Source organism: Polypterus senegalus, chromosome 10, assembly GCF_016835505.1.
Source record: "Polypterus senegalus isolate Bchr_013 chromosome 10, ASM1683550v1, whole genome shotgun sequence".
NCBI lineage: Eukaryota > Metazoa > Chordata > Cladistia > Polypteriformes > Polypteridae > Polypterus > Polypterus senegalus.
Genome location: NC_053163.1, coordinates 122,091,638 through 122,159,457, shown reverse-complemented (window position 1 = coordinate 122,159,457; position 67,820 = coordinate 122,091,638). Strand labels below are relative to the sequence as shown.

The 67,820-nt window shown below is 40.0% G+C and overlaps 2 protein-coding genes across 2 annotated transcripts; one reads left to right on the top strand and one right to left on the bottom strand.

Moving 5' to 3' along the window:
• The first annotated feature begins 25,765 nt into the window (after positions 1-25,765).
• Positions 25,766-65,254, top strand: LOC120538226 (sodium- and chloride-dependent neutral and basic amino acid transporter B(0+)-like). The gene is made up of 12 exons (XM_039767681.1): positions 25,766-25,871; positions 31,586-31,747; positions 39,693-39,828; positions 46,224-46,356; positions 47,141-47,281; positions 48,077-48,305; positions 51,567-51,692; positions 53,025-53,143; positions 55,439-55,538; positions 57,054-57,163; positions 64,267-64,434; positions 64,868-65,254. Exons 1-12 carry the CDS (start codon positions 25,766-25,768, stop codon positions 65,060-65,062), a joined length of 1,725 nt encoding a protein of 574 aa, XP_039623615.1. The 3' UTR covers positions 65,063-65,254.
• LOC120537509 lies at positions 60,361-62,409 on the bottom strand. The gene is made up of 2 exons (XM_039766501.1): positions 61,542-62,409; positions 60,361-60,965 (listed from the first exon to the last, which is right to left on the bottom strand). The coding sequence occupies exons 1-2, from the start codon at positions 61,887-61,889 to the stop codon at positions 60,609-60,611; spliced, it is 705 nt and encodes a 234-aa protein (XP_039622435.1). The 5' UTR covers positions 61,890-62,409; the 3' UTR covers positions 60,361-60,608.
• Positions 65,255-67,820: the final 2,566 nt, after the last annotated feature.

Below are 67,820 nucleotides of genomic sequence, written 5' to 3'. Positions count from 1 at the left end.
AATTTCCACACACTTTGGAACCAACCTCTGGGATTAATTTTTCAGCCTCGTGTTTCTGCGTTCTTGCTGTCCTTCCAGAAGGTTTATTATTTGACACCAAATTAGCTTTGTTTGTGGGAGATGGCTTTAGATCCCATCCAAAGTTGATTCCTGCCTTCCTCGTTTACATACAACAGATTTAGGCAAATCATTTAAATGCAATTATTTATATCCATTTATACACTAATAATGTCAATTATCAAATATTAATAATTATTATTAAATAATTCCTCCCATATAAGTAACATTTTTTGGATTGCCTTCTTCAGTCTCCGAAACATCAGCATAAAATGATGGTTGTCAATTTCAAACTGTGTTTCCTCAATGTGCTCTTTGAGAAAAAACAGATCATCTGAACCAATCTCAGCCTGAACAAACTGATTGATCAAAGATACACTGACAGCTTGCCCTAATGTCGACTGTCGGATAGCACGCTCAGCTACTTTGACCACCTTGACTGTAGCCTCAGAAGGAATCATCAAACCTCCATTGTTTTTTAATGTGAGCAAGTGGTAGCTTTGATCATGTGATGCCAGAACAGCATCTGTTACCAAACTAGCACGGCACACATCACAGGGCATCTTTCTCAAAATTCTGTCTAAGTGCTACCTCCCACTGCTTCCTGAGGTGGATTTCTTGGGGAAACCTTCAAAGTTTGAGAAATGTTAACAGCTAACAACAATCTACATAGTTAGTGACTAAATACGTTTAGCCAAAACGTTGTTTGGAGGCTCACTTGAGCACATAAATGCATAGCTTTGCTATCTTAGCCTGGCGTAGCTAAAGTTAAGATTATAAAACGGGATTTTCTAATGGCCATATATAACCAAAACAATTGTTCAGCCTTACCTATGAAATGTAATCCCCCAGGATCTGGTTCGGAGTGTACAGCGGTTTGTACAATCCCAAGCAGCACACGCATGAGGCATCTTTATCCATTACTTCACTCCACAGCCGTGCCACTTGCAATATGGCAGCGACGTTGACGTACGATGCTGCTACTCATGTGACGTCTAGTAATTCTATGTTTAGGTCGCATAGTCCCTTATATAGTCCTTGACTCGGAAGTGCTCCTGTCCTTCTGTTCATGTGATTTAATAGCACTTCCGGGTCAGATGAAGACTTATATTTTTTCTTCAGCCCGGATGTACTTCTTTTCTTCTGTCTTCGTGACTTGGGAGTACTTCTGGGCTATAGGGCAAATAAAAATCCCAGCGTCTCCCTGCAGCGTCACATGGCAGCACCCACGGCACCCAGCAGGGCTGTGAAGCCGAACTCCATCTCCCATGATGCCCTGCAGGAATCCAGAGCACCTCTAGGCTGCAGGGAAGTCACCATCTAGCGTCTTGGATGTGTCAGCTGGGATGAGCTGCAGGCCGTCCATCACAACATGCATCCATTTTCTGAGTAATTGTAGAATTATTTGCTGTTCTGAAAAAGAGAAAATAAAACATCTGCTGCTGTAGAGGTAGTGTGTGTGGTTAAAATGAGACGTTTGAATAAGACCTGAAGGAACCTGTGATAATAAGAGCAATGACAAATGAGCGTCAAGGCTGCAGAAACAATTTGGGATGCAATGAAGGCTAATGTATTTTACTGCTGGACCTCTACATCACTTTAGTATAATGTTCTCTTCTGTTTGAGTGAGATATCAGCTGGAAATAGAGCTATTGATAGTACATGAAAAAGGCCTTTGGGGAAAAATCAATTTTTAAAACAGTAGTTATCAGGTTTCTTTGAATACAAAGCTAGTTTACAAGAATGAAGGACTAACTGAGCAGGTACTTAGTGCCTGGAGTCCCTCAGTTTGCAAAGGTGTCTAAAAAGCTCAGATATATCTTCCTGTGGTCTAATTTTCCACTTTGAGAACAATACCAAATGCTATTATTCCTGGACAATTGTTACTTTGCTAAACATACCATGACACAATGGAGTAAATTTGTAACATATTCTCTGAATGAATGATAGCAGAATGACTTTTTGCATTGGCCCTTCTATCCATCTTTCTGACAGCTTCCCTCACTGATAATCTAAACATTATGTCTTTGAACTGTGTTATTGCTCAAAGGAATCCATTTTATAACATCATGTGCAGGTTTGTGGAGTACAGTGTTCAATACCTCCGCGATGGCCGGTAGAATCAGTTTCTCCCCTATGGTGTGCGGCTCACCAGACTTCGCGATGAGTAGGGATATGTTGTACGATGCCCTTAATCCATCATCCTTTTGCATCGATGATGAAACAATCAAATTATCTATCGTAGTTCTCTTCAGAATTTTATCTTTAAGTGATTGAAAGTATGACAAATCTTGTTCTTTTTTGTCAGGGTGAATTCTGTTCAAGTAATCTTCTAGTTTTGATGGTTTCATAGCGTCATTGCTTAGACGCACATTGGTAAATGTTTGTTTGATAATGACGGGACAAATCCTAGCTTCACATAGTCCAAGCTGTACTGTCTGCATTTCTTTTTTGTTTCAGTCATATTATTATCTGAAGAAATAAAAACTTTTATTAACAAACAATTTCGACAGCCCCTGTGATAAAAAAAACAATAAAGTATGTACTTACTTGAAACAGAAGATTTTTGTTCAAACTCGAATAAATAAACTGTGTCCTCTGATTTTCTTTTTCGTAGTACTGCTCCTCAATAAATAATTATTGTAACAATCTGGGAAAGAAATTGCCACTAGGCAGTGTGTTCTAAATAGTTAAAAGAAAAAAAGAGGGACGGGCAGAGACACAACTGCCACTCTTAATAAAACAGCCTCTGGGGTGCTGGGGAGGAGGGATTTTTTTGAAAATAAAAAGGGAAGAGTGTGTTTTAACTTGTGTGTGGGGTTGGGTTTTAGAGTGGAGTGTTTGTTGTTTGTCCGGATTACATTGTTTTCGGCTTGTTGAAGTCAGAAGAAAAGTGAATAAAAACCATTGATTAGTTTTTTTTTGATAATTACCACCACTTGCCTGCCAGATTCATTTGCCCATCTGGGAAGGGATATTACATTATATTCAAAGTTCAAATCACAAATAAGTACATGTCACATCAAACAAACCAATTTATAGTGTTTGATGAAAGCATGACTGTACAAGACTGATAGATTCTGCTAATATCGAATATCCGTCGTCTCGTCCCACCACGAGCACGTGCGGACAGGCAACGGTTTTTCATGTCCGCTCTTGCTTTGATACGTTCAATAAGACAATGCACAGACATGTTTGTGCTACATGTATTTTCATGCATTCTTATGTGTGACTCTTTTAAGGACACATTTTACCTTTTCGTTCGCAAGTTTAGTATATAATGTGTTTTTATCAAAAAAGTGTTTTTTTAAATTATTTTACTTCTTAATTAGGTACCTATTGGAATCATAGATATTTTGAAGTAACAAACAAATAGCAGTAGTAAGGGGGTCTATTTTTGCTGTCGTTGACCCCCAAATATTTTTATTGAAAGTATCGACCCCTAGAAAGTTCAAATCAATCCCAGGGGATTAATATGGACCACTTTGAGAACTCTTGGTCTAGCAGATCACAGTTTGTGAGTTTCAAGGACTGTGATATGTAGCAAAACAAGAATCAGTCTTCTCTCCTTTTCTTGTCACCTTGTACACCTTGGACTATAAATAAAACACCAGTCCATGTCAATTACAAAAATTCTCCAATAACTTTACACTAATGGGTTGTATTGAGAAGGAGGATGAGACAGAGTATAGGAGGCAAGTGGAGAACTTTGTTTCTTTATGCAAGGAGAACTGTCTGCATCTTAACATCAGCAAAACCAAGCAACTAGTTATTGAATTTCACCACACCAAAGGGTCTCTATTTTCGGTCACTTAAATAGACAGTGGATGTGGAGGTAGTCCACTACTACAAGTTCTTGGGGGTTCAGATCAATGACAGGTTGGACTGGTCTCGGAACACAGAGGAGCTCTATAAGAAAGGGCAGAGCAGACTCTTTTTTTGTTAGGAGACTGCATTCCTTTAATGTGGGTAGTGTCCACCTTTACTTGTTCTACAACTCTGTGATGGGCAATGTGATTTTCTAAGCTGTTGTGTACTGGGCTGGTAATATCACTTAGAAGGGGCCCACCAAACTAACACACAGATTAAAAGGACAGAATCAGTTATGTGATACACTTTCGACCCACTGGAAATAGCAGAGGAGGAGAGAATGATGACAGAGTTGATGGCCATTATGAACAATGCTGCACATCCCCTCTCTGACACACTAACACGGAGGACTTTTAGCTAACAAATTAGTCAGCAGAACTGTGTCAGGAAACGCTACTGGGGCTCCTTCATAACTGTGACAATATGCTTTTATAAGGCCTCACTGTGACTGCTCTTTGATCTTTAGGTAAGTCAGAGGTTTCCTTCTTTGTAACATTTGTATGTATTTAAGTGTGGATTTGTGTGTATTGCTTCTTGTTTATATTTCTTAAGCCTCTGTACAAAATATTTTTTATGGTAAAAAAATAAAGTACTAACTAACTAACTAACTAACTAACTAACTAACCATCCTTCCGACCTCTGCCTTTGTTGATTTATGTCTAGGTAGTCTTGCTCTTCCCACAATTCAGAGATATCTGCTTTAGCTTAACTCTGAATTGGCACTTTGTTAACCCATCCAGGGCTGCTACCTGCCTCAAATCTTGGGCTGCCAGGATAGGTTATGGCCCCACTAACACCAGAGTGGGATTAATAGGGTTTGTGAATGGTATGTTCTTTGTGGATGAAGTATATCTCACAGAGGGCTGGCAGGCAGAAAGCCTAAGATATTGAACCTATCATCAAATTAATTTCTGGTTCATTCATCCTTTAGGGTTAATCGCTAGCTAATCTCTTTCTAAGGACAGGCTGTTGCCTTCTGTGACATTGAAGTAAGAATGGAGGTCTGTATTTTATTTTTTGTTCTTTATTTCGCCTTATACAATTTCTTGTATTAGGAATTTGTTAGTTTTCACATACCTTTGGGGTCAGAGCACAGGGTCAGCTATTGTACAGTGCCACTGGAGCAATTGAAGATTAAGGGCCTTGCTCAAGGGCCCAGCAGAGCAGGACTTAAACCTCTAATTCCATTAATTAATAGCTAGGATATTGACACCCTGAATCGAGATGTAAATGTCTTATTGATACAGATGATGAAGTACAATTCTAGAGCCAAATATGTTCCTGAAAAGCTCCTTGTCATAGCTGAAAAAACTCATGGTATCCCTTACCCACTCTCTAAACAGAGACAGCTGAGCTCTCGGACGACATTGAACCCCAAGAAGAAGTAACACAGATAGCATGGCCCATCTCTCATTCACATCTTGACAAAGTTAGAGAACAAACAAAAGAAGATCCTGTATTGCAGTTGCACAAATAGTTTGCAAATATTGGCCAAAATACATTTCCAAAGTTCCTGACACTAATAAGGCTTACTTTGCAGCCAAAGGTGTACTCACCACATCCAATGGATTACTACTACATGTTCTACATGCTGAAATCATTGAAGGAATTCATGATGGTCACCAGGGAAATGGCAAGTGCCGTGAATATGCCAAACAGAGCGTCTGGTGGCCTGCCATAAGCAAAGATATTAAGATATTTATTGAAACCTGCAGAAACGGATCAGTGAGACCATCACAAAGAGAGAAACATGCATCACAGCACCCCTTCCAAGCTGACTTTGAGCAAGAATTGCTGCTGATATCCATGGAGATAATGGACTATTTCTCCAGATTTGTAGAGTTGGCATTCTTTCCAAACATGTCAGGCAAGACTGTGCAGTCCCATCTGAGTAATATGTTTGCAAGATGGGATGTCCCTCCAACTTAGTGAAAGATAACAACCCTCAATTTTCTGGCAAAGATTTCCAAGAATTTTCAAGAATCTGTGATTTCCAGCCTATTACTGTAAGCCCTCACCTACACTGTAAGAAATATCTGTAAATGTAACGGTAAAAATATGGTGAATAGTGAAAGTAAATACCATTTCTGAAAAAAAGGAAAGTTACCCTATGTATGTTTGACTGAAAATTACCTCTATATCATAAAAAAAAATTATTTAATCATTTTTTAAAGGTAAATTCTGTAAAATTTATATTTTTCAGGTCTGATCAGGTCAGATTGGAGAGCATGCACTGGTGCAGCGCATTGCCGCACCCACCACATGATGAAACAGCTTGAGATCCTGGTTGGCAACCCCCCAGGCAGACACCTCCGGAAATGATTCTCAATCTGCTAAAGCCAGTTGTTATATGGGCGTCCCCTTGCAAGCCGGATCAGCCTTGGAAAATAGCGTCACATGACTGTAGTGCCATAACTGACGCTCCCTCACAATGCAGATAATGTACCTCATTTGGGACTTATTGAGCAACCGCTAATTCAAAACAAAGTCAAACCAGCGGTACCCAAGGATTCTCCAAAGAGACACAGTACCAAAGGAGTCCAGTCTTCATCTCAGGTCACTGGATAGCACCCATGTCTTGCAACCATATAGCAAGACAGGAAGGACCAGGACTAAAGACTTGGACCTTCGTCCTTTGGCATAGATATCAGAAGTGCCACACACCACTCTCCAGTGACCTCATGCCTTGGGTATGATGTTAAACGTCATCCGGCCCTGTAAGTGCTCCTCCATCTTGCAGGGAAATAATGGGGGTTGATGACAGGATTGGCCCTCCGGCCACCTTAAAAAAAAACTACACGCAGTTCTGAGACAACAGACAGTTTTCCTTTCTTAATAAAGGAATCAAAGGATAAATAATAAATTTAATTAATGTGAACATTGAGATTGTTTTTCAGCACATATGAGATTGATGCGAGGATCAATTTTCGAAAGACAGACGCACATTTCCTTCTTGATCATTTGAAGTCTCTCGCGTTTCTTAGACTTCATTTCCGCAAGTGTTCCGTTATCTGTTTTTCCAACATAATTTTTTTTTTAAAACATTATCTTTTTAATCAACCACAAGTTCAAAAACACTAGCAATTTTAAATATTTTACAAAAGTTTTCGCGGTGCCCCTAAAAAATTCCACGGCGTTGCCGACAGTGTATTAGAGTGTCAGCTCACCTGCAGGCACTGGCATATAATGTTTTAGAGCGTCATTTTTCCTGTAAAATTGATTTTTTTGGGGGGTTTTGGGCGTGCTTTTGTCAGTCTGTTAAAGTGGAGTACAACTTGGACAAACTGGTTCCCAGCAGCGACTTGGGAGTCCAAGATGCATCCCGACATTGTCCCCATGCTGTTCCCAGTCCATTTGGGTGGTGTTTCTATCACTTTCTGACCTTTTCCAGTGGATCAGGCACCCTCCCCTCTTCAGAGCAGGGGGTGCCTGGTTGTCTCCCATTGACTTACATTATACTCGGGTGCTCGGTACAGCACACGAACATCACAATGTGTTCGGACCGAACACCCGAACACTTTGGTGCACGCTCATCACTAATATCTGCTCAAGCAGACCCAAAAGTAAAATATTGTATTCAAAGAGCTTTTACTTCCAATGAACTGAACCTGGCTGAGCAATCTTGCCCCATTTAAATATTGAAAAGAAAGTATAAACACTTAAGAGACATACGAATCCACGGATTCAGCAGAATTAAACCCCTGCTTCTCATGGGGTCAGATTACCTTCAGCTGATTACTTGTACTGCTCTAGTTAGGATGGGACCTCCTGGGGGCCCTGTAGCAGTACAGACACTATTAGGCTGGACAGTCCAAGGGCCCACAACCTTTTTGCAATGCCCTTCAAATGAAAGTTCTTGTCTCCACACCACATTACTCTCTGTCAATCAAGAACTGCATCATCATGTGGAGAGGCTTTGGTAGCTTGATATACTGCCACATAGGAATGAAAGGGAGATCATTCGCTCAAAGCAGGGCAAAGCTGCACTGGCCACTCTGGAGAAAAAAACAACTCTTATCATAGTCAATGATGTGAGTCGCTATGCAACACCACTCCTGTGGAAGAAAGATGCTACCCTTCTTCATGCACCACCTTCTTCAGTTATGGCTCTTGTAAGAGCCACAGAGCGCCGCCTATTCAATACTCCAGAACTGGTGGCTGTGCATAACAAAGAAATACACCAGCTTATAGTGGAATGTCATGTGGTGACGATACCAAGGGAAGAAGCTGAGAGATCTCATCAATCATGGTATGTTCCACACCATATTGTACAGCACAATGGCAAGGCCAGGGTTGTGTTTAAGTGCTTTTACAGCTACCAGCAAATTATTGTAAATGATAACATTTTGCCTGGACCAACATTAGGTCCATCACTACTTGGAGTACTGCTCATGTTCTGAGAGCACAACATTGCCATAAGTGGAGATATATGGGTGATGTTTCACCAGGTCCGGTTACTTCCAGAAGATCAACCCCTCCTACGTTTTCTTTGGCGGAACCTAGAAAGAGCACATCCCAGACATCTATGAATGGTGAGTGTTATCCTTTGGAACTACCTATAGTCCATGTTGTGCTACATATGTCCTTCAGAGACACATAAAAGACAACTTAGTTGGCAGTGAGAACATGGTTGAGTCAATACTGCATGCCTTCTATGTTGATAATTGCTTACAATCTTTACAGACACAACAACAGGCCCTAAACCGTATTAACACATTGGGATCCTTACTGGAAAAAGGAGGTTTTAAAATAAGACAGGGGGCCAGCAATGTCCCTGAGGTTGTAGCACACCTACCCACTGAGGCCAGATCAGAAGGTAGTGAACTATGGCTTACCACAAACAAAGCTGACCCCCAAGAATCCACACCGGGACTTATATGGCACTGCCCCTCTGTCACTTTGAGATACAAATACTGCCCTATTGCTATCACGGAACCTACAATGAGAAATATGTATCGGATACTGGCAACTCAATATGACCCACTGGGGTATATAATTCCTTTCACTACCAGAACCAAAAGCCTGGTGCAGATGTTGTGGAGGAAGGTTGTAGACTGGGATGACCCTATACCAGAAGACCTCCTACAAGACTGGTAACCATTCCCTGCTGTTACATTCCTGCATGTGACCGGTCCTCTTCTGCAATCAACTACATATATTTTGTGATGCTGCTGAAAGGGCATATAGTTCTGTGGCTTATCTTTAGACAGAAGAGAGCAACCAGAGTCACGTGGCATTTGTCATAGCAAGATCCAAAGTGGCATCTAAAAAGCAATTATCTATGCTTAGTGCATATGAGCTTAGTGCAGCACTGTCTGGAGCTCAGTTGGCAAGGATGCTGAATCAGGAACTCACATTGACAATCACTTGGACAACCATGTGGTCAGATTCAACCACAGTGCTGCACTGGATCAGGTCTGAATCATGCCAGTATATAGTGTTTGTGATGACAAGAGTTGCTGAGATACAGGATTTGGTTGGATCTGAGAACTGGAGTTATGTTGATTCAGACAGTAATCCTGCTGATGACATTACCCGTGGCAAGACCCTGTTGAGTTTATCTCAGCCTAGCAGATGGAATCATGGTCCAGCATTTCTACATCAGTCTCCAGCTCATTGTCCTGTTTGCCCCATCATGAAGATAGAGGAATCAGAGGAGCTCCGTAAGTCTGCATTTTGTGGTAATGTATCAGTTAGCAATGATTCCAAGTGTGACTGGAGTAACTACAAAATATGGGATGATCTCATTATGGCCACACATTGAGCCCTACATGGGGCGGCTGCTTCACCCATGTCTGCAGAAGCATGCATAGAAACAGAGGTTGCTGTCTTCCAGAGATCACAGTGTGAGTGCTTCCCTGAAGAAATCAGTGTTCTGCCGGCTAACAAACCTGTGTCTTCTAACAGCCGTTTAATATCACTTGCTCCATCACTAGATACTTCCTTGTATATACTCAGAGTGGGAGGCAGACTCTGTAAGGCTACTGCACTACCTTAAGACACAATTCATCCTATAGTGCTAGCCCCAGACCACCAAATAACAATGTTAATAATTCAAGATTATGACAATCGTCTTTTACACGCTGGTCCCGAAAGAGTATTTGCCGAATTAAGAAGAACCTACTGGATACTCGGAGGTCGTCAGGCTGTAAAGAAACACCAGAGAAGTTGTGTGAAGTGTAGGAAGTGGCGCAGTAAACCAGTTGTATCAAAAATGGCTGATCTCCCCTCAGCTCGACTACGAATTCATCATCCGCCATTCTGGTCAACAGGAATTGACTGTTTTGGCCCTTATACAATCCGTATTGGCAGAAGACATGAGAAAAGGTGGGGTATAACATTCAAATGCCTTACTACATGGTGTGTGCATCTGGACCTGCTGTGCAGCATGGATTCAAATTCATTTTTACTTGCAGTCAGATGCTTTGTGGTAAGAAGAGCGAAACCTTATGAATTCCTATGTGACCAGGGCACCAATTTCAGAGGGGGTGATCGGGAACTCCAGGAGGTCTTTGCTGCATTGGAACCAGATCTGAAAGCCTGACTAGCTAACCAAAAAATTAATTTCATGTTTAATCCACCTCATGCTCCACATTTCGATGGAGTGTGGGAGAGGGAAATTAAATCTGTCAAGTCTTGCTTACAAGTCATTTTGAAGGACCAAGTTGTATCAGTGGAAGTTCTGATGACTGTACTGATTGAGGTTGAAGGTATTCTCAACTCTAAGCCGCTAGGGTATGTGTCATCGGACATAGCAGACCCAGACCCTATCACAACTAACTTATTGTTGATGGGGCGGAGGAATGCATCTCTTCCTCAAGCTGTGTATGGACTTAGTCAAATTCTGGGACGCCGACATTATAGACAGAGCCAGGTCATTGCTGATCATTTTTGGAGACAGTTCGTTCAATCTTATTCGCCAAATCTTCAGCTCCAACAGAAGTGGCAAAATTCTAATCTGGGTCTTAAGGTTGGACAGGTAGTTCTAATAATGGATCGGCAGCTACCTAGGGCTCAGTGGCCCATTGGACCAGTTATGAAAGTCTTACCAAGTGAGGATAGAAGGATAAAAGCTGCAGAAGTGGACATTAAAGGGAATAAATACATCCGTCCAGTGGCCAAACTAATTGAACCCCCGGAAATGCCTTAGGATCAGAACATAATTATTTGAAAATTCAGCAGGGACCTTTGTGGATTACAAATTTACAGTGTAAATATGTGGGGCGGCTGTACAAAACACCCTGCTTTATGCTGAACCTAGGCAAGACACGCATCACAAGAGTATTGCGCATGCACAGCGTTTTGTTCCTGAATTGTAACATTCTCACAGTCTTTATCTGCTTGTTTACGTTTTCTAAGTTATAATTTGCTGTTACCTTTTGTAACTGTTTGTTGTACGTTACTGATAAAGTAAGGCATTTCTTTTTTGCAGCGTTCACTGTAACTTAATATCTTAGTTAAAGTTGCAATTTATGTTGACGGTCAGTGCAAGTATACAAAAGCGCTATTATGGCTATGCTTGCTGTTTGCGAATGAACATATTATTAAGTCTGTGCACTGTTGACCTTTGGGGAGAGATGCGCTGTATTATTCTTCGCTCCACGACGTTAAAATGCGTTGATTCTTGCAGTATTAAATGTAAAGGGTTTTTTTGGTAAACGAATAGCGTCTTAGGCGTTACGCTGTACCTTTTATTCTGGTTAATAGTGCCACCTACTGGTTTGATTAAACAGTACGTAAAGTTGAGTGACGTTTAACATTGCTCAAATACTATGTAACTTTGACATTAAATTAGTTATGTGTATATATGTATTTCATTTGTATTTGTGCACTTATTGTATTCCTTTATTTTTGTTTAGATACCACACATACAAATTTAAGTATACAAATCCATTACCGTTTTTCTCAAATGCTAAAACACAAAAGTCAATTCTCTAAACCAAATGACCAGTTGTCTAAACACATTTACTAAATCTAGCCATCATTTTCCAATATCATAAACACATTTCACATGAAGATACAATTCACAAAACACAATCCTCTGTTCTCATAAATCTGAACACATTTTTCCTTGCTAAAACACAAGTTGCAAAAGAACTCTGCTCATATTCTCAAATGAAAGCTCATGTGATGCAAAATGCTTGCCACAGTCAACAATATTTGAACACAATGAACACACCTGGCGTCATTCATTACACACAACGACTCAAAATTGAAGACACTTGTTGCTAATGCTGTGACCACATGTATAAAAGCAAGTTCAGAGTGCACAGTTTGCTGAAGATTCCAAACAAACACAATGGATGAAGGCAGAGTCAGGGGAACAGGAATTCGAGTCAGAGGAGGGAGAAGAGCTGGCAACGGAAGAAGAGGAGCAGGCCAACGAGGAAGAGGAGTTCAAATCAGAGGAGGAAGAGGAGCAGGCCAACGAGGAAGAGGAGCAGGCCAACGAGGAAGAGGAGTTCAAATCAGAGGAGGAAGAGGAGCAGGCCAATGAGGAAGAGGAGGAGGCCAACAAGGGAGAGGAGAAGGTCCAGGAGGAGAGAGCAAGACAACCTCGCACCATCATTACGGACAAGATGCGAGCAACAGTCATTGACCATGTCATTGTCCATGGCATGACAATGGCTGAAGCAGGACTAAGAGTCCGTCCAAACCTGAGTAGGTTCACCGTGGCCACCATTATCAGGGCATTCAGACAACACAACAGGTATTGTACTCTATTGCTTTCTTTGTCACAATACAGTTTTACAAGCCTGTGAAAGTAGTCTATTGGTTTCAAATCAGTTGTTATTGTAAAACATGTCAATTGACAACACATGTTTCTTTCTTTAGAGTTGAAAGAATGCCACATAGAGATGGGAGGGTTGCCATATTTACAGCGGCACAAGAAACCCTCATTGTGGATATGGTTCGTGAGAACAACCTCATCAGACTCCGGGAGATCAGAGACAAAGTCATTGCCGATAATGTCAACTTTGAGAGCATTGATGATGTCAGCTTGGCCACAATAGACCGAGTTCTCCGGCGCCAAAAGATGCAGATGAAACAGGTCTATAGGGTTCCCTTTGAGCACAACTCTGCGCAACAAAAAGACCTACGTCACGAGTGTACAAGTAAGTGTACATCCATGTTCACAGTACAGTTAGTGGACATACTGTGTTGCTCAGTGGCCTACATTACTTCTGGACAATACTGTGCTACCTGATTGACTGTTGTTCTGAACACCTGTGCACTTTCACATTTTCACAGAGGATATTACAGTTGGACGTGATGGCCAGACCACATGAGTACCTCTTCCTGGATGAGGCTGGCTTCAACCTGCAGAAATGAAGGCAAAGAGGCCGTAACAGCATTGGCCAAAGAGCCATCACTGAGGTTCCTGGCCAATAGGGGGGTAATATTACTCTTTGTGCGGCCATGGGTTTGGAGGGGCTTGTCCACTGGCATGCTGTCCTTGGGTCTTAGAACACCCAACGTCGCCTCACCTTCCTAGAGGAGCTAAAAGACATCCTCCTGGACCACCAACAACACCATCCTGGGCCCGCACATCACATTTATGTGATCATTTGGGACAATGTCCGCTTCCACAGAACAAACCAAATTAGAGAGTGGTTCACTACCAACAGTAACCACTTTTTAAACGTCTGTCTGCCACCCTACTCCCCTTTCCTGAACCCTATAGAGGAGTTCTTCTCATCGTGGAGATGGAAGGATTATGACAGACAACCATACACTAGAGAGAACCTCCTAAGGGCAATGGAGCTGGCCTGTGTTGACATCCCAGGGGAGGCCTTCCAAGGATGGATTCACCATTCCAGGGCGTTTTTCCCGCGGTGCCTGGCAAGAGACAATATAGCATGCGATGTGGATGAGGTGATATGGCCCGATGCAGCTCAGCGCCATGATGCCACACAGTGATTGTGGTGTGAATAAAGCAAATAAAAAACCTTCACACCCTGATCATGTTTTCAAGAGTACTGTTGTGTGCAATAGATTCTGTTTTTGCATTGAGTTGTGTTACAGTAATGTACATGCAGAATTTTCTATAGATTTATACTCTTCATATGAAACTCACAGATCTAAATGCCTAATCCTCTTCAGAGATCTAAGAAGATCCGTTACTGTAAAGTTTCTAAAAATATGCATTAGCAGTTATGAAACAAAGAACCTTCTCACAAATTGAGCATTTTGTTTTCAATTGTTTTGCTGTAGTGTGTAATGATGTGTATAGTGTTTACATTTTTGAAAGCTTCGAGCTGCTCTTTTGGTGTGAAAGTTTGAGTTTTGAAGTGAGAAGGTGGGGTTGTGTTTATGTAGCTTTAGAAAGGGGTGTTGTGTTTAGACATTGGGGAACATGGAGGAAACGTTTGTGAAATGTGTTTTAGTATTTGAGAAAAACTGTAAAGTACTTGAAGCAAGCTGGAAAAGGGTGTTATCTACTCTCTGGTGTAGCTGTGGTTCTTTCTAACCGAAAAATTAGGCCAGCAAGTGTACAATCAGTACAGTAACGTACCACTGTCCCTCAAACTTTGGCGAGGCAGAATGCAGTTTAAGGCAAAGAAAAACAATCAAGGATCGATGGCGATGCGCCTAGGAGTGAGAAACTGAGCTCGATTCCCGCTCCATTCCCTGTCTGTGTGAACTTAATATTTTGTGTTGTCCAGCTTCCATACACAGTACAAATAAGTATAATCATGTGTGATAAATGAATGTTGGTGCACGCTTGAGCGTTCCCTGCAGTGCTTTACAGTCCCGTCCCAGGTTGAAAATACGAGTAATGCGTTTTCTTTATGTAGAGCTTTTCCCATTCTCAAAGCGCGTCACAGAAATTGGGTTGATTCCTGTTTTGGAGCCGAGTGCTGCGCCTGTTGGTAACCCGTGACCCAGTAACTGAAAAACAGAGATCGTGGGGGTACATGAATGGATGAAAAAACTTTGATATTGTTGAAAATCACGCATGTTGGTGTTTGTAATATAATATAATAATATAATATTTTACTTATATTTGCTTTGTAGACCCTTTTATCCAAAGCGACTTACAAAAGGAGGTCAGCATAATCGGGTAATGTAATTAACGTTCATATTTTATGACTTTGTAAGTGAAATCACTGTATAAAATAAAGACTAATCGCGTGAACAAAGTGTAATACTATTGTACATTACGAGATGTTTAATGAGAGTTGATCGCGTCGAGTTTTTAAAGACCAATTAGAGACTCTCAAAAAATAACACAATGGTCTTCTCTCATCCTCAATCCCGCTCGAACCAATTCGGATTAGCTGGGTGTAGCACGGAATGAAATACTGTACAGTAAAGCCCCAGCGAGGGTACAAGTAGTGAGGCCCACTCACACAAACGCCGTCAAGGAGTCAATTGGGAATTGTTGATAAACGTACCTGAACGTTTTTGAAGGTGAGGAAGGAAAGGTGGTGTGCTTACTTGAAATCCCTACAAACATGAGATTTACAACACCCAGACTGTCTGGTCTCCCCAGTCGCTGGATCCATGGAGTGGCAAAGCTATTTAACGACCAACCCGTTAGTATTTCCAAACTGTTACACATTTTATAAGTTAGAAGACTTGTTTTTATTCATCGTTATTAATAAAACTTGGATGCAGAATAGAGAATGGCACTACTTCTGCAAGCCCTTGTTATTACGTTTATATCCCACCTTAGTGGTTTGTGTGGGTTTTTCTTTGTGCACCGTCGACTGATCGGTGAGTCTAAAGTGAGTAAGTGAGTAAGGCCGGACGAAGACCGCCACGGTAATGCAACGAACAGAGCTCCCTAATGGAGAGTTGATCAGTTTTACCATTTGTTTCAACGCACTGACTCGTGGTCTTTTCATGCAGCGCGATTCTTCCCAGGCTTGACTTCGGTTTGCGGAGGCTCGATCGTTTCATAGAGTAGAAGTAGGGATGTTGAACTGTCGATCGTTTCAACGAGCCGGGGTGCAAGATGGAAAGGTCCATTGATGTCAAGTGCACCCTGTGCATGCACCCAGAATACTCTGATGGCAGAGCCGCCTCTGCGTGTGAGCGCGTGGGCCCCACGATCTGCCGGCCAGCAGGAGTGACTGCGGCTTTTAGAAAGGTGGGTTCTGTCCCATCCAGTGCTGGTTCTTGCGTGTAGTGCAGAGCGGCTCAATCGTATTCATGAAACGATCTAATCAGACTGATGGCATAAAAACTGAACATTAGTTCTGATTGATGGTTTCGATAGCTTTCGGTAAGCAACATCTAAAAAGTAATGTATTTGATGTGAATGAAATTAATGTTTATATGAAAGGTGATTAATCCTTTATGTGTTTTAGTGTGAGACTGCCTAAACCAAATTTGCATGGCAATGACGGACGCAGCTAATTTAAAGTAAAGCCTATCATTGAGACTTTTTGTAGTCCCTGAATGATGGCTTGTGTTATTAACAGCTTATCATTTTGGGTTTCTGTGTGTCTGACACAACATACATGAAAAAAGAGAGAAAGAAAAACAACCCCCCGAAAAACCCACTTCTTAGGTAATTCTGCTTATCTTTCTTTCAAGTACGACCAGTATACCAGAAAGTGCTGTGAGAAGAGGCGGGGAGGTGGGGGGTATTGGGGGCGCCAGAGGGGTTGGGTCCGTTATAAAGCAGGTAGCTGAGACCTGTAGAGCTCAGGTGATGAAGGTGCCGCGGAGCTCTGCTGGGCAGAAGAAACGCCACGAGTAAGAATGGTCAAAAACTTGGTGTCTAGAATGGAACTTCACTTTTCAAACCGTGCTGTAACGAGAAAAGAGAATGTAAGTGATATTTTCTTCTTCTTGTTCCTTGTACCAGAAAAAAACAAAGGGAATGTGCTTATTGCTTTAAAAGCAAAATAAAGAAATAAGCAACAGTATGCACAAGTCTGGGGCTGAATTTAAACGCAAATGCAATCATTTTGACAGATAGTTTTAAGTTAATCAAACAGTTTAAAATTGTTAATTTCTACCCCTACTGTGGGATGACAGCATTAGAAACCTAGAAAAAAGTTAGAGGAAGAAAGGATACTCCCAGAAGTTTTTCTTTACAAATGAGCAGACACTGGTTCAAAGGTTTAGTTCTACTGACAACCTTATGGGCTGCTCATACACTTTAATTGCTGTATATCTCTGGTGTATTTCATTATTTACTTTACACAGCAATATTGTGTGTAATACCTACTTAATGTGACAGTCGTTCGCTGTTTCTGCATCCGATTTCTCCCAGTTAAGCCATTTTTTGTTCCCACAAAGGATGACTGCTGATACCAAGTTAGACCCTTGTGAGTGTTAGTGGGTCCTGTGATGGTCCTGTCCAAGGCTGTTTTCCTGCCTTGCACCCAGTGTTGCTGGGATAGGCCTCAGTCACCTGTGGGTATAAAAAGGCTGTGCTTTTAGAGCTTTGGTAGATTAAGTGAGTCTTTCAAAATTACAAGCTAAGTCAGATTTGTACTTTGCAGTTCAGTGACACTGCAGCTAAATCACTCTGTCTGCCCTATTGTGCTGTCAACATGTCACAAAAATTTGCCTTTTTAAATATCTGAGTCTGATGAAAGTTACTAAAGTAAACATTTAGCGTTGCAACTTTTTATTTACTTTGTTTCTTCTATATGAGTATGATTTGAACATATTGCCAAAACATCCACATGTCAACTCTTCATTTTATATAATTTTCTCTATGGTCAGTTGATTATTTTATATCATTTTCTCTATAGTCAGTTGAATGAAGCAAAGTATTGAGAAAATAAAGTCAGTAAAGGCTGGGAAAGTGGCCTTTGAGGTCCTTGCGGCAGTAGAAAGGTCACTAAGTTTAGAGTGTGATGGGTAGAAGATTAGTGGAGTGAAATTATAATGGTCTCAGGGTCACACAGATTTGATATGTTTTACGTCTCCAAGGGAACTGCAAAAATGGCTTTACTTTGTGATTTTTGTAGCAGGCAACAGGATATCACTCGACACAGACTGATGTGTCTTACTTTTTATGTTGTTGATCCCCAAATTCATTTCTGGGTACTCAATGAGATGCAAGTGCTTGTTATTTTTATATATAAAGTAAAGTGTGGCACAACTGGAGCTTGACAGCACTATATATTTATACAAATCATTATTCCTTTATGAGTAGACAATGGAAGAAGTGCTGTATATACTGAGATGCATATGGTGAACATTATTATATTTTTTCATCCTTATTTTATTGTTATGGTTACTCTGGATAGTCATAAATCATCTGTCTATAAATTTTGTGTTTATATTATAAATCTAAAGGTCTGTCAATATGCTATACACAAATAAAATAACCAATCTTTATTTTATGTTGTGTGTTTTAAGTGAAGTGTGCAAAGCGGTTTGTATTACAAGTTAAAGGAAATCAAGTAATACTTTATAAAATGTGTAAAGTTTGAGTAAATATGACAGATATATGTCTGCATAAATACAGAATTAACAGCAGATTGAGATTTATGTAGATTAGCAGAGTTGCCACAAAGTTCCAGCTCAGTTCTCATCCTAGTTCCTGACTGTGTGAAGTTTGCATGTTCCTGCCAAGTAAGCAACAGGTTTCTGAGGGCATTTTGGGTCCTCCCACATCAGGACATAAAGTGAATATTTACTGGCAGTTCTAACTGATTTGAACGAGATTGGCTGTATGTGTCTGACTGGTTCTTGTGGTGGAGACATATTGAGTGGTGGCCTGTCTTGTGCCCGGTGCTCTCCAGAAATCCTGTGCTTCCCCAATTCCTATAAATTGATAAAGTGAGATCAGATGATAGACTGGTGTACATCGGGACTTGCAGAGGTGTTGTTTCTGATAATTTTATTTTTCAAATGTAAGTGTCAGGGAGGTACAATATTCCAGAGGTGAATCACTTTTAATGCTTTTTGTGTTATTCCCAACATTGTTTAGTAGTTAAGGGCATTGGACTTTACACCACACAATGCTTGTTCAGTCACCATCACTATCTGTGTGACCATAAAAGCACATCACTCAAAATTCTGTAAATAATATACGTATTTAAAAATTATATTATGTGTTGGTAATTGCAAACCCCCATGGGATTGTGTCCAGTATAGAAAAATAATATATAAAAGAAATGGTATTGAGCACTTAGTCATTTAATATAGCCTAATGATGTCCCAACATTTTCAATCCCTGTAAGTGTCCTGAAAAAAATAAATTGTCCAACATTTCATATTTATTATGAAAACTGAATAGCTAGTCTGTAAAAAGGAAGGCCTAAGAGAAGGTTTATGGAAGTGGTGAGAGGGGGCATGCAGGTGATGGGTATGACAGAGCAAAATGTAGAAGACAGGAAGATATGGAAACAGATTATCCGTTGTGGCGACCCCTAATGGGAGCAGCCAAAAGAAGAAGAAGAAGAAGAAGAAGAAGATTGGGCCCATAGTGATCTTTGTTTAGAAAGGATACCAAATACCTCTGGGTTATATGGTATGTTGAATGAGCACAGACTGAATGCTTAAATAGTTATAGTCTATAATTTAAATCTATTGTTCTCAGTCAATAACAGCAACCAATGGCCAAAAACTAAAAAAAGGGAAGGAATTTTCATAGTTTGTAATGAAGATCAGGTGCACACAGTCTGCTCTGGGATTCAAAAGCTTTTAATCTATACTGGATGACAAATACTTAAAAACAAAATGCATGAATTAAAAGTTTCTACACAGTAAAAGGAAACAAATACTTGTATTTAATTATGTGGTTCAAAAGCCATTAGTCAACAAGTATGAAATTTTATTGGTCTAATATGGGACAAAAAGCTTCAATTCTATAATAGAACCCAAATTCTTTTAGTCTTATTTCAAAAACATGAAGCACACTATTCTAATCTGGAACTGAGAAGCTTGAAATCTTGGAATTAAGCACCATTTGTCCAATAATTAGTAATTTCTAACCTGCATTAGTCCTTAGTAGGATTGTGGGGGGTGCTGGAGCCTTTCCTAGCTGGCATGGGGCATAGGTAGGAACAAACCCTGGACTGGGCTCCAATCCATTACAGGGCAAACACACACACCCCATACTCACACTACAGCCAATTTAGGGATAACCAGGATAGCCAGTTCAGTTAACCTGCATGTCTTTGGACTGTGAGAGGAAACCAAGTCAGACACAGGGAGAGCATGCAAAGTTCATGGTGGGAGAAGCAGGACACAAAGCCTCATCTCCTTTCTGTTCGGCAGCAGCACTACCTCTGTACCACCATGTCACTCCCATTTGTCCAATATATGGATTAATAGCTTCTAGTCTGTAATGGAAACAAAATACTTGCATTCTAGTAGTGAGAGGGGCATTAAATGCCTGTAGTTTAATATGTAAATCAGTGGCTTCTGTTCTATAATAGGAACTCTAAATGTCTCTAATTTAGGAACTTTAATAGCCTCAAATTTACTTTGGATACTTTAATCTACAGTGAGCACCTAACTTATTACAAATACTGGATCACAACAAACAGTAAGTTACATACAGCCTGACACCATGTTCTAAATGTCTAAATAATAATTTTTCAAATAATATTTAAAACAAATCAACCTTTGAAATTAGTGGGCAGCAGCCTAACCCTCCATGACAAAGCTAAGTCTTACCTGTGAGCCTCCAGTTCTATGTTTTTTTTTTTTTCCTCCCATCACTACATTCAACTGGCAGCTTTACTCTGCATGAATTGTCTTCCCAAAACCATCACAAAATGATCTAATGACCAAAAGAAATGTGTGACACTATAACCGCAGCCACTACCTCATTAGTTATCTTTTCCTTAATTATACCGTAAATGCAAAGCTTGTGCTCTTTAAGGGATTAAGGGCTATGACTTCTTTCAAGGCATCTTATTACTGACAACCACTTTGTATGAGAGGCAAAAATCTAACATTACATTTGCTGTAAGAATTTCCTCCATGTGCCTTCCAAAGTAGCAAAAAGTGCAATTCATTTAGCAAGGTGTGTAAATTTGAAAAATGCAATCTTTTTAAACACCAATTTGATAGCTCAGTGGCATATCATGTAATGGAAAAGCAGGGATTCCTTCACCTGGGCCATTGACTTAGATGTGCATATTGATAAGCTGAAAAACATGTGAATCTGTTTAGGTCTTTTAAAATGTAGACATTCTGAATTCTTAGTCAAATATGGTAATGGTAATTAACACTTAATTTCATCTGCCTCTGAGTACAGTAATATTTCCATCCATCCATCCATTATCCAACCCGCTATATCCTAACTACAGGGTTACGGGGGTCTGCTGGAGCCAATCCCAACACAGGGCGCAAAGCAGGAAACAAACTCTTGGCAGGGCGCCAGCCCACCACAGTACAGTAATATTAGCTCTAAATAATTTGTTTTAAAATATAAATAATTTAATCAAATCTGATTAAAAAAATGGCACCAACAGTAGGGACACCAATACTTTTGGGTTTCCTAGAGTAGCTGTTTGCATGGAAGGTTACTTTAAAAGCACTCCATCTTGAATCTGAGAGGAAGGAGAAACGTGAAGTAAAGAGGAGAGGCTCAAAATTTCAGGAAGGCCCTGACTGTAATATTTCTTGTCATTGTCATTTGTGGGAATTATCTTTCTCTCTTTAGTTTATATCATGAAGAGGCTTGAGCTTGTAAGAACCAAAGGCTGCTCTTTTGGAAAGTGTTGATCTCCATTTTTTGTTATTTAATGTTGTGGACTTACAATTCCCCGGTGGTTTTCTTATATAACAGTACAGTACTGTCTTTTTATGTATTTTTAACCAGACTGTGTTATAGTGTATATTGTGAAGACAAAACTTTCTCTGCCTTTTCTTTATATGCAAAAATTCTTTATCATAATTTTTATTGAACATTTTTTGTTTAATGTACTGGCCACTCCCAGTGCTCAATTTTATCGTGACATTTACTTTTTAAATTGCAGTGAACTTATGATAATAACAAAGTACAATGTTAAGCATTTTTAGACACCAGCTACATTTTGTAGCAGAGCTTTGGAATTTGGAATTGGCTTTGGAATAACTAAAAGGTTCCAAGCAGTCACAAAACTTGCATTGTTTCTTGGTGAGTTACTTCTCAACTAATGATAACAAGCCAAAACACCTAAGTAAAGGAATATTATTTTAAAACATTACTATAACAATGTGTAAGTACTGCATTGCTGACATACAAATAAGCAAAAGTTGGCTCATGAGAAACTGTTTGTGAATGAATCTATTAAATATGTTTAAACCTTTGTTTGGAAAACTACTTGAGACAGATGGTTTTGAACTAATATGGAATTATATTGGAATGGATAAAAACAAAAACATACAGTCTTTACGCTATTGTCTTGGAGACTAATACAAGAATCAACATAATATGACAACACATGTTCTGTTCAAATATAACATCTGAATAATTATCTTTTAAGGAATCATAATTGCTTGGGGGAAACAATGATGTAGTGTTTAGCCACAGATGCCTTAAAACGTGATGTCTGCCATTTCAAATTCAGCCCCCAGTCATGCGATCTGTGGACTGGAGTTTGTGAGTTTTTTTCTGCGTTCTTCAGTTTTTCTAACATATTACAAAGATATGTGTGTTAGATTAAATGGAAACTTAAAATTGGCTAGTATGGGAGAGTATTGTAAAATATATGCGTGAATGTATAAGTGTACTCTGAAATAACATACCATCCAGTCAAAGGCTGGTTCTTGACTGCTGGCAAAAATACTGTATGAGATGTCATGTTTCAGTTCAATAGAGCATGTAGTGAGGTAAGGTGTTTGCAGGAGATGTGTGACCAAAAAAAGAGAGGTGAGTGCAGAGTAAAATCCCTAAGAAATGTTTCCAGCACCGTGCTGAACCATTGCCTTGAAGAATTCAAGCTGTTAGAACATTAGAACAATCTAGACAACAACAGGCCATTCAGCTGAACAAAGCTCTTACATGTCCTATCATTTTAATTCTTCTAAAAAAAACATCAAGTCGAGTTTTGAAACTCCCTAAAATCTTACTGTCTACCACCCTATATGGTAGCTTATTCCAAGTATCTATGGTTCTCTGTGTAAAGAAATACTTTCTAATGTTTGTGCAAAATTTACCCTGAACAGGCTTCCAACTGTGTCCCCTTGTTCTTGATGAACTTATTTTTAAATAACAGTCTCAATCCACTGGAATAATTCCCTTCATAATATTAAACACTTCATTCATGTCACCTCTTAATCTTTTTTTGCTTAAACTGAAAAGGCTGCGCTTTTTTAATCTTTTTTCATAATTCATCCCCTTTAGCCCTGGAATCAGCCTAGTCACTCTTCTCTGGACCTTTTCTAGCACTGCTCTGTCCTTTTTATAGCCTGGAGACCAAAACTGCACCCAGTACTCCAGATGAGGCCTCACCAGTGCATTATAAATCTTGAGCAGAACCTCCTTAGACTTGGACTCCACACATTGTTCTATATAACCTGACATTCTGTTTGCCTTCTTTAATGGCTTCTGAACACTGTTGGTATGTCGATAGCTTAGAGTCCACTATGACTCCTAAATCCTTCTCATAAGGTGTATTCTCAGATTTTCAGACCTCACATTGTGTATTCAAACCTAACATTTTTACTTCTTATGTGTAAAACTTTACATTTATCAACATTAAATTTCATCTGCAGTTTATTTAGCCAAGTCTTACAGTCATACTATAGCTCTTGTTGTTTCATTCTGTCTTTATTGATCATAATTGTGCTAAAATGTAAGAGTTTTTTTTTCTTAAGGACAAGACTGATGTTCAGAACAGTCATGTTGGAACGACTGACGAAAACCTGGATCGAGGAAACTGGTCAAGTAAAACTGATTACTTGCTTTCGTTGATTGGCGGATGCAGTGGGGCTAGGAAATGTTTGGCGGTTCCCCTACCTTGCCTACAAGAACGGAGGAGGTAATGACATTGTTAAATTTAATTGCTTACATATTTAACATTTGAACATCATTGAAATACATAAGCAGAAATGTCATTAAAGTAATTTCAACAATATTTTACAAAATAAGCATTTGACCATACATTGTTTGGGTCATGCAGGCATTTAATATGCTGGTAGAGGTCTGAAAGCTACCCTGCTGAACTTAAGAGGTGGCTTATAATCATTTAATATGTGAAGAACAATATCCAAAAAACATAATACTGGATATGTTACAAAACTATGTGTGTAGTAGAAATCTTCAGGACCACATCTGTTAGAAAAATGACTGACCCCTACCTTTTTTGGAACAGCTTAACTATTAACTAATCAAATGGGCTTCACGGACTGAATGGTCTCTTCTCATTTGTTAAATTTCTTATGTTTGCTTCGATGTGCATAGTGGAGCTCATCAGTTGTGTGCTAAAGTATAATAATTGCATAATGCCAATAAATGTCCAGGAAGTAGTTGCATTAATAAGTAATCAGTGGAGTCCTGCACACATAAGAAACTAAACAATATTTGCAAATATTTTACATTGAATTTGCATTATTGTAACAATGTATGGGCAGCTGGTAGTCTTGATGCCTAATAGCCTGGGCTCACGTTTTCACTGGTAGTTGGGGTGCCAATAATACGCTTGTTCTCTCCATGGCCAAGTTCCCCATGCTTACTCTGGTTTCTCTTACAGTTCAAAGACATGTAGGAAAGATGCACTTGAAACTGTGATTTGCTCATGTGTGTGAAGATATGCATTTCTAAAAATCAATGATAAAAGCTTACGTTTTGGCCTTGGTCACCATGATGAGTATTTATTTCCCTAGTGTGAATTTATTTTACCTTCTTGGTGACTATGTTGTTATATTTGTTTCCATAGAAAGTGAATCTGTTTCATCAGTGCTGTTATGCATTAATAATGGATTCTGGGGTTGAATGAATCATAGAATTGCTAGTTGATTATGAATATGTTCATTACACATCTAGCTCTCTTCAGTGATAACAGTGCAGTTTTATAATTGTAATTAACTATTTACTTAATCTAGCCACAAGGGCAGCAAACCAGCCCAACTTGGTGCCAGTCCCAAGAGGGTTAGTGTCAGGAAGGTCCTCTGGCTGTAAAATGTAACCAAAACTTTAATGGTTGATTTTCAGAAAATAATAGAGTGTACCCCACAGGTGACACACACTTGTGTATTTTTGTAATTACTTCTGTAGTGTGTCCTTTGCCTATCTTCATGTGCCTTCACAACATTGGCACTGATACCGCTTGTCTTATTATTAGGGGTCCTATTCTCTGGTGATCTCATATTCCCTGGTGGCATGTTAGTAGTCTGTTTTGACTTTGATGTTCTGTTGTCCATATCACATATATCATATGAAATTTTTACATTTATGTATCACATTTACCAAGAAAAAAATTGTCATGTGCAAAGCACTGCATAATTATACATGCTTAACATCCATTATGTGAACTTAGTTCATTCATTGCTGAGCTGTGAAGAACCAGAGCATATTCCAGTGTATCCTGCAGTATAGGATACCAGGCAGGAGCAAATGCTGAAGAGAACTCCAGTCCATCCACTCAAGAGAACATAAAGACATAGTATAGACAGTGGTAGACCAAGACTATCACCAGCACAATCTAAATTAAAAAGCTTAACACATTACTGTTTAGTTTTTTTACCATAATTAATATATTTATGCTTTCTAAAATTTTGCAAAAGAGAGAAAAACAAAAAACATGGCACTTAAAAACCCATCATTGAATTACAGTAATACAGATTAGTAGTATTTTATCTTTTAGAAGATTACTTGTAGTAACTTTTTACAGCTTTGAGTATTTTAATGATTTGATGCAAGGTCTTAGTCTAACATAAAAATGTGTATTATTTTGTAGGTGCATTTCTGATTCCATACACCATAATGTTGGCCTTTGCGGGCCTCCCCCTCTTCTTTCTGGAATGTTCCTTTGGGCAGTTTGCAAGCCTTGGTCCTGTTTCTGTGTGGAAGGCTGTCCCAATCATGCAAGGTCAGTATAAACTGCATTGGTTTTAAAAAAAAGGCTTTTAATATTTCCATTAAATGTTGATTTTAAACCCTAGCTTAATGAGCCTTCAGCGCATTACTACTGGGATTTGCGTTTATTTCCTTCTAATACACCAGCAATTTGGTCTTAAATTGTATTTTAACCAAAATGAAAGGTAAATCATTTTTTTGTTGCCTGGAGCGTTGCTACTCAAGCATTGTCTCAAATGTATCTATCAAGTTTTATGTTGGAACTCTTAAGCATTGAATAGATTAATTTAAAACAGTAATTCTTTTAAGATATGCCTTGTTGATAGATGCTACTTAGGGGCATTCAAAAGTTTGGACACAGTGGTTCTCAATCTGTGGGGCGGGCCCCCCAAAGGGGGCGTGAAGATGTGAAAAAAAGAAAACAAGAATTAAAAATATGAAAAACACATCTATTGAAACCACAAGAAATGAACTTAAACTACATTCTGATACTAGAAAAATAAATATAGAGTTAAATAAATTTCAATAAAAGTTAATTAGGTATAATAAAATATGCATCTATGATATATCATTAATTAAAAAAGAACAAATTGGTATTAGTGGACTCCTTTCAAAAAGACTTTGGGGGGTGGGGGAGAGATTAAAACTGTTATGAAACCTCAGGTCGCAAATACTTAAATGCTGAGAAACGCTGGTTTAAAACATCTGTTACTGTGAATAGTTAAGTGAGCAGAAGATGAACTGATCACCAAAAGGCATAAAGTTAAAGATGACACATTTCTTACTATTTTAAGCAAGATTACATTTTTATTTCCATCATTAACAGGTACAAAATACCATAAATATTAAATGGTCCTGAAACAAATTTCTGTGCACCCAGCATGGTCAGCACTTAGTAACACTCCCTTAGGCAAAACAGTTTTTGAAGTCGGCTAAGAGTCTTTTACTTGGGGTATTTTCATCCATTTGTCCTTGCAAATGGCTTCTAATTCTGCAAGATTCTTGGGCCGTCTTGCATGCACTGCTCTTTAGAGATCTATCCATGGATTTTCAGTGATGTGTAGGTCAGGGGACTGTGAGGGCCATGGCCAAACCATCAGATTGTGCCTCTTGAGGTATTCCATTGTAGATTTTGAGGTGTGTTTCGGATTATTATCTTGTTGTAGGACCCATTTTCATTTTAACTTCAACTTTTTTACAGATGGTGTGGTGTTTGCTTCCAGAATGTGCTGGTATTTATTTAAATCCATTCTTCCCTCTACCAATCACATGTCCCCATGCCACTGGCTGGAACACAAGCCCCAAGTATGATCAATCACCCCCATGCTTAATACTTGAAGAGGTATTCTTTTTTTTGGAATTTGGCATCCTTTTTCCTCCTTACATATCTTTGAACATTGTGGCCAAAAAGTTCTGTTTGAATTCATCAGTCTAAAGGACTTCTTTCCAAAATGCACCCAACTTACTTAGATGTTCATTAGCAAACTTCAGGGGCTGAATTTTGTGGCTAGGACACAGGAAAGGACTCTACCATGAAGGTCATACTTGTTCAAGTGTCGCTGTCATAGAACAGTGCCACACCACTCCAGAGTCTGCTAAATCTTCCTGCAGGTCTTTTGCAGTAAAACAGGGTTTTTTGTTTGCCTAATCCAATGAGCAGTTCTTTCAGAAAGTGTTCTTGGTTTCCCAGAGCTCAATTTCACCTCCACTGTTCTGTTACCTGCTGTTTCTTAATAACATTATGAACTGAGGAAACGGCTATCTTCTTGTAGCCTTCTCCTGCTTTATGAGCATCAAGTTTTTTATTTTACAGAGTCCTAGGTAGCTGCTTAGAGGAGCCCAAGGCTGCTGAATGTTGGGACAAGGTTTAAGGAGTCAGAGAATTTATACAATTTTGCAGTATGCATCACCAGGGGTTTCCTAACGATGACTGTGAATGAGCCATTGCCCTAATAAACTAATGAAGTTCTGAGAACTTGGGAAAAGCTATCTGAGAAAAACAAAAATTGTGCATGGTGCTCCTTTCATTTTACACTGTACAGTTGTACAAAGCAAAAGCAATACACTAATCTTGCATAAAATGATGAAAAGAAAAGTGTCTTTAACTTTATGCATTTTGGTGATCAGTTCATCTTCTGCTCGCTTAACTATTTACAGTAGCAAATATTTTAAGCAAGGGTGCCCAAACATTTGCATGCCACAGTATACCATTATGTCTAAGTGAATTACTGTAGCTTGCATGGTGTAGACACATGAACAAACCGAGGAGACATTTTCATCCTGCACTGAACTAATCCACACAACAAGCACAAAGAAAACCAAGGTGAGCAATGCAGCCATTTAAATGAAATGATCAATCATATTGACATGTCACTTAACCTGCTGAGGGTGCCAGAAGCAACACACCAAATGGACAGACCAGGCTATCTCATCCACTAAACTCTAGTTGGAGAATTCCAAGATGCTCCCCAGGTAATTCCAGATTAGGTCCCCTGTAATCTAGATTAAGTAGTGTCATGCCACCTCGTTCTTACTTGATTAAAGAAAGTCAAGACTCAAACGGGTTACTGAATGCAATGCACGTTTTTTATTACTCAATCCAACAACTCCACAAAATCACCCATCACTTCCACAGTCCCCATATGTCCTGTCTGAAAGCATCATGGGAACTGTAGTGCTTATCGTCTAATTATATACAATGATATATATACTGCTCAAAAGAATTAAAGGAACACTTTTTAATCAGAGTATAGCATAAAGTCAATGAAACTTATGGGATATAAATCTGGTCAGTTAAGTAGCAGTTAAGTTAATCAGTTTCAGCTGCTGTGGTGTTAATGAAATTAACAACAGATGCACTAGAGGGGCAACAATGAGATGACACCCAAAACAGGAATGGTTTAACAGGTGGAGGCCACTGACATTTTTCCCTCCTCATCTTTTCTGACTGTTTCTTCACTAGTTTTGCATTTGGCTACAGTCAGTGTCACTACTGGTAGCATGAGGCGATACCTGGACCCTACAGAGGTTGCACAGGTAGTCCAACGTCTCCAGGATGACACATCAATACGTGTCATTGCCAGAAGGTTTGCTGTGTCTCCCTGCACAGTTTCAAGGGCATGAAGGAGATTCTAGGAGACAAGCAGTTACTCTAGGAGAGCTGGAGAGGGCCATAGAAGGTCCATAACCCATCAGCAGGACCAGTATCTGCTCCTTTGGGCAAGGAGGAACAGGACAAGCACTGCCAGAGCCCTACAAAATGACCTCCAGTAGGCCACTGGTGTGAATGTTTCTGACCAAACAATCAGAAACAGAATTCATGAGGGTTGCCTGAGGGCCCAAATGTCTACTGCGCCCTGTGCTGACTGCACAGCACCGGTGGGCTCAATTGGCATTTGCCATAGAATACCAGAATTGGCAGGTCCACCACTGGTGTCCTGTGCACAGATGAGAGCAGGTTCACCCTGAGTATATGTGAAAGACGTGAAAGGGTCAGGTGAAGCCATGGAGAATATTATGCTGCCTGTAACATCGTTTAGCATGACTGGTTTGGTGGTGAGTCAGTGATGATCTTGGAGGCATATCCATGGAGCGACTCACAGACCTCTACAGGCTAGACAACGGCATCTTGACTGCCATTAGGTATCAGGATTAAATCCTTGGACCCATTGTCAGACCCTACGCTGGTGCAGTAGGTCCTGGTTTCCTCCTAATGCACGACAATGCCCGGCCTCATGTGGCAAGAGTATGAAGGCAGTACCTGGAGGATGAAGGAATATAAACAATTGAATGGCCTTCACGATCCCCTGACTTAAACCCAATAGAACATCTGTGGGACATTATGTTTCGGTCCATTCGGCGCCGCCAGGTTGCTCCACAGACTGTACAACAGCTCAGGGATGCCCTCATACAGATCTGGGAGGAAATGCCACAAGACACCATCCGTCGTCTCATTAGGAGCATGCCCCGACGTTGTCAAGCATGCATACAAGCTCGTGGGGGCCACACAAGATACTGAAAAGCATTTTGAGTAGCAGAAATTAAGTTTTTGAAAAAATGGACTAGCCTGCCACATCTTCATTTCACTCTGATCTTAGGGTGTCTACACAATTGAGCCCTCTGTAGGCAGAAAACTTTTATTTCCATTAAAAGACTTGGCATCCTTTTGTTCCTAAGACATTGCCCTGTCATTATTTGTATAGATATCCAACTTCATATTGAGATCTGATGTATCTAATGTGTTTCTTTAAAGTGTTCCTTTAATTTTTGTGAGCAGTGTATATATCTATATATATATATATATATATATATATATATATATATATATATATATATATATATATATATATATATATATATACACATCTCACCACAAGTAGCAAATTGAAAGATTCATCTGACTCTAACTCACAAATCTGCAGTTGGTTATTCTAATGATCACCTTTACAATCTCTCTGAACAAGAAGTTGCACTTGCACTTCAGGTATAGAAATGCTAATTAATTCTCATCCTGGCCACATCAAACTTGGTGGCCAACCATTCCAATGTATGCCGGGCACTATATAATCTGGTGAGCCCAAGAAGTCAATATGATCCAAACTTGTCAACTGCTCCAGTATCCTCCATAGAAATCTCAGTGCAGTGACATTTTGGATGAAAAAAAATTTTGCAGCTATCCAAGTGAAACTTTACTCTGATTATTAATCTCAGTTAACAGTGAAGTAACAAGAACTCTCTCCTAAAATTTGGCATTACAAAATAACTGGATTTTTATTAATTAATATGAAATTTCTATACAACCTTTCCTGAAAAATAATTAACATGGCTGTATTGTTGCCTTCCTCCAACATAACACCTTCATTAACAGATACACCATTCCTCACGACAACAAATTCAAATTTTAGTCTAAGATAAATGTGTTATGTGCTCCATGTCTAAAGTAATTAGAAACCTCAATTCATTTGGTAAACAAAATAAAAATAAAACTGACAAAATGCACTTTACCCCATAACTGATCCAGAAATGTTGAGAAATTGCAACAAAAAATTGTTTGAAAACTGTGACATCTGTATTTTTATTTCATTACAGAACAATGTCAGTATGAATTGGACAAATGATTGCTTTCTGTGTTTTTTTTGATTTGTGAATTAGCTGCCTACAAACAGAACACAAATGCTTTTAAGGTGCAAGTTAAATTGGAGGAAAACATTCAAAAACCATTTTGTTAAAAGCCAAGGAGAGTTCAATTGACAGGGCAGTACCTCCTATTGACCCCTGTGATCTGATCGACTAGTATGTTATGCAGTGGAGTTTCTCTCGTCAAAAATGTGCTCTTTTTGGCCTAAATGTATGCCACTAGTCCTGCAGCCTGTTCTCTTTATGAAACAAAGTTGAAACCTTAACTCAGGATGACAAGTGCAGAAAGATGTTACTGGAAAGACTACCATGTCATTTCAATTACATTCAACACAAATAAACTTTTATTACACTTCTCAAATTAATATTCCCATTCTTTTTCATATACTGTCACTCACATAGGTGCAAGTCTAGAATGAAAAACACTCAATTATAGAAGAAAGCTGCAGTAGTTGCCCACACGAGCAGGTTTTAAATGAGATATTTCTGATGCAATAGGTTCTCATATTCTGTTCCTAGAGGCTGACACTCTTTTTTAATTATTATTAAACTAAACATTGTTTGTTTTTTTTCCCAATTTTTCATTCACAGGTGTTGGTGTTACAATGGTGCTGGTATCAGCTCTTGTGGCAATCTACTACAACTGCATCATTGGCTACAGTATCTACTACTTGTTTGCATCCTTCCAGTTCCCCCTTCCATGGAGTGACTGTTTTGAATGGTCTGATGAGAACTGCAGTAAGCAGCCCAAAGGTATGGATAACTGACCTAACAAACAGAATTGCCACCTCATGGTACTTGCGCTTTCTCTGCAGAATTTGTATTCTAACTCCATGTTCACTTGAATTTCTTTGGACAGTTTTTCAAATGCTCTAAAAGTATGCTTTGAGTTTTAGTGATACTTTTAATTGATCACTTGTGTACAAATGTGACCCCTGGACAGGTTTAAGCTCTTTTAATAAGCAACATAAATATATACACCAATGAAATGTACTACAGAAGACAAATGGATCATGCATAAAATGCTATAATTAATTTAGACAGTGAAAGGCACTATATGATAGGCAGATGCATAACCAACTGAGTTCTCACTGAACAAATGACATTCTTTTCAGATGGCATCCCCACAGGTGCAAACCCCATATTAGAGTGCAGAAAGCAACTGTATTAGCTAGGTGAGCCAAAGGATAACTCTGTCAGCATGAATCTTCTGTCTCCTTCTAAGTCCAGCTTCAGAAAAACAGTGCATCTTCTTCTTCTTCTTCATTCAGCTGCTCCCATTAGGGGTAGCCACAGCAGATCATCTTCTTCCATATCTTTCTTTCCTCTGCATCTTGTTCTGTTACACCCATCACCTGCATGTCCTCTCTCACCACATTCATAAACCTTCACTCAGGCCTTCCACTTTTCCTCTTCCCTGGCAGCTCTAAACTTAGCATCCTTCTCCCAATATACCCAGCATCTCTCCTCTGCACATGTCCAAACCAATGCAATCTCGCCTCTCTGACTTTGTCTCCCTACCGTTCAACTTGAGCTGACCCTCTAATGTCCACATTTCTAATCCTGTTCATCCTCGTCACACCCAATGCAAATCTTAACGTCTTTAACTCTGCCACCTCCAGCTCTGTCTCCTGCTTTCTGGTCAGTGCTACCGTCTCCAACCCATATAACATAAATGGTCTCACTACCGTCCTGTAGACCTTGCCTTTCACTCTTGCTGATACCCGTCTGTCACAAATTACTCCTGACACTCTTCTCAACACATTCCACCCTGCCTGCACTTTTTCACCTCTCTTCCACAATCCCCATTACTCTGTTCTGTTGATCCCAAGTATTTAAACTCATCTACCTTCGCCAGCTCTACTCCCTGCATCCTCACCATTCCACTGACCTCCCTCTCATTTACACACATGTATTCTGTCTTGTTCCAACTGACCTTCATTCCTCTCCTATCTAGAGCATATCACCACCTCTCCAGGTCTCCTCAACCTGCTCCCTACTATTGCTACAGATCACAATGTCATCAGGAAACAACATAGTCCACAGGGACTCCTGTCTAATCTCGTCTGTCAACCTGTCCACCACCATTGCAAATAAGAAAGGGCTCAGAGCCTATCCCTGATGTAATCCTACCTCCAACTTGAATGCATTCGTCACTCCTACCGCAGACCTCACCACTGTCACACTTCCCTCGTACATATCCTGTACAACTGTTACATACTTCTCTGCCACTCACAACTTCCTCATACAATACCACAACTCCTCTCGAGGCACCCTGTCATATGCTTAATCCAGGTCCACAAAGACACAATGCAACTCCTTCTGGCCTTCCCTAAACTTCTCCATCAACATCCTCAGAGCAAACATTGCATCTGTGGTGCTCTTTCTTGGCATGAAACCATACTGCTGCTCACTAATCATCACCTCAATTCTTAACCTAGCTTCCACTACTCTTTCCCATAACTTCATGATGTGGTTCATCAATTTTATTCCCCTGTAGTTACTACAGTCCTGCACATCCCCCTTATTGCTAAATATTGGCACCAGTACACTTCTTCTACACTTCTCAGGCATCCTCTCACTTTCCAAGATTCCATTAAAGAATCTGGTTAAAAATGCCACTGCCATCTCTCATAAACATGTCCATGCTTCTACAGGTATGTCATCTGGACCAACAGCCTTTCCATTTTACTCCTTGCTAATCCATTGCACTTCCTGATTCACTATCTCCACATCATCCAACCTCTTCTTTCTCTCGTTCTCTTCATTCATCAGCCTCTCAAAGTACTCTTTCCATCTGCTCAACACACTCTCCTCGCTTGTGAGTACATTTCCATCTTTATCTTTTATTACCCTAACCTGCTGCAAATCTTTACCAGCTCGGTCCCTCTGTGTAGCCAATTGGTACAGGACCTTTTCTCCCTCCTTAGTATCCAACCTGTCATACAACTCATCATACACCTTTTCTTTAGCCTTCGCCACCTCTCTTTTCACCTTGTGCCTTATCTCCTTGTACTCTTGTCTACGTTCTGCATCTCTCTGACTATCCCACTTCGTTTTTGCCATCCTCTTCCTCTGTATACTCTCCTGTATTTCCTCATTCTACCACCAGGTTCCCTTTTCCTCCTTCCTCTTTCCAGATGTCATGCCAAGCACCCTTCTTACTGTCACTCTTACTACATCTGCTGTAGTTTCCCAGCTGTCTGGTAATTCTTCACTGCCACCCAGTGCCTGTCTCACCTTCTCCCTAAACTCAACCTTGCAGTCTTCCCTTTTCAACTTCCACCATTTGATCCTTGGCTCTATCCTCACTCTCTTCCTCTTCTTGATCTCCAACATCATCCTACAGACCACCATCCTATGCTGCTTAACTACACTTTCCCTGCCACCACTTTGCAGTCTTCAATCTCCTTCAGATTGACTCTTCTGCATAGGATGTAATTTACAGTTAGGTCCATAAATATTTGGACAGAGACAACTTTTTTCTAATTTTGGTTCTGTACATTACCATAATGAATTTTAAAAGAAATAACTCAGATGCAGTTAAAGTGCAGACTTTCAGCTTTAATTCAGTGGGCTGAAAAAAAAGATTGCATAAAAATGTGAGGGAACTAAAGTATTTTTTTTAACACAATGCCTTTATTTCAGGGGCTCAAAAGTAATTGGACAAATTAAATAACTGGAAATAAAATGTTCATTTCTAATACTTGGTTGAAAACCCTTTGCTGGCAATGACAGCCTGAAGTCTTGAACTCATGGGCATCACCAGATGCTGGGTTTCCTCCTTTTTAATGCTCTGCCAGGCCTTTACTGCAGCGGCTTTCAGTTGCTGTTTGTTTGTGGGCCTTTCTGTCCGAAGTTTAGTCTTCAACAAGTGAAATGCATGCTCAATTGGGTTAAGATCAGGTGACTGACTTGGCCATTCAAGAATTTTCCACTTATTTGCTTTAATAAGCTCCTGGGTTGCTTTGGCTGTATGTTTTGGGTCATTGTCCATCTGTATCATGAAACACCGCCCAATTAATTTGACTGCATTTAGCTGGATTTGAGCAGACATTAATCTCTGATTCCATCTCAGGCACATACAATTTATAGACAGCATTTTGCCACCTGCAGCCCTGAAAAGATATAAAAAATCAGAAAACAGATTGTACTGTGTTCTGACAGGTGTGATCATGAAAATTATGGGGGCTTAGGAAGAATAGAGCTTTTGGGCTTGAATCAGTGTGCAGACCCCACCTAGCTCTACTCAGGGAAACAAAGAAAAACAAGCATGTAGTGTCAAGGTTAGAGGCAGTGAGACTTGAATAGCCCATTATAAGAACAGTAAACGCTTAATGAGCAGAGTAAGAGTAGGTAATAAGAGTGTGGACAGCCACAAAACGACAGAGACAGCAACTGAGATTAGGAACAATATATTCATATCTAAACCTGTTTATCCAGAGCAGGATGGCAGGAAACCTGGAGCCTACCGCAGCAGGTTTGGATGCATGGCAGGGAAAATCCCTGGTATGCAATATGTATGATTTGGCTGATGTTAAGAACAAAAAAGAATATGATATTTCAACTATCTATTTTGAGAGAGAGAGAAACATTGAAAAAAGGGTGACAAATATTTTAAAACATAATTCTGCTACTGGATTATTTTCATAATATCAGGTATTTTGAGTTGTGAATATGAATTAAAAAAAGATAAATGAATAAATAGAGAATAAATTCAAAAACACATTAGTATATTTAGTTTTTCACCAATTGGCAGACTCTCTGTAGTTCAGTAGAGATGATGCCAACTCAGGAATTTTACAAGGTTTTTTATCGCTTTGTTGTTAAACGACCTTGTTCAGTAACAGTATGCTGATGTTTCATGATGACCTAGTCAGTCTCTTGATCAGTGCCATTTATTTTCAGAAAGGATTTCTCCTGTGTAAAGTGGCAGGTGAATTATTGTCAACAAAATGCAGCCACTTGGGAAATAAACTAAAACGTTACTCACTCCTAATTTTTCTGTCCATACAGTAAAGGTTTTGTTGACCAGCACATTCCGATTTCAGGCATTCGAATTACATCTTATTATACAAGTGCAAAGAAAATCTGCACAGTAAATCACTTTTTATTTCACACGCTTCATGCACCAGTAATCAACTTACTCTGTCACCACAAATGCTGTGTGAACAGTCGCCCTCCGTCACCAGCCGCTGTTCACTGGCTGAATATATGCGGGTGGCTTGTAGTGGATGACTTTCTATTTTACAGTTAAACATTATAAGGTTTAAAGACTAATGGCAAGAATATTCATTCAAAAACAAAAACTAAAAACATTTTTAGTAAATTATTACTTTATTTCAGCTACTTTCTTTTCCAGTTACTTTAATAGTTTAGTTTAGTTTTAGTTTTTCATTTCGGTTTTGTTAATTATTTTATTTCAGTTTATGAAAATGTTTTTTTTAGTAATAGTTTCAGTTTTGATTTTAGTTTTCAATAAGTATAATAACCTTGGTTTACTCTACCAGGAGTTACTCCTGACCAATCTCTGGAATTTCACCTTGAGCCAGAAGGGTCCTATATACTCCAGGGTCACTTGCTCACATTGGCATCCATTAGAGCCTAGCGAGACCATCCCTTTAGCTAATGCATTGCTAAATGGCCAGACTACAAAGGAAGCTTTCAGGATACCAGTTCAGTTTTGTTGGAAGGTCAGGCTCCAGCTGTTCCATCCTGGATATCTCTGCTCCCAACTACAAGGACAGAGACACTGTATTGACTTCCTTCTAGTATTCCTTGGCCTTTGTCTCCCCATGGTGTCATTCAGGAAGCTTCTTCCAGGGCATTTATTCCTGCACCAACCCAGCCTGCCAACTGTGACAGATAGAGGGTGCTCTCGTACTCTTGAACACTCAGACTATACGCCAGACACCACATAAAAGTCCAAATATATGACTTTTTATTAATACACAGTGCACAAAGCACCCTCCGCACCCCCACTCTCCACAATACTCAATAAACAATACAATCACAATACTCAATAATCCTCCACTACTCCCAGATGCGTTGCCACTCTTCCATCCAGCTCAGCTCAACCCTCTGGGTTTCCCACAATCCTTTATAGTCCTTGACCCGGAAGTGTTTCGCTCTCTCTGTCCATGTGACACTTCCGGGTCAGATAAAAATTCCTTTTTCTTCAACCCGGAAGCACGTAATTTCCTCTGTCCATGTGACTAGGATGCACTTCCGGGTTGTAGGGAAAATACTCCTTGTTCCTCCCTGCAGCCAGGCCCGCCGCTAGGGGGGTACAAAAGGAACTCTGGTCCGGGGCCCTAACAGAAGGGGGCCCCTTCACGCTTGATTTTTTTTATGCTGATGTTGTGCACGTAGATATATATTCGGACAATTATTCAAGTTACATGTAATAGAAAAGTTAAATCATTTAGCTTACAGTACAACAATGCAAGTGAGTGTTTTAATAGCCGCATGCTCCACGCAAGTAGATATTGTGCTCGTGTCGTGTGAAGCACGCTTGTCAAAGGGGACATTTCAATCATTTTGTATATGTATTTGAAGGTTTTGGCATGTGGGGACCCAGGGGAAGGCAGAGGGGCCCACACGTACCCAGTTGTCTGGGGCCCAAATATTTCTGGCGGGGGCCTGCTGCAGTGTCCTCTAGAGGCTCCCTTGGTATCCAGCAGGGCTGTGGATAAAAACTTCATTGTCCAGGATTCCCTGCTGGCCTTCGGGGCACCTCCAAGCTGCAGGGCGGTCTCCATCTAGCGGCCTGGGGGTATTGGCCGGGATGAACAGCCGGCCATATATCACACAACATATATGGATAAAGCGACAATCTGTTTACTACTGTGGGTGTACAGCTTGTACTTTTAACTGTATCTTGCCCATTTGGTGCAGTTTTTGCCCTCCCCCCATCCCTTGCCAGTTTTTCAACCTCTTATAATGAGCTCAGAGGATCTGCTCCAGAACAGCCCTTGTCCGCTAAACTCTTTTTCTATTCTTGACTAAACATAAGGAAAATTGGTTGAATCTCAAAGTATAATATGTTCTGTTCCTGTTAAACCAATTAACATACTGTGACAGATAGAGGGCGCTATCATCCTCTTGAACCCTCAAACAATACGTCAGACACCAGGTAAAAGTCCAATAGTTGACTTTATTAATAATATACAGTGCACAAAGCACCCTCCTCTCCGCAATACTCATAAATTCCACAATACAATCACAATAAACCAAACACCACTCCCTGAAACATTGCCATCCTTCCACCCAGCTCAGCTCGTCGTCTGGGAATTTCCCACAGTCCTTTATAGTCCCTGACCCGGAAGTGTTTCCCATCCTTTCGTCCATGTGACTCCTTATCACTTCCGGGTCAGATTAAAAGTACTCTTCTTCATCCCAGAAGTATGTCATTCCTGTTGTCCATGTGTCTCGGATGTACTTCCAGGGTTTAGGGCAAGTAGTCGCTGTTCCTCCCTTCAGCGCCATGTAGCGGCCCCCGTGGTATCCAGCAGGGCTGAAGAGGAAAACTCCAATGTCCATAATTCCCTGCTGGCATTCGGGGCACTTCCATGCTGCAGGGAGGGCTCCACCTGGTGGCGTGGGTGTATTGGCTGGGATGAATGGCCGGCCATATATCACAATACATAATGTTAAAAATGTCTCATATAAAAAAGAAAGGCAGTCAACTGTAGACAGGGAACTTGAACAGATAAGCAGGTAAGAGAATGGATGAATGGAAATAACATTTTACCAAGGGTTACTGATGAGAAGCTTTAGAATTCTATTGGGTGTGCATTCTGCAACGTTATGTAATTAAATTGAAGGCATAATATAACACAAGTGCTGTTTTACTTACTTTGCTAAAAGCTTTGTTGAAAGTTCTAAGGGCTGCAGTGTGTACATAAGCAACAGTTAATACTTAACCAGACAAAAAACATTAGAATTCCCATCAGGTTGACTTGAGTGAAATTGGACTAAGTGGACATTATTTCATCACACTTGCAAGAGTCAAGGCTTAAGGGTTAGCCATTTACAGTGCAATAGCTATTAATAAACATTTTCATGTGTAATTTGTTACAAGGAAATATGAAGAGCACACTTATCACTAGGAACAAGAAAATAACAGCATGAATGGAATAAGTCAACAAATACATCATTGGTTCATTTACAGAATTCAAGATCAAAAGTCAACTTTTAAAGATGTCAAAAATTTCTGTCCATTTTCTAATGCATTACTTTAGTTCAGGGTCATGGGGAATTGGTGCCTATACTGATGGGACTGGGCCCATGGTGGCAACAAGCTAGGTGTTTCACCCAGGACTGGCAATTGTTTTGAAGCAGAAAAGCCCCCTGGATTCCCATATCTTGTAATAGATAAAGCGGGTCCTCAGTTACTAATCAGTACTTCACTGTATCAAGGGTTGGTCTTTCATTTTCATGGACTCATTTCTTGGCCTAGGAGTTTTTATCACAATGCTCCCAATTATATACAGTAGTTGATTTAAACAGGTGATTGATTTGTCTATTAAGAGGCCAAATACACCATAACATTTTTCTCCATTATTTGGTCTCGAAGACCATTGCTGTTATCTGCATAAGATGAAGACTAGCGGAACACTGTGAAAGTCCTAACATATTTCAGATTGATGATCTGTTTTTATTAAGACCAAAATTCTTATGAAAGTTTTTCTTTCAGAATATTGCAACATTACATCTGAAAATGGAAGCTTTGTATTGGTCAATTCAACATGGTTAAACGACAACAATGCCACCTGTGAGGGATCAAATATCTTCTCCATCTCTGTGCAAAGCCCGAGTGAACAATACTGGGAGTAAGTTTATGTTTTGTGTTTTGTTTGTGTGAAGTTTATTTAAGCCTTTCTGAGTTTGTCATCTAGCCCATAGCATGCTGAAATCCTCATTCTGGATCAGATCTTGGGTCTTCTAAAGTGCTCAAAGCTTTCTTTTGCCTGGACCTCAGGCATAACTGACCCTTTGTGATGAAGCGCAAACCACTACTAGTGTCAAGCTTTTAAGTGTTAGGCCATTCACGTGGTAACATGTACAATGTGGATGAAACAAGCTGCAGCAAGTAAACGATCCAAAGTATGAAAAGTAATTGAAAGAAGAAAGAACATGAGTATGTAGAATGTCAGATAACAAGGTATAAAACAAAAACCAAGACAAAAATCATTGAGGTTCAAGGGAAAAGATTCAAAACATCAGTAGACAAGCAACTTGAAAGAGACTAGTATTGTAGTCTGGTATAGGGCCAAGACACAGCTTAAATTAAAAAGATGTACATTTCATACATTTTCTGGAAATGCCAGAGCAGTTCTATAGCATTGGTAAACAAGAGGCAGAGCAATCACAGTACTAAATAACATTCCTCCATCCTGTTATAAGTGATGTGAACTGTTGATGGCATATCTTCACATACAGTGTTAAGTTTTCAATACATTAGCCAGCTTTACTACATTGCATGTAAAATATATCAATATGAATTAGTTTTGAAGAACAAATTTCCATTTTTAACTTGGTTGATTTTCAGTCTGTACCTTCGGTGAAATAGTTTGTTATTTTGGCAAATATTACCTCATCCATTCTCCATTAGTGAGATGTTATGGAAGATGAACTACAGTGGTCCTCAAGTTTGCACAAAATAAGTTTTTTTTGTGTGTGATCACAAGTATTCTTATATATTTTTGGAAAGTTTTTGAGGGGATATAACTAGTAATTTAGTAAAATGAGTGGCATAGTGGGAAAGGATGGCTGCTTTCCTAACTTGACTCCTTCCATTGTGATCAGTTTCCACCTAGACCCAGTATTGTTGTGCTCTGTAATCTTTTTTCTTGGTGTAATTACCAGATTGGCCACCATTGTAAATCAATAACACACCTACAAGTACGTGAGCCATTTTGGTATTTTGGCACACATTCAATGTCATGATTATTTCATCCATCCATCCATTTCCCAACCCGCTGAATCCGAACACAGGGTCACGGGGGTTTGCTGAAGCCAATCCCAGCCAACAGATGGCGCAAGGCGGGAACCAATCCTGGGCAGGGCGCCAACCCACCGCAGAACACACAAACACACCCACACACCAGGGACAATTTAGGATCGCCAATCCACCTAACCTGCATGTCTTTGGACTGTGGGAGGAAACCGGAGCACCCAGAGGAAACCCACGCAGGCACGGGGAGAACATTCAAACTCCACACAGGGAGGACCCGGGAAGAGATCCCAGGTCTCCTTACTGCGAGACAGCAGCACTACCCACTGCGCCACCGTCCTGCCAGTCATGATTATTTTCAATTTCAATGTGATTTATTTTTAACATTATTTTTGCCATCTCCCTGATGATTTTACAAACATTTCTGTTATAGTGATTGAAGATTTGCTTTTACATTGAGGAGATGCTGCCTTGCATGCACTAATAGGTGATAAAGGTGTTCACTGTCTTTTGTGAGACTGAGAGGTTGTGGAAGCTTTCCAATCTGAACACTGAATGTAATTAAAGGAGAGGCTCAACTTTCGGAAAAATTAATAATATCTTAATAATTTTAGGTTTACAACTTTAGCTCCTTTATAACTTCTAATTTAATTATACCCCTTTAAAAAAGTCACATTATTGATCGATCCTTGCCTGTTTTATTGTTACTAACTCAGCCTACTACTCAAACTCAAAATGAAACAAGCATATTTTTAAAGGACAGACATGCAAATTGGTCATAATTGTCACTAACAATAAATTACGCAGCAATATTAAGGTCTAAATAATTCCATACCATAACACGTTGTCAGGGTATGGTCATCATAATACCACTGCAATATTTTTCTTTATCTCTTTTTGTTAACTTTACATTTTTTTTATTTATGATTTGCTTTTCTGAAATGTTAAACAGGCGTGTGACACTATTTAGCCTGAGCTGGAGTCGCTGTTCCTCTGCACTTTCAGTCCTGGGTACCAAACCTTTCTAAATTTAATGTGACTTCTAAGTTTACAATGTTTTTGCAAATTTTCAAGTTCTGTAGCCACAACTTCATTTAGCCTCATGCACTGGGCTACTACAGTAATTCTGAAATGTAAAATGTACTGCCTGCAAGTGTTCTCATTTACACTACTAAATTACTTTAGAACTGTTATCATACAATACAATACAATACAGTTTATTTTTGTATAGCCCAAAATTACACAGGAAGTGCCGCAATGGGCTTTAACAGGGCCTGCCTCTTGACAGCCCCCCAGCCTTGACTCTCTGAGAAGACAAGGAAAAACTCCCAAAAAAACCTCGTAGGGAAAAATGGAAGAAACCTTGGGAAAGGCAGTTCAAAGAGAGACCCCTTTCCAGGTAGGATGGGTGTGCAGTGGGTGTCAAAAGAAGGGGGTCAATACAATACAATACACAGAAGAGAACAATCCTCAATACAGCATAAAAATAAAAATTTTAGAAGTATGGAGCAGAATTGAACAGTAGATGATATCACATTATAAGATTTGGATATTTTTAGAGTCCTGGAGACCTCATCCATTAAGCTGCCTCCCCATTTGGCCATTTCACGTCTGAAACATTGCTCGGACAGCCAATCCGATGAAAGGACCCCTTTTTCCCATGATTCCTGTGATCCTCCATCAGGGATGACTTTACCACAGGCAGGCAAACAACTTGCCAGGTGGGCCGTGCCATCTACATGTTACTTACGTTTTAGTGCTAATGACTAACAACAGAGATGCAGTATTTACAGTTAATCAGCAGCTCTAGTCAGAATATGCTAAACTGAAGTAGTGAGTCTTCAGCCGGGATTTAAAGGCTGAGACCAAGGGGCATCTCTTATGGAAGCAGGAAGACCATTCCACAGTTTAGGGGCCCTGTAACTAAAAGCTCGCCCTCCCACTGTTATTTTATTAATCCTTGGAATCCTAAGCAGACCGGCATCTTGAGATCTTAATGTGCGCTCAGGTTTATAAGTCATGATAAGTTCAGACAAGTAAGCCGGACCTTGGCCGTTTAATGCTTTATATGTTAAAAGGAGCATTTTGAAATCTGCCCTAAATTTAACCGGGAGTCAGTGTAAGGATTTAAGAACTGGAGTTATGTGTTCATATTTTCTTGTTCTTGTAATAATTCTTGCAGCCGCATTTTGGATTAACTGGAGGCTGTATAAAGAACAGTTTGAACATCCAGTGAACACCGCATTGCAGTAGTCAATCCTACTAGAGATAAATGCATGAATTAATTTCTACAATCCTGTTTATTTAGAAAGCGCCTTAATTTCCTAACATTTTTAAGATGGAAAAACATGTTTTGGACAACTTTGTAATATGTGCTTTAAATGACATGCTAGAGTCAAAGATAACTCCTAGATTGCGGGCTGATTCAGTAAAATTAATTGGGATTCCAACTGAGTTAAATGATGACAAAATATTGCTGTGATCAGCGTCATTCCCTCCAACAATTAACATCTCTGTTTTATCTGTATTTAAAGACAAGTAGTTCTCATTCATCCATTCCTTTAATTCACTAACACAACTAATTAAAGACAACATCGGAGAAAGTTCATTTGATTTAAATGAAAGGTATAACTGGGTGTCATCTGCATACAGTGAAAATTAACATTATGTTTCCTAATGAGAGATCCCAGTGGAAGCATGTAAAGTGAAAACAGTAAAGGTCCCAGTACTGAGCCCTGCGGGACACCATATTGAACTTCTGTGTATAATGATGGAGTACTGTCAGCACATTTCTGTACATATTGGAATCGATTTGATAAATAAGAACTAAACCAAGCGAGCACGGGCCTGTAAGCCCAACATCGTTTTCTAGCCTGTGCAGTAAAATAGAATGGTCAATGGTGTCAAATGCTGCACTTAAGTCCAACAACATAATTACAGTGGAGTTTCCTTCATCAGAGGATATCAGAATGTCATTTACAACCCGTGTTAGTGCGTTTCTGTACTATGACCAGTCGAAAGCCAGACTGGAATTTCTCAAATAAATTGTAATGTAAGGTGTGACTGAAGCTGACTGGCGACTACTTTTCTAGTATTTTAGAGAGAAATGGTAAATTTGAAATAGGCCTATAGTTATTTAGTATGTGTGGGTCTAGGTCTGACTTTTTAAGTAAAGGTTTAATGACTGACACTTTTAGTGCATCAGGTACGTGCCATGCAGTAATGAACTATTGATAATGTTAGAATAGGCTGCAAGAACATCCATTGCACTTTTACTAGTTTTGTTGGCACTGGATCTAGGGAACAAGTAGTGGGCTTCATTTTAGTAATTAAAGTTAAGACTTCCTGCTCAGTTACAGGATTAAAATTACTAAAGTGCTGAATGCAATGTGCAGGGTCTGCTAAGCTAGTATTTGGTTTGTACTGTGATGCTGAGATCTGGGATCTTATATTTTTAATTTTCTCATTGAAGAAGTTCATAAAGTCTGTACTGCTAATATCTGTTGGTATTTTGCACTGTTGATCTGAATTCCCATTTGTTAATTTAGCCACTGTTCTAAAAGTACCCTAGGATTTTTATTATTGCTATCTATTAATGTAGAATAGTATTCTGAGCGAGCTTTAAAGAGGGCTTTTTTATATTTATTAACACTCTCTGTCCATGCAATTTGAAAGACATGTAGCTTTGTTGTTCTCCATCTGCTCCAGTTTTCGACACTCTAATTTAAGAGCTCGAGTATTTTCATTAAACCAGGGAGAGTTTCTATGTGCTTTGATCACTTTTGTTTTTAGGGGAGCCACTGTGTCCAGAGCATCTCTCAAGGTCACATTATAATGTGATGTTAGCTGATCTAAATTGTTTTCCACGTTTACATTTGATGTTAACTGATCTAAATGGTTTTCCACAATTACACTCGACTTACTCAAGGTATCTATAAATTTTGAAGCAGAATTACAATCTAGATGTCGCACTGTCTTTGTTTTAATCTGTGAGTGCTTGGCATGGGCAGAACTAAATCAAATGTAATTAAGAAGTGATCGGAAATAACTACATTTAATGGAGTAATATTTAAATTTTGAATTTCAACTTTGTAAGTTATAATTAAATCTAATGTGTGGTTATGATTATGAGTTGGACCTTTGACAATCTGACAAAATCCTACTGAATTTAACAAATAAGTAAAACATTTGCTAAAAGTGTCAGTTTCCACATCAATGTGTACATTAAAATCCCCCATCAGAACTACGTGATCATAATTTATAGCCAAATCAGACAGAAGGTTGCTAAATTCAGTCATGAACAATGAATATGGCCCTGGTGGTCTGTAGACTAGCACTATAATTGTGTTGGAATCTGTTTTAATATTTAAAATGAATGCCTCAAAGGATGTAAAGCTGCCTAAATATTTAGAAGTGATTTGCATTTTGTTACAATGAATTATTCCAAGGCCTCTTCCTCGACCAGAATCTCTAGACTTATGAAGGAACGAGTATCCATCTGGTGACGCCTCAGCTAGGGAACAGTGTCACATTTACTAAGCCAGGTTTCAGTAAGAAGACACAGATCAGATTTTGTACTTAATATAATATCATTTACTAAAACAGCTTTAGTGCCAAGAGAGCGAATGTTCAATAAACAGCATTTAAAACTGCATGTTTTTTTCTGAACTGGTGATATATTTTTGTTTTAATTTGAATTAAATTTCTATTACAGATGCCCTGGTGGAGTGTCTGATTTTATCCCTTGGTGTAATTATAAACCTTATTTTTTGGTTATCAATTAATTTAAGGTTTGTATCAAGACTAAATTTACTGGATGCCCCACAACAGGGATTATGGGTAACAGCTTCAGGAAAATAACAGGAAAATATCATTGATCAACAAATGAAAAATTAAAGCAAAAAGGAGACTTTTGAAGACATTGGTATTTCTAAACAATTAAATGCCATCTGCTCTGCTGGGCCCTTGAGCAAGACCCTTAACCTGCCATTGCTCTGTCCTTGGTATGACGTTAATCTGCATCCAGCCCTGCAAGCAGGTCCTCCAACTTGCAAAGAAAACCTGGGGATTGGTGGCAGCATTGGCACTCCTGCCACAGTAAAAAACATCACACTCTTCAGTGTGATGCTGTGGTGTCAATCAGATCTCAATCTGGGTGGTTTGTCGTGTTGCCCTATATTGCATGTGTTGTATCTCCAGCTCATTAAAGCAGGTTTTTTATGTTGAAATTCTGTTTGCATACTTAAAATTTTATCTGTGTTACATTTTCAGCAAAGTAGCCCTTCGTCGATCAAGTGGATTAGATGAATCTGGAGGCGTTATCTGGCATCTTGCTCTCTGCCTCCTGCTGGCATGGATAATAGTTGGTGCTGCTTTGTTTAAAGGAATAAAGTCATCAGGAAAGGTATGACATATTTTCATTTATGTATATACACTTTATTTTTGTTGTAAACAGAATTAAAAATAAAGAAAAAAGAGCTTTCTGCTTCATATGGGAGAAGATAATCTGGTTGTTTTAATCTCTGAATAGAAGATATTGAACTGTTAGAATAATTAGAAAGATGGGATAAAGATGTTATCTGCCATTGAGATTCAGCAATCATACCCAGTCCCCCAAGGCCTTTCTCAGCTTTCAGCATGTACCTGTTCACACTTATGGTATTTTCCCACCGTAGGAACTTTATTTTCAGGAGCTAATTGGTTTCTGCATAATGTAAGCTTTCATTATCTTGTTTTACATTCACACCACACAACAGGAACTATAACCTTCATGCAAAATGTGCAACGTGCAAAGAAGAGTAATGGGGTACAAAGTGATGCATGATCCGAGTTCACTTATTACTTCAAGGTGGCGCTGCACACCATCTTCACCCATAATTCTCCAAAGTAGAAACTACTTTGGAAGATGGCTTCAGTGCTTGTGGTCAACCAGTCAGCACAATTCGTTACCTGAGACCCATACATAATAGTTCCTAGTTGATTGAAAAGTACATAGCATGGAGTAGGAGCTGAAAAAAGTGTCAGAAACTACAAAATGCCCAAGTTCCAGTGGAGGGAATGCTACAAAAGTACCTGAGCTGCTAAAAATTTCTTGGTTCCTAAAAATGTTCTTGCAGTTGGAAAGTGCCTGTAGATGATGTACTGTACATGTGCAACACTAACTTACTTCTTGTCCTTGATGTTCCTAGGTGGTGTATTTCACAGCAATCTTTCCTTATGTTGTTTTGATCATCCTGCTGATACGAGGAGTAACTCTGGAAGGAGCTCGGGAAGGAATCGAATACTACATAGGAACTCATTCTGACATTTCAAAGCTGTCTGACGCTGAGGTACACCATGTGTGATTTGATATCCTTGTGTGAAAATTATAGCTTCCTCTTTTGATTTTGAGGCTTCAGCCCTTTGCTTGTCTTCCTCTATGGATAAATGCAGGTTATTTTCACCATATAACATAATATAAACATGTTATAGTATCTATTTTTTACAAATAAATTTAGAGGAGATTACATGGAGCTAGTAAATAAAAATTTATTAGCTACAAAAAAGTAGATGTTGTAAGAGACAGACACCCCAGGAAAATATATTCTGTTTATCTATTATGAGATTTTTTAGGGAAGGGAGAGTGGCAATATTGAATTTTTCTGAGCATATGTAAGAATTTCACTGTACTCTGTACTTGTGGAAACAAAAACCCTATAAACCTATAATACCAAGGTATTTCAGCCCATTTTCAACACCAGCATAGTCCAAGGCAAAGCAAATAGCGTGATGCTGTGACCAAGGCCTTGGACTTCAAACAGCTAACAACAAGGTTGCTGTTTCATTTAGAGCCCGTAACTCCCATCTTCATCTTGTTAGAAGAAATGTAACATTATTTTCAGAATTTAACCTTCGGAGTCATGTACACACATGCATTAAAAAATTAGATTAATGGGTAAGCCCAGACATTCACTGGAATCTTCAGGTTATTGACCAGAGTACATAAACTGGCTGTCTACATCCGCTTAAACTGCTACTGAGTTTAGGCCAGGTGCTCCCATTTTTAGGATGTAGCAGTAATCAGCCCATAAGTTAATATTTAATATTAACTTTATATTAATATTTCCTTTTTTGTTGTTTTAAAGGTTTGGAAGGATGCTGCCACCCAGATCTTCTTTTCCCTTTCTACTGCATGGGGAGGCCTTGTTGCTCTGTCTTCGTACAACAAATTCAACAACAACTGCTATTCAGATGCAATTGTCGTTTGTGTGACCAACTGTGCTACAAGTGTCTTTGCCGGATTTGTCATCTTTTCTGTTCTTGGGCACATTGCTCATATATCACATAAGCCTGTTTCTGAAGTCGCCCAGTCAGGTATTGGGACTACTCTGTACTCTCACTAAGAAAGGAATAAAAAGATGTTTGCCAATTGATCAATTGTTATTAAAAAGTACTCATTATAGGAATACTAAGGGGGTTTGCCCCCTGCTCGCTTTGCTCACCAACCCCCCCGGCTTGCGCTACATGCCAGCCACTTCTCGTCTCTGCTGGTCGCGTATGTGGATTTCACTTTCACCAAACAACAAATCTTTTAATTCTCGCGGATACGCCTCTTCATTAGAAGAAACACTACTTTTTATTGATGGCAACACGAATTAGACGATCTACAAGTCTCCAACTTAAAGTTTAAATGCGAGCAATATATTTAATCTCTTTTCGCTGTTCCATTATTTCACCAAGGAATAATTTCCGTTTGCTTGCGCTAATGCTATCTTTTCCATCATTTTTTTGAGACTTTCAAGTTTTATTACTTTCATTATCTCTAACCTGCTTTGCATGTGTATCGTGCCAACGTTTTTAAATTCTTTATGACGTTCTACCGTATTTACTCCTGTACCACGCGCCCTCGTGTAAGACGCGCACGCTAATTTTTACAAAGAAAATCGGGAAAAAATCTTTTTGTACGACACGCATTGTGATTGTATAGGAAGCGAGTGAGGTTGAAGTAAGACACAGACGTAAATAACTGTAATGGAGAATAATTATGTCTCGTTTAATTCTTTCTGCACATGATACAGTATATTGTACTAACTGTAAGCAGTACCCCTACTGCAGAATGTTCAGTGTTTGTCACACCATGCTGCGACAGGTGGGAATCATAAATAGCCCTGTGAAATGAGAAAAGAAAGAACCGTATAGAGACAATCGGTAAAGGACTGTAACGGCAAGTGGAAAATTATTGTGCTCACCAGAATATACCAGTTTAATCATCATCTTCCGATTCGCTGCTGGATTCGCCACCGCTACTGACGTCCCATACAGTGTCGTCTTCACTTACCCATAAGGTGTCGTCTTCGCTTCCATCGATGCTGTTGGATATGCTGCACTTTTTGAAGATTTTCACAATCAGATCCTCTGGAATAAGCTTCCAAGCAGCGATGATCCAGCCACACATCTGCGCCAATGTTGGGGCTTTCATTTTGCCAGTTGGCGTTGTTTCGTGTACCGATGTTGCAGCCCAATCGGTGTACATTCTAGATACATGAGCCTTAAATGGTCGATTAATGCAGACATCTAGAGGTTGGAGGAGCGAAGTCATGCCTCCAGGAATTACCACTTGATCTGTTTTCCCATCTTTCAGTTTTTCTTTAACACCTTTAGTTAAATGGCCACGAAAGCTGTCCATGACTAACATGTTTGGCATTTTCAGGAGACTGCCCGGCCGACATTGCCACACACATTTCAGCCAATCGATTATGAGATCATTATCCATCCAACCCTTTTGTTGAGCTCTGACAATGATCCCAGGAGGAAACTTCTCATTTTTTGGCAAGGTCTCCCATTTAAATATTATGTACGGCAGTAGTTTCTTTCCATCTGCAAGAATTGTCAACATCACGGTACACCGCTGCTTCTGTCTGCCTCCCGTGAGTACCGGGACACTCTTGTCTCCGACTGCATTAACAGTAGTGTTTGAGGGGTTCTCAAAATAAACTGGCATTTGATCAGCATTACCGATTTGCCCCATGAAATACATTTTCTGCTGCCTCAACTGAATAACGTACTTTTGGAAAGCTAGTAGCTTTTCTTCATATGCATCTGGTAGACGCTGCGAAATGCTCGTGCGGCATCTTATTGATAAGCCATTCCTTCTCATGAAGCGTGTTACCCATCCTTGTCTTGCTTTGAACTGAGTGATTGGTATTCCATGTTCTTTCGCTATATCACGAGCTTTCACCCGAATTATTTCCGTGGACACTGCATATCCAAGCTGACGCCTGCCTTGAATGTAATCAGTGAGTGCAACTTCAACTTGTGGGAACTGGGCACCTTTTCCACGAAATGGCCGTCTGTTTATGTTGCAAGATGAAAGTTTTTCTTTCTTCTGTCGCCAATCTCGAACACATGACTCTGGAACATCGTGCATGCGACCTGCTGCCCGATTTCCTATCTTCTCTGCTTCCAAAATCACTTTTAGTTTCTCTCCTGCCGTGAAGGAGCGTAAACGCTTGCTGCTATCCATGCTGAATGACAACGTCAAACTACCATATTCCTCGTGTATGATGCGCACCTGATTTTCTAATGGTCATTTTCGGGAAAAAATGTGCGCGTGGTATAGGAGTAAATACGGTACTTTGTCATCTATTCTTTGTCATTTATTTCCGGCCCCGGACATGGTTAACTCTCTAGGCACAAAGTGTCGTCCCACAGAACGTGAAAGTATCTCTCTCAAAAAGTCACGTCTCGTCTCAGGATTTTTTTATTATAATAGAGAGAAAATGCAATGGAAGCACATAGTTGTATATTTTTTAGTACCGATACACAGATTGAGTGTCTTGGGTTCAGATCACATGCCTGATCAGTGTTTGTGTGGAACTGGCACATTCTCCCTAGTGAGATGTTAATACACCGATTTTCCTCACAAATCCCAAAGATGTGCATGTTAGATTATCTAACAAGAGATTATAAATTGGCTTCATGTGGGCCCTATGATGGAAAGATACTGTAAGCTGGAGGGGTGATCAATTATCCAGAATTGATTCCTGGTATGTGCCCAGTGCAGGCCACATCAATTTCCCCCAATAAATTCAAACTCCACAACACTCATCATTTGAATGGAATTTCAGGTTCTCTCCATGTAAGCTTTTGTTGGGCATTATGGTTCCCCTAACATCTCGAATAAGTAAGAATAATGTAACTAGTAACCATAAATGTTTTCTTTTAAAGGTAGTTGACACTTTATTTGTGTTGGAATTCCATTCAGTGTTGGTTCGTACAATGCACCCTGTGCTGCAGTTATAGCCTCTTGCTCTCCACAACTCTATATTAGAAAAGCCAATGCACAAATTAGTTGAAGAAATTAATGGTTAATCCTAAATTGTAAATCTGACACTTCATAATATTCTGATATTTCCTACTGCTACATCACTTCTCAAGAAAGTGACAAACACAGATTGGACTATGGGTCAGTGAAAGTCTGCCATGTACTGTATAAATAAAATTTTTACCTAGATTTTAGTATGATTTGGATTATCTTGGACTCCTCTATCCTAGACTACTCCTTCTTAGAGCCTCATTTCACCCCTGCTGAAATAGAGTATATTTGACTTAACCAAATTCTTTTTATCTCTTTAGGCATTGGCTTGGCTTTCATTGCATATCCAGAAGCCCTTTCAAAGTTGCCCATATCACCACTGTGGTCTACCCTTTTCTTCTTTATGCTACTGACGCTCGGTATTGACTCTCAGTTTGCAATAATTGGTAAGTCTCCCAGTTTGTAATGGTTTGCAGATTATTTTGTCCTGATAGGTGATTTGTTATATATAGCTGCTAATTTTTTGTCTACCTGAACATATCAGTGTAGGCTGCCATTTTTAGTTTCCAGCTGAGGTGCCTTTCTAGGCTCTCCCCACGTTCACATGAATTTTTAGTTTGAATACTCTCCAAAATCCCATCACCCCTTCATCCTGGGTCAAAAACTGGTAATATGATTAGAATTCAGTTCTTGTTTAGGAACCTGCAACACAAGTACAGGTGCATTATGTGGTTGTTCAAGAAATGGATGAAATTTTCAGCATCAGAGATGGATTTTCTGTGTTTATTTAGTTAGAGATCTTCCTGTCTATCCACATTTAGAGAAATGTGGTACAAGTGCATATCATTATTTAGCAGATCTGAGTGTGATATCACACTGATGTCAATAACATTTATGTCTGGGTAAAAGAATCAGGAGGTGGGGAAAGGAGAAGATCTAGAAGTGTTTAATATTGCCTGACATTTCAGTCCAGCATACCTATCACTTAATTCAGAACTCCATTCTCTATGTCAGCTGGCAATAGGGAAAATGGTCATCTTGCCCTTTGATTGTCCTCTTTCCATTTAATAAAACCTGAGAATACCCACGCATTCAGTAATGTGCTACTTAGTGTTATACTCAATCCACAGACAGTCCTACTATCATGGTGGTGTGACCACATTGTAGGCCACATTCTCAGTCTTCATCCTTTCTGTAATTATGTTCTCCCAGTTTGACTACTGCATTTCATCAGTGCATATCAAAACCTGCTGCTGTGTCAGGACTAAAGTACAATGCTAAACTGTCTGTCTGTAGCAAGAGGCTGTGATTTTCTAATAACAAAAATGGCAAAGCGTGCTGATGGGATGAATGGAAATCAGGACTATCTTAACCAGCATCATTGGCCCTGGGGCAAAGTAGTGTGCTGGGGCCCCTGTTTTGATAGCAAAACAGAAACATGCAAAGGCATCATAAACATTGTGGGCCCCTATGCTCCTGGGGTCCCTGGCCAGTGCCCATACTTTAAGGTGACCCTGATGGAAATGACTGTTTTCCTATAGCATTTTAGTAAAGTGTATAATAACAGACAAGACAAGAGAAATGGAAGTCATAGAAAAGGGTAAAACCTGTCTGGGTTGAGTGACATCCAAAAGTGTGTCAGAACCAACTCTCGGTTACTATGTTTCATATCAGGTAGACAACCCTGGCTAGAGGTCATCTAAGCACATATTGCTTCATGAAAAACTCTTGATTTTTTTTTCTGGAGTTGCAGTAAATGAATGCTTATCTTTTCCTAGAAACCATTACAACAGCGCTACAAGATGAATTTCCCAAGTACCTTCGTTCAAGGAGAGCCCTCATTACAGTAGTTGTCTGTGTTGTGCTTTATCTTCTTGGCCTGCCCTGCGTAACTGGGGTAAGTAAATCTTTTGAGTTAACCTGATGGGGGTAGGGGGGAGGGAACAGTTTAATATGGAAAAATGGTTAATTTGTCAAAAATGATAGTGTTATTACCAAGTAGCTGATAATGTAATGAAAAGTGACGATGATGTCTTGTAACGACTAAGGAAGTGCACTTCTGATCTCAAGGCTGAAGGTTTCAAATCACATCCATGTCTGTCTAGGTGATACTGAGCACGTTACTTCTGCCACCAGTGCAGCAGCAGTTAGGAAGTAAGGATGGATTTTAAGAACTTTACCATTTGATCTTCATTATGGAAGATCATCATTATAAAGTACCTTTCACTGCATTGCCCATCACAAAGTGATTTTCCAAAAGCAATACACGATTGCAAGATAATTAAAACATAAGGCAACCACAGATGTTCTGAAGTTTATTATAACATGAGTGAAATTGCCTTTTCTTGGCAAAATCTATCACTAAACTCGTCAACAAATAAGTCATGATTTGAAGGAATGTAAGGTGATAATTCAGCAATACTTTGTTATATTGTTGAGGTACACCATGTCTGATTTGATATCCTTATGTGAAAATTATAGCTTCCTCTTTTGATTTTTATTAATATGCTAAATTAACATTATTTTTCACTCAATCAGTTGTTCTTCATTTAATAAGACACGGCTTGATATGAATGTTTTTTAATGTGCTAATACTACAAAATCTTAGAATGGAAAGAGACACTGAAGTGTTTTGTGAATGAACTTGGAAAGTGTTTTGTAGCAGTTGCTACATAACGTATTTAAAATATAGGCAAACTATTGTCAAGGTCAAAAAAATAACTAACCATAATTTGTGGTGAATATCCTCGAATATGATCTGAACATCTGTAAGTTGATAATTCAGCTATACTATTAATTTACTTGTTCTAAAAATAAAAAGTCATACATCTTTCCATTTCCCGAACCTTTCTAATCCAGTTTTAGGTTAGCAGAGATCAAATCTTCCAGCTTTAACATAAGCACCAAACTGTTGCAAGATGCAGTCACACTTACTCTTACCAGGCCATTTTGGAGTGGTCAGTTAACTTGCATATCTGTGGCATGGGAGGAAATCAGAATAGCCAAAGAGAAAACCCCTAACACTCTTCACAAAGTCCATGATTGTGAGAAAAACTAATCCAAAGTACCTGGAGCTGTAAGAAAGCAGTACTAGCTACTGTACTCCCTTGTCACATTAAACAAATTCGGGTAGTTCATGTGTCTGGGAAAACATTCTGTGATATAAAAGTTTGTCTTATGAAGTACAAATCATAATATAAAAAAGGAAAAATAGTTCATATCAAGATGTAAATACATGGGCGGCACGGTGGCGTAGTGGTAGCGCTGCTGCCTCGCAGTTAGGAGACCCGGGTTCACTTCCCGGGTCCTCCCTGTTTGAGTTTGCATGTTCTCCCGTGTCTGCGTGGGTTTCCTCCGGCGCTCGGTTTCCTCCCACAATCCAAAGACATGCAGGTTAGGTGGATTGGCGATTCTAAATTGGCCCTAGTGTGTGCTTGGTGTGTGGGTGTGTTTGTGTGTGTCCTGCGGTGGGTTGGCACCCTGCCCGGGATTGGTTCCTGCCTTGTGCCCTGTGTTGGCTGGGATTGGCTCCAGCAGACCCCCGTGACCCTATTCGGATTCAGCGGGTTAGGAAATGGATGGATGGAAGATGTAAATACTATTAAATAGGCACACCAAAAAAAAAGAATACACAAAACTAAGTAAACATGGCAGTCGACTGAAGAAAGTAGTCATTAAATGTGCGGCCCTCAGGTTCTCAAGGTAAATGACTGTTGAACAAAATTTAAGTGTAAATTTATCATTTTTATTATTTGTGCATTTTTGCCACTATAGAAAGTACATCATGTTAAGTGGCACCGCACAAAGTAAGGGGCCCAAGGTAATTCAAACACCTTGTGTTATTTATTTGGTGTCATTTCAATATGCTAAATTTAATTAGATTATTATGGAAATATTTATTTATTTATTGCTGGTAGAGTAGTTAGGCTCGTGGATCCAGTGTTCTGGGTTCAAATCATGCTTTGGATTATTGTCTTTGTGGAGTTTGAATGTTGTCCCCAGGGACCCCCAGTTTTTCTCCCAAATGCTAACTGACATGCAGGTCAGACAAACAGAAAAACCGATGACCCTAAATTGGTCCAAAAAGAAAGTGGATGTATGACTGGTCGGTCTGTCTGTCTGTCTGTCTGTCTGTCTGTCTGTCAGGAATGTTGTATCAACTTCATTAATTCATCATGGATGTCTTCCATAGGCTGGAATCTACTGGGTGAATTTAATTGATCACTTCTGTTGTGGATGGGTACTTGTAATATCTGCTGTCTTGGAACTCGTTGGGATAATCTACATCTATGGTAAAATAAACTTATTTCCAAACTTCTTTGTCAGGCTTATTTTTAACAGCTGATAATGAGCTGTGTGTATGTTCAAATGCCCCATGTGAGAAATGAGATTTTTTTCCATTTTGATTTATGGAAGCTACTGTAAGATTTATTGATTGTAATAGCAAATAATTCTTTTTTTAATAATTTGTGTCTTATAGGCCAAGATTGTTTTATTATACACTGTTAGTGAAAAGAATGGACATGTCCAGAAATTTTCATGTTATTAATTGAAATTTATCCCTTTTTCATCAAAATACCATTGAATTCCATTTTAAAATATATCCAATACATTACTAGAGTTTTTAATGACTGTTGCTGCTTGGATAAGCTAAGAGAGTTGACCATTCGGACACTCAGGGAATTGCTGCTGAAAATGGAGCTTTGGAGTCATATGTGAATAATAAATAACAAAAATCAATCATTTCTAGCAGTAATAGCCATATTATTAATGCCATACCCGTATTTCTAAGTCAATTTCATGGTATCTTGATAAAACAATCATGAAAATATCTTAAGTGTGTCCAGACTTTATATATAATAGAAATAGCGAGACATCTTTTCAGGCGCAAATCAACAGATTAGACTGGCTGAAGATGGCAATTGAACCCATTAAGAGAGGCAGGTCCAGGAAACCATGACCCAGAAGTGAACATCACTGGTGCTTACAGTCGTCATTAGGCAACAGTGGCAACCCTTCACTTAGGGTGGAATTACCATTAGATGTGCCCCCAAGCGCACATGTATGACACCTTTTACGTATACCTGTATACATACAACTGTCAAAGCATACAAGAAAACCGGTGTTGTCACCATCAAATTCATTAAAGATGATGGATACAAATAAATGAATAACTTTATGATGCACACAGACATAAATGTAATTTTAGGCGCTTGTAGTCTTGTAGGTTATTAAGCTATAAATGTAAGTAAATACCAATATAAATTAGGATATGGTAGAGGCAATTTGCAATCAAGAAGAAGAAAATTAATTAAGGTCATTTGTATCTTGAACAAAATGTTACCTCAGTGTCCATTGTGATTAGAAAATGGAAGGTAAAAATCCAGGTGGTCTCTCATTGCCACTCGGGTCCTTCTTCGGTACTCAATGGAGCCCAAATGTTCATGGCTGTGGTGGGCTCATCTGGTGGTCTAACTTTGGAGTCTGCCAGCAGTGAGTTTGTTGTCTTTCATTTCCTCTGAGGTCATTTTCAAGGCCAAAAATACAGTGATGTCATGCATAACTTTCAGGACACTATAAAAAAAAAAAAATATATGTATACAAGCCTGTTTAACAGGAGAATTTCTAAAGACCTAAAAACCTGACTCAATTGTAACTTTCTGCCATTCTGTAGATAGCGCATCTTTTGTTATTTTTGTTGGTCAAGGCCAAATCAAACCCTTTTGGTTTTTGTTTCATAAATTTTATAAAACTGTTATGTGAAAAGTTTCGCTATCTCATTTTGCTTCTGCTCATTTGTTCTCCAGGAGGAAACCGATTCATCAAGGATATTGAAATGATGATTGGCAAGAAAAACTGTTATTTCTGGTTGTGGTGGAGAGCTTGCTGGTTTTTCATTTCTCCCTGTTTACTTACGGCAAGTACTGCATTTGAGTTTTATTTTAATTTTGAAAAATTCATAATATTGGAGATGTAAAAGTGAGGATCAATCAGACAGGTGCTGTCCATCTCCAAACAGAAATATCTGGAGTGGTCTCCCCTCAACTTTCTCGTATACTCAGATATGGGGATGGACATCTGAGGAGTAAACCACAAGACAATGGTTATATTTTTATATTATGTACATTAAAGAACCATCAACAGCAAATCAAATCAAATTAATAATATATTAAACAATTGTTATAAAAGTAAAGTTGAATAAACTGGACTCTGCAGCTGCAGGAGTAAAAGGTAAAGTACCACTTCCAGTTAGCGGAAATAGTCTAAAAGTTGATAGAAATCTTCGTTTTGTACCTAATACTTGTATGCAAAATTTGGTTGACCGAAGTGAAAGCGTACTCAAGTAATCGTGTTTACATACACACACGCACACAAGTTGAAGGACATTAATAGCTTCATGGAAGCACAAAGGCATTTAAGTCAAGTCGTTTACATAAATAATACCAAACAGGATTCAAGTACCTCTAAGCATATTCGGCTGAAAATAACTGTATGAGAGAGATGCACTTCTTGTTAAAATGAAAGCTTGTTTTGTTATTTTCATGAGAGGAACAGACCCAAACCTATCTTAGGTCAAGTTTGAATTAAGCACTATAAATGTACAGTGTGTGCTAAAACTGCAAAACAAATCTTCACAGTCTCTGACCTAACATTGGTACTGCAAAAGCTTCCTCTTTGTAATATGGTATTTTGTACTGTATTCATTTGTGGTTAATTTGTTCAGTCCTGAATTTTATGCCAGTTTGAGGGAAATGTCATATTGTCTTTTTTTGTGTTGTATGCCCCCACCCCCCCTATATTGAGGCATAAATAAACAAAATGGTAAAAATTCAGCGCTCAACTCCACTAAATAAGGGCACTCATCTGTCCAGATCATTAGTGAAATTAGGAAAATTGCCATTTAAATTTTAATAATAATTAAAAAATACATTTTAAAAATAAAAGCTGACTGTTATGCAAATTGTTGTTTATTACAGTGGTTGTGGCTGTAGCTTTATTTATCACAACCTGGCATGTACTTTAGCAATGTATACGACACAACCCACCCCAAAAATGGTCAGCAGTGAGCCCCTTCAAATACCACGGAATAATTCATACCTGGGAAATAATACGTCATATATACAACCCAAGCAGAGCTTACTGGGAACGTATTTGTAGATATAAGTCTTAAGAATTAGTAAGCTGTAATACCATTGTACATAAATATTAAGAATTAGTAAGTTAATGTGATTGTACAGCAACACCTTTTAAGAGGCTAATTCCACCTCTCGGTGAGTGTGATGTACTTATAAAGTGTCCATTCTCAGGTGGAAAGTGTTCAGTCAGGAAATAATAAAGCAATCCTCCTCTCCATTTAGACTTCGCCCCAAACATAAACCTCTCAAGTGTTTCGTATTCTAAGACTTGTGGCATTTCCATTAATAAGTTACTGTCTGAAAAAAACAGGTAAACATAAATAAAATTAGTTTTTTTTTTTTTTTTCATTCTTCCTCACTTCAAAAACATTAACATTTGACTTGTATTGGTTGCAGTAGAAAAATGTCACAAGGGATATTTACAAATGAAATCTTTGTGGATATACAGTACTTCACCTCCCTTTAAAACCAAATTTAATTTGTGCATTTTGTTGAAGGTTAAGATTCCTTTCTGTTTTAAAGCAGTCTTTAGTTTTTACAAGGGTAGAACTCTATACAGTACAGTAATTTTGTATTTTTGTATTTTGCTCTTTTCACTTTATAACTAAAATTATATTATCACCAAAACTCTCTACATTATGTCTTTGACTGGTTATTCTCCTTTGCGTTGTAATTAAGGAATCATGCAGGAAACCTAAAGTTCCTCTTAAATATTAAGTAACTGTGGCTAATCTCTCTCTCTCTCTCTCTCTCTCTCTCTCTCTATATATATATATATATATATATATATATATATATATATATATATATATATATATGTGGCAGTAGGGGCTAGTGCTCCCTTGAACCCTCAGGTACAACTCCAGACACCAGGTAAAAGTCCAAGACTTCTTTATTTCTTCACAGAACGTGCACAAAGCCCCCTCCACACTTCTCATATATTTCACTACTAAATAAACAATCCACTAACTACAATAATCACTCCTCCTCACCCAGACACTTTGCTCCTCTCCCACCCAGCACAGCTCATTGTCTGGAGCGAGGCACCGCCCTTTTATAGCCCCTGACCCGGAGGTGTTTCTGTCCCAACAGTCCATAGTTCCTTTTTCCTTCCGGGTCAGGGCAATCAGTCTTTTACTTCACCCCGGGAGCACGCCATTCCTTCCCGTCACGTGACCGTGCCGTACTCCCGGGTCATAAGGCACAACAGAGTCCACAAGTCCCCCCACAGCGACTCCTGGTGGTCCCCAAGGTACCCAGCAGGGCTGTGTATAAACACTACAGAGTCCATAAGGCCCTGCTGGACCTCAGGGCACGATCCTGCAGTCGGGAGAGCTCCTCTTGGCGGCCTGGGGGTGAGGACCGGCATGGGAAGCCGGCAGTCCTCCACAATATATATATATATATATATATATATATATATATATATATATATATATATATATATATATATATATATATATATATATATAGCAGGGTACAGCCCGGACACAGACAGGCAGACATGTTGTGTTTATTTACAATACTATGTTACAAATAAGTGCACTAACCCAGTGCCGCAGCACCAATTATCCCTTCAAGTCCTGGCTGCACAATGATGCCTTGCTCAGTCCTCAGACCACCTCCACTCCTCTCCTCCGAGCTCCGTCCACTTCCACCCAACTCTTGCTGTCGACTGGAGGGAAGCGGTGCCTTTTATGTACGCCCGGATGGGCTCCAGGTGCTTCCTGAGGAGCTTCCGCCGACACACCCCCGTGTGGCGGAAGCACCAACTGTGTAGCCAGAATTCCTCCAGGTGTTCCTGCTCCTCTTCCCCCCAGCACTTCCTGGGTTTCTTCAGGCACCGGGGCGCCGCCTGGCAGTGGCCACGGGCCCCTACATGGTTGGGCTTCCAAGCCCCTTACCCGAGGCCACCAACAAAACCAAGGCGGTTGCCCCCTCGTGTTCGGGAGGAGGCACCAGCCCTCCTCCGGTCCTTTTGGGCGTCCCGGCTAGGCTCCACCCCCAGCCGCCCGTGACAGTGCCCCACTGCCAGTGAAGACCCGTCCATCAGAGCGATACATCCCGAGAGGGCAGTACATCCCCGGAGTGAGTCCTACTCCATACCCAGGGCCCACCACAGGATCCTGGGATGCACCACTTCGGCACCCATTTCGAGGCCTTCTCGCCCCTCTGGTCTGCACCGCTCTCGCCTCTACAGTCCCCGCCAGTCGGGGCACCATCCGGTCACCAGTGGAGAGTCTCCCCACGGAGCAGCCCGTTCCAGGAGGGCAGGTTCCCAACGGGGTAGGTCCAACGGCATGTCGGGGCTTCAAACCTGCGAAGAAACAAAAGGGAGGGCCAGAAGCGCTGCCTGGACACTCGTACCGGGAGTCCCTTCGATCTCCACGCCTGCAGCGCTCCCCCCCTGTTGCTAGCCCTTGACTTGCCTGATCGGTGCCTCCGCCGTGGGTTCCATGCCCGTCCGTTCTTCATTGCCGGGACTGCTCTCGCAGGCGCTCCTCCAGCTGCCCAGGATTCTCCCTCTGCCTCCGCAGAGGACAGCCATTCCTCAGACGTGTGCACCCAGCAACACATCCCGTACTGTCGGAGGAACCAACAACAACAACAACATTTATTTATATAGCACATTTTCATACAAACAGTAGCTCAAAGTGCTTTACATAATAAAGAATAGAAAAATAAAAGACACAATAAGAAAACAAAATAAATCAACATTAATTAACATCGAATAAGAGTAAGGTCCAATGGCCAGGGGGGACAGAAAAAACAAAAAAAAAATCCAGATGGCTGGAGAAAAAAATAAAAAAAAAGAAATAAAATAAAAATAAAACTGGCATTCTCCCCTCGATTCCTCCTATCTCTCTGGGACGCCCTGACGGTCTGAGTCTCCTTATTGCGCAAAAAGAGACTCCTTCCTTTCTGCGTCCCTGTAGAGCGGCGCGAGACTGCCGCCGACTCGGGGCGGAGGGCGCTTGGACCTCGGGCACACAACAGCCCGTGTCCTGCCAGACCTCTCGCTGTCTCTCCCCTCATCACGCGCACAGCCCCCCGCAACGCATCTACTGTCGGAGAACTGCGTACTCAATGCTGATCGTTGTTATCACAGCCAATTTCGGCAGATTCTCCCTTATTCTTTACGGGGACGGCTTCGCTTACCTTCCCAGCCGCGTCGATCCGGCTGAAGTCTCCAGCGCTGAGCCGATCTGCCCACTGTCGTAGCGTCTTCATGGACGAGTTTGCCTTCACCTCCAGCTCCATCAAACATTTACGGATGATGCGTATTACCTGCAAGCACAAAGGGTTATCCGACGGCTGCCCTACCTTGCAGTCAGGCAGATCCGCCGGCCACCCCCTGCGGTGCTCTTCCTCCGGCCCCATCGAGTGCTTCTTCAACACGGGATTGACATTCCTGAGGCCCGCCTCCATCCAATCATCGGCAGGCACACCAGACACACCAACCATTCCCGTGCCCGCCTCAGAGTGAGACTTCCGGTCCTTGGCCATTTTGGCTCTGTTTCTCCTGGTGCGGTGATGTCGCTCCAAGCAGCTTCTCAGCTGCTGCGGCCTGTCGAGCTGCAGCGACTCCGTCTTTGCAGCCCCTCGTGCTGCTGCCTCTGCGTCGACGACAGCCCGAGGATCGGCATGCTGTTGCCACCGATGCGGATCCGGGCAGTCCCTGCCTGCAACACAAAAAGTAAGTGTGCCCCCGCAGGGCCGTTTGCCATGGGGCAGGGCACTCACCTCCCGCCTCTCTCTCTGGGGCGGCGTCCTCGCCGCGCTGCCATCCAGAATGTCCTCCGCGACAGTGGGCCTGCAGGAGCCCGCTGCAGTTCGGCAACGTCTTTTCACGTTACCCCGCACCACGGGAATATAGTCCGTTGGTGGACCGGTGGCGGTCCGTGAGGCAATTCAGTCCCGCAGGGTCGTGCGTGTGCCGCTCCCGCGGCGCGTGTATGGGCTAACCTGCTGTTCTGGACTGCCCACAAAATTATTTTTTTGGGGTCCCTGCCTTGTATCAGGCAGGAAGTCCCATCTGGGATGCCATTGTGGGGTACAGCCCGGACAGAGACAGGCAGATATGTTGTTTCACCACACACGTGTTTATTTACAATACTATGTTACAAATAAGTGCACTAACCCAGTGCCGCAGCACCAATCACCCCATCAAGTCCTGGCCACACAATGATGCCTTGCTCAGTCCTCAGACCGCCTCCACACCTCTCCTCCGAGCTCCCTTCACTTCCACCCGACTCTTGCTGTCGACTGGAGGGAGGCGGCGCCTTTTATGTAAGCCCGGATGGGCTCCAGGTGCTTCCTGCGGAGCTTCCGCCGACACACCCCCGTGTGGCGGAAGCACCAACTGTGTAGCCGGAAGTCCTCCGGGTCTTCCTGCTCCTCTTCACCCCAGCACTTCCTGGTGTGGCGGAAGTGCTGGGTTCCAGGTTTCTTCAGGCACCGGGACGCCGCCTCGCGGTGGCCACGTGCCCCTACAGAGTTGGGCTTCCAAGCCCCTTACCCGAGGCCACCAACAAAACCAAAGCGGTTGCCCCCTTGGGTCGGGAGGAGGCACCAGCCCTCCTCCGGTCCCCTTGGGCTTCCGGGCTGGGCTCAATCACCAGCCGCCCGTGACAAAATATATATATATATATATAGTTATCCACAGAACCCTCATTTATAAAATGCCATGTAAACCTTGATTCTGGTTATAGAAGTAAGGTCATTGGTCTCTGAGAAACCTGCTAAATTCCTCCGTAAATAACACAGATAGTGGTCATGTAAACCCTTACCCGAATTACTGTTATAGTTATTGTAGTTTTCTGTAGTGTTAGCATCACACATGCTTTCAGCAGCTACAGGTAGAAGTATCCACAAACTAAATTCCCAGTGGCAAATGTTCAAGCGATTGCATTGTTCCTTCTCCTGGCTGGAATAATCTATCACAACAACAAAACTGCGTTGTCAAATTGCTTTTTTAAAGTAACGAGTAATACTTTTTTGTAATAAAAATACCTGCGTTATTATTATTACAGCAGTCCTAGGGCGTAAAGCAAGAAGCACACATACCGGATCATTTGCAGGGACCATTCACAAAGTCAAATTAGGGTGGAGTATGTGCCGTGTGCAACCTGGTAACAGAAGCATACAAGTAAAGCGTCAGTTTGCTTAAATGTTTTTACAAATCACAAGAAAATTATCATGGATGTCATACTTATTTTCAGATTCACGGTTGCCGATGATGATGTTTTAACTCTCTTTTGCAATAAAAAATAACATGAATAAAATTCGGTTGTGGCCACCAGTGGGCGCTCCAGTCGACCAAGCCCCTGACACAGACCGACGCAGACTCACGTTTTGCCACACAGCACATGTCTATTAGAGTGGGGAAGCACTTTTCCCTTGCTTTCCACCCCAGCACAGTTCCAAAGCAGACCTAGCACCAATACAAATAAGTCACAGTGCTTTCTTCTTGTTTCTCTTTCTCTTTCTGCCCTCACTCTTTATCTGGCAAGCTCCGTCCTCTTCCACCTGACTCTGACACTCCTGTTACACAAGGGCTGTAAAATCCCTGCCGCACCCCCTGGCCTATCCCCACAGAACCCAGCAGGGCTGTAGAAAACTCTCAGCGTGCCCTGTGGGAATCTGTGGCGACGTAATGGTTCGGGTGAGGCAGCGCCCTTTATAAGCTACCTCCCCCTTTCCTTTCAATCGGGAGGAGTCCCGGTTGTGCAAGAATGACGGCCGCCTATTTCAGGCTACAAAGGTATTCCAAATACTGTATATAATTAATTAGAAAAGTTTTAATGTCAACAATTACAGTTTTCAAAGTGTATGACCTTTTTAGCAGTCAAGACTAATACAACTTTTTTTTTTACATATTCAGATCATATTTGTGTGGTCCTTGGTAGCATTCTCAGCACCTTCATATGGACCCATTCCCTATCCAGTATGGGGAACGGTGCTTGGATGGTTAATGATAGCCTTCTGCATCATCTGGATTCCCATATTTGCTGTTTTCAATTTTGCAAAAGCAAAGGGAGGCATATTGGAAGTAAGTCTAGAAACTAAAATTAAAGAGAATGTCTGCTGTTTATATTTTCTGCATCTTAGTGGGCTTATATGTAGATTAAATTACCAGCTAAGAGAAGAATTTAACAGCTATTGTTAGTATGTGAATAATTTATAATGAATACTTTATAACATGTGAACTGCAGAGTCAAAATTATTTAAATAGTATTGGTTTGAATGACTTGTCCTTGTGTTTGGTTAAACCTTACATTTGACATTTCGTAATATAATTTTAATATATTCAATAAATAAGAAGTGTTGCACCAAGGTAATATTGCATGATAGCTGTAATTTTGACTATCCTATAGAATTTAGTCTCATTAAGGATTTTTAAGCAGGCAAGATTATGAATATTTAAAAAAAAAGTTTTAAACAAAGAAAAATAAAATATTTTGATATTTCTTTTTCCAAAACAGCGCTTCAGGCAAATTTGTTCTCCTACACCTGACTGGGGTCCTTACCTTGAATGCCACCGTGGTGAAAGGTACAGGAATCAGGAGAGTCCACAGAGGATTCAGCAATCCAAGCAAAACAAAAATGATTTGTCGATTGTTTATGCTAATGATATGCTAATGATTTCATCGCCAAACTGTGATCAGATGCGTGTATAGGAGGCTACCAAAGAGATTATTGTAGAAACATCACCAGCAAGGAGTCAGATATGGTGAGATCTGAAGCCAGTGGGCAATCTCATGGGATAAATCACAAAGAAAATGTCATCTCTATGTGACACACATACAGCGGGTATTCATTGGCGCAAAGCATTTCTACATTTTGTGCATAATTTCTTTTAAAATCATATGCTTAGCCTATAGATCAAAATATTAGGGACTGACAACAAGAGTTTTTAGTATGAAGAAATAATAATTTTATAATTTTCACTGTAAAGTTTAAAGACAGTTAATAGTAGATATACTGTAAATAGCATGATTTTGTGATTTTATTCATAAGCTAGTCTGTTTCTTAAGTTCTGAGTAGATAAAAATGTTTTTCTACTGAATGTCATTGAGGACATCATTTTTGGCATCTTTACTGCTGGCAGTTTATTTGAATTTTATTTTATTGATGGGACGTTTCATGCTTCTAACTGTCATCATTTGTATGTGAAGAAAGGAACCTCTCACCTATGCAAAGATTGGGCTTTCATTTTCTTTTTTAGTTCCAGTTTGGTCAGTTGCAGTTTACACGGGTTTATGCTCACCACTGGTGTCATTTACATTTAACAGGGGTGAGGAGGGCCATTTGTCGTGATATCAGAATATAATCCTACCAAAGAATCACTCCAGTAGCAAGTAAATAACTTACTATGTTGCTCCATTGCCCTACTGTTTTGTGTGAACAACACAGCCATTTTGTGGGCACAGTCCAGTAAGATATCAATGGAGACTAAATCTGGGAGATGATAGTGTAGCTTAGCGCCTAATCACAGTATGTCATATGTACAACGGGCTGGACTTTATCCAGAGATCATGAGGCATCGATGATTTAATCATTTTAGAAAATGGACCACTTCTATGATATGAATTTATTAATGGGAATGAAATGTCAAAGCTTGGTAAATATTCTGAACAGACATATATTAGGTAGGTTCATTTGAACATCAGTGTTCATTTGCAAAATGATGGGATATGTAACTCAAATGTCTATACTGTAAAACTGGATTTGAAATCGTTCTGTGCACATAAATATACAGTATGTGAATATCTAGTAGACAGGGTATCGCATTATCAAGGTACTGTAAAAAAACAAGCAAACAAGAAAAACATTTCAATTAAATGTCCTCCATCAAGGAAGCACTTTATCAGTGAAAGAAAATGTTTTCACATTTTGTACTTTTTCAGTTTCTTCTTCAATGTGTATGTAAATAGCAATCTGAGTTTCTTTTTGTAGTGCATTTTAAAAACACTTTTTATGAACTATGTAATCTTAGATAATTTGAAAACATTTCATTGTATATATCCTGTTCTAATTTAAAGGGGGTAATGAATTCTGCACAGTTTTTGAACCCCACTGTAAAGAATAGAGTTTTTTATGTTGTTTTAAATTTCCAATAAATTTGATGACTTGCTTTGTTTGTTTCTTTCAAAAATTTCAATTGCATTCACTAATTCTTTACATTTCTTGGTATGCTCTTTCCTACACAGTCTTGACGTAATTGTTGTATTGGCTTCTTGGTGTAATAAATGTTTAAACTACACATTACAGGTTCTCTTTGATCCATTCATCCATGTCTCAGACCACAATAGTGGACCATTTTAGTGTATAGTAATTAGGACTGATTCAGGAACACTTCTCAAGTATTATGTACTGTTTTATACCTTTCAGTCAGCTCAGACATGGTAACTCATTAGTTATAAATTGATATCAATAATGTATGAGTGTAGTCTCTCATTGTCTTGAAAGGAAATGGCGTATTTTCCTAATTACAATACATTACACTCTCTTTTTTCTGTGATTAGATGTACAGTATATTACTAGGACCAAGAATAAACAGAAAAACACTAAACATGAGAAATAAAGTAACACCATTCACTGCAACCACCCTTCATTCTTTCACCTCAGTATACAATGATCAGTCACAGGAAAAGTGAATAACATTGATTATCTTGTTACAATGGCACCTGCCAAGGGCAGGATATGACAGGCAGCAGGTGAACAATCAGTCAGTTCTTGAAGGTGATGTTTTGAAAGCAGGAATGGTTTGAGGAACATGACAAAGAGTTGATGGTGTTGACTTGGATTTCAAACTCTCAAGTTCTCAGTCTCAATGAGCATCTGTGAAATGTGCTGGAAAAACAATTCTCATCAAAGAAGACCCCACCTCGCAACTGACAGGACTTTAAGGATATGCTGCTGGCATCTTGGTGCCAGATAGCACAGGACACTTTCAGAGGTCTTGTGGACTCCATACCACCATTGTTTTGGTGGCACAAGGTGGACCTACTCAAATATTAGGCAGGTACTTTAGGTTTAACGTTGTAGCTGATTGGTGTATTATGCCAAAAGGAGTGATGGTGATGCCCACTTGTCACATTCTCTAATGTGGACAGGTTAAGAAAGTAAAAGAGGATCATTGCAGCTATGGCCTCATTTTTCTTGGTATTACTGGGTGTTCTGTGTAATCCATGCTGCAGAAAGGTCCGGGTAAATTGAAAATGAGGAAAGCTAATTTCCTAAAAGTAGTGATGGCTTGTATTGAGAAACAAGCAATCCTTTGGTAGTTACTCTGTGCAAGCAGCATGAACTTGAAATGGTAATAGGAGGCAGAAAAAATAAAGAGTCTGAGGCAAAGGCAGAAACTGCAATTGAGAACATCTAGAAGAAAAAAAGACAAGGTGGAGAGGGTTGTAAAATACAGAATGCCAAAAT

Coding starts and splice junctions, on each gene's coding strand:
- LOC120538226 (XM_039767681.1), top strand. CDS start 25,766: ATGTTGGCCTTTGCGGGCCTCCCCCTCTTCTTTCTGGAATGTTCCTTT. Junction 39,829..46,223: donor CCGAGTGAACAATACTGGGA/GTAAGTTTATGT, acceptor TTACATTTTCAG/CAAAGTAGCCCTTCGTCGAT. Junction 47,282..48,076: donor CAAAGCTGTCTGACGCTGAG/GTACACCATGTG, acceptor GTTGTTTTAAAG/GTTTGGAAGGATGCTGCCAC.
- LOC120537509 (XM_039766501.1), bottom strand. CDS start 61,889: ATGGCCAAGGACCGGAAGTCTCACTCTGAGGCGGGCACGGGAATGGTT. Junction 60,966..61,541: donor GGATCGACGCGGCTGGGAAG/GTAAGCGAAGCC, acceptor TTCCTCCGACAG/TACGGGATGTGTTGCTGGGT.